General features: G+C 41.1%; 6 protein-coding genes across 9 annotated transcripts; 3 read left to right on the top strand and 3 right to left on the bottom strand.

The window, feature by feature from the left end:
* Window positions 1-5,604: 5,604 nt before the first annotated feature.
* Window positions 5,605-12,980, bottom strand: hoxb9a (homeobox B9a). The gene is made up of 2 exons (XM_058049230.2): window positions 12,296-12,980; window positions 5,605-6,347 (listed from the first exon to the last, which is right to left on the bottom strand). The coding sequence occupies exons 1-2, from the start codon at window positions 12,867-12,869 to the stop codon at window positions 6,112-6,114; spliced, it is 810 nt and encodes a 269-aa protein (XP_057905213.1). The 5' UTR covers window positions 12,870-12,980; the 3' UTR covers window positions 5,605-6,111.
* Window positions 12,981-24,757: 11,777 nt separating this feature from the next.
* hoxb13a (homeobox B13a) lies at window positions 24,758-27,275 on the bottom strand. Its single transcript, XM_058049411.2, has 2 exons — window positions 26,657-27,275; window positions 24,758-25,017 (listed from the first exon to the last, which is right to left on the bottom strand). Exons 1-2 carry the CDS (start codon window positions 27,273-27,275, stop codon window positions 24,758-24,760), a joined length of 879 nt encoding a protein of 292 aa, XP_057905394.2.
* An 8,437-nt stretch (window positions 27,276-35,712) lies between these two features.
* Window positions 35,713-39,514, top strand: atp5mc1 (ATP synthase membrane subunit c locus 1). Its single transcript, XM_058049894.2, has 5 exons — window positions 35,713-35,832; window positions 37,490-37,537; window positions 38,288-38,368; window positions 38,869-39,047; window positions 39,184-39,514. Exons 2-5 carry the CDS (start codon window positions 37,499-37,501, stop codon window positions 39,296-39,298), a joined length of 414 nt encoding a protein of 137 aa, XP_057905877.1. The 5' UTR covers window positions 35,713-35,832; window positions 37,490-37,498; the 3' UTR covers window positions 39,299-39,514.
* A 603-nt stretch (window positions 39,515-40,117) lies between these two features.
* ube2z (ubiquitin-conjugating enzyme E2Z) lies at window positions 40,118-44,627 on the top strand. Its single transcript, XM_058049893.2, has 7 exons — window positions 40,118-41,427; window positions 41,806-41,878; window positions 42,023-42,210; window positions 42,284-42,395; window positions 43,384-43,496; window positions 43,612-43,702; window positions 43,841-44,627. Exons 1-7 carry the CDS (start codon window positions 41,012-41,014, stop codon window positions 44,018-44,020), a joined length of 1,173 nt encoding a protein of 390 aa, XP_057905876.2. The 5' UTR covers window positions 40,118-41,011; the 3' UTR covers window positions 44,021-44,627.
* Window positions 44,628-45,387: 760 nt separating this feature from the next.
* On the top strand, window positions 45,388-61,399 carry LOC131103062 (oxysterol-binding protein-related protein 7-like). Of its 2 annotated transcripts, none has more exons than XM_058048940.2 (23): window positions 45,388-45,549; window positions 47,865-48,066; window positions 49,196-49,339; window positions 49,412-49,465; window positions 49,628-49,741; window positions 49,927-50,094; window positions 50,224-50,350; window positions 50,458-50,576; window positions 50,654-50,743; window positions 50,942-50,999; window positions 51,207-51,337; window positions 52,999-53,079; window positions 53,348-53,528; window positions 53,703-53,774; window positions 56,381-56,595; window positions 56,685-56,822; window positions 57,987-58,050; window positions 58,639-58,717; window positions 58,785-58,929; window positions 58,999-59,149; window positions 59,232-59,358; window positions 59,559-59,681; window positions 60,645-61,399. In XM_058048940.2, the coding sequence occupies exons 2-23, from the start codon at window positions 47,929-47,931 to the stop codon at window positions 60,751-60,753; spliced, it is 2,628 nt and encodes an 875-aa protein (XP_057904923.2). In that variant the 5' UTR covers window positions 45,388-45,549; window positions 47,865-47,928; the 3' UTR covers window positions 60,754-61,399. The 2 variants fall into 2 exon arrangements, with proteins under 2 accessions (XP_057904923.2, XP_057904922.2); XM_058048939.2 differs by having other exon boundaries at window positions 50,858-50,999.
* A 167-nt stretch (window positions 61,400-61,566) lies between these two features.
* LOC131103063 (TANK-binding kinase 1-binding protein 1-like) lies at window positions 61,567-71,049 on the bottom strand. 3 transcript variants are annotated; one of them, XM_078797369.1, is made up of 14 exons: window positions 70,844-70,892; window positions 70,012-70,156; window positions 68,977-69,202; window positions 68,706-68,837; window positions 68,411-68,515; window positions 68,211-68,340; window positions 67,900-68,099; window positions 67,098-67,159; window positions 66,842-66,948; window positions 65,466-65,644; window positions 65,069-65,323; window positions 64,927-64,998; window positions 64,661-64,858; window positions 61,568-62,785 (listed from the first exon to the last, which is right to left on the bottom strand). In XM_078797369.1, exons 2-14 carry the CDS (start codon window positions 70,020-70,022, stop codon window positions 62,657-62,659), a joined length of 1,806 nt encoding a protein of 601 aa, XP_078653495.1. In that variant the 5' UTR covers window positions 70,023-70,156; window positions 70,844-70,892; the 3' UTR covers window positions 61,568-62,656. The 3 variants fall into 3 exon arrangements, with proteins under 3 accessions (XP_057904926.2, XP_078653494.1, XP_078653495.1); XM_058048943.2 differs by lacking the exon at window positions 70,012-70,156 and having other exon boundaries at window positions 61,567-62,785; window positions 70,844-71,049; XM_078797368.1 differs by lacking the exon at window positions 70,012-70,156 and having other exon boundaries at window positions 61,567-62,785; window positions 68,983-69,202; window positions 70,844-71,049.
* Window positions 71,050-71,738: the final 689 nt, after the last annotated feature.

Genomic DNA, 71,738 nt, shown 5'->3' with positions numbered 1-71,738 from the left:
TTTTACAGCCGTTTAGTTCTTAACCTTCACAAATTTATACGCTATAAACTTTTATTGCCCTCATATCCTTTTATTGCCTTCTCTCCGCTCCCTTTGCTCTTTCTTCCTGCCTTTACGACAGTCGGCGGCGGCTTCTTGCGAGCGTTCATCCCTCCTCATCTTCACCTCTCCCCCCCTTTCTTCCTGCGGACCCCCCGCCGGGTGCCCGCGCATCCTGCCCTTCTTCCCGCCTTTCCGCGAACGAAGCAAAACAATCGGGAAAAAGGAGACATGGCTGCCTGGGACCACCCCTACCGACCCATTCGTTCATTCATTCATTCTCTCTTTCTTTCTTTTCTGGACTCATCATCCTCATCCTCCTCATCCTCCTCATCATCTATGCACCTTTTGTTGCACCTGAGCGAGGCCTGTAGTGTTTGTTGATAAGGAAGCCATTTTATCCCATTTCATCATTTTCCACTCGTCTTTCATCACTTTCTACTTCTCAGAAGAAATGCAATCATAATTATACATTCCTTCTACTGCACCAGCCCACAGGCCCCCAGGCTGCACTTTGGACACCCCCCTGGAGAAATTCATTTTTTTTTTACCTTTATCTAATTGCAAGCATATTTCATAACTATATAAAATATTTCATAGGCATAAAATATTTGAGTCAACCTATTGATTGATTTTAATATATTTTGATTTAGATGATCATATATTTGATAGAACTCCATATATGCACATATTCAAACAATTTTTATTATAAAATGGAATTATTTTGTTTTTGTTTGTATTATTCCCTCAACATAATACAATTATGTAATAGTAGGAATAAAATATGAACATTGTCAGTTATATTTACATCATAAACAGGCAAGTTAAAACTGCTAAGTATCATTTTTAATTGTAGGATATTGTATATGGATTTTTGTTATATGGATTCAGACTGTAAGAGTCGTTCAAATGCTTCTTTGTTTCATAATTCCTCCAAAGTGGTCTTCATGTGGAAAGAATGGCTGCTTCTCCGTACGCCTTTAAAACGGACGTGCATTGTTGTCCAGGCGGCCTCCTGCTAGATTTACTGTGCCGTGTGTCACACACACACACACACACACATACACACAGCTTGCAGCCGCTGTTGTCAGGCAAGCGGGAGGCCTGCAGCTGCAACGTAAAGTCTGGATTTAATGAAACCCCCCACCCTGCTAAACCTCAGCCAGGCATCACAATCATGAGCTGTCCTGTGCACGTTTGCTTTATGGGATACCTTTCTTTCTTCACAGCCCACATTCTTACTGCTGCTCTACAGTCCCGGCAACACACTCTCTTTACTTTACACACACACATCTTACAGTATGTACAGTACCAGGCAAAGGTCTGGCCACACCTCCTTTGTAGCGGCACATTGGACAGCACGGATGGGAAAGACCAGAAATCCTTGTTGGAGCTTTAATGCCTTTCCATGGGGGAATACTGTAGCTGCGTCCCATGCATTCATTAGCTGCCTCTTTTCGCCTGTTTTTCTATCTGTACAACACAGAAGAAGAACATATCACATGATGATGGGCACCTAACCCCATCACTGGTGCCCTCATGGTTCTTTATTCAGCCTTTACTGTTTCTCCAGCTCGGTGTTTCTTCTGTGGATGTTGCCGTCATTGGGGATTCTATCATCTAAACATCTCCACCTTCTGATGTTTCTCCACCACCGTGTCAGCCTATTTGGCCAGCACCAAGTTGTCAATCTGGAACTGGAAGCCTTGTAGGATCTTGGCCTGCTCGTTCGCAACCACCTTTACTCCAGGAGCTGCAGTCCATGTTTGGAACAGATGTTCCCCGACAACCTGCTGTGATATGCTGCCCTGTCTCAGTCTGCACCTGGGGTCCCATCTGATGTGGTGGACCCCAACCTCTGCTGAGCTTGTGTTCCAGTCCAGCCGTTGCTATGTTTCCCATTGGTGGCGGTACATGCCATGCTTATAGCATTCACTTGGCAGCTCTTCTTTATGTGTTCTTGGAGGTCTCCTCACTCGTCCTCGCCACCCCCCCCCCCCCCATCCTCCTTTGGATCAGTGGACACCATAATGCTGGACTGCATTGTAGGGATCTTTTTGGTCTTGATATCAGTTATGTCTTCCAGCGGCCAGGCTGTGGGTGGCGTAGAATAGACTTTCATTTCATTGCTATTATTAGATCGAATATTCTAGAACAGCCTTCAACACAAGCATACAGTTGTGCTCGATATTCCAAAATGACGATGCCTCCAATAAATCATCTGTGTGGGGGGGTGGGGGTGGGGGTGGGGGTGTTATGGCTTTATGGCTGTCGTTTGGTGTTGCAGCCAAACAGACGCCTTCTCCTTTAAACTCCCAAAGACATCTTTTAAACACATGCTGCCTCATCCTCTCCTCCCCCGGCCTAACCATGTGGCCCCCCCACAACCCTCCCCTGTCTTCTCTTCCCACTTCCGCTCATTCAAGCTGTTCTTTTTCCAACTGTGCTCCTCCATCCGCTGTCTATCTATTTATCCATCCATTTATCCATCCATCCATCCATCACCCATCTATCATCCAGCCATCCATTCATTCATCCAACCATCCATCCATCCATCCATACATCCAGCCATTCATCATCCATCTATCATCCTGTCATCCATCCATCTATCAATCCATCCATCCATCTATCATCCAGCCATCCATCATCCAGCCATCCATCAACCATCCATCCACCCATCATCCATCATCCATTATCCTGCCATCCATCATCCATCCATCCATCGTCCATCATCCATCATCCATCATCCATCATCCATCATCCATCATCCATCATCCATCATCCATCATCAATCATCCATTATCCATTATCCATTATCCATTATCCATTATCCATTATCCATCATCCATCCATCCATCATCCATCATCCATCCATCCATCCATCATCCATCCATCCACAAAGAACATCAAGCCACAAAGAACACAATCGTTCATGCATCAATGACATACATCATACAATTCACCATAAATTCATTGTTGAATCATTGATTGAAGTTATTGACTTATTGTCAATCCTGAAGTATATCGACCTAGCGGAAGAGGAAAGGAGAAAAAGCAGAGGGCAAAATCATATCAAATATGTGAAAATGTTATTTTAAGCCATGAGAAAAGAAATACAAGAATAAAAGCAGATGAGTGATAAACACTGTAAGTACTGTAGTACTGTAAGAATAAAAACTTTATTGACAATTGAGACATGACATGGTTTACCATCACTTTCAACAAACGTGAGTTCAAATGACTCAAGTCATTGTCAAAGTACCCACATTTCCATGTTGTACAGCAAGTATGTATATTTGAGTATTATCATCATTAGGCAGTACTTACTGCTAGTACCGTAGATACATTTCTTTCTCGTATTTCTTCATTGTAGGCCAGGAAGAGGGAAAGAACTCTCAGCTTTCATACAAATCCAACATTAGAGAAACCAGGGGCACACAACGTTTTGTTGAATATCATAATACATAAATATAATCCTATAATATGGTATAGAAATAATATAAACACTTAATTTTGTGTAATTTTGTGGTTTATAAACGGTATAGATATTATTGTTTTATTTGATATATTATAATTTACTATGTAACTTTTCTTGTATAATGTTTTATGTGTATATGAAACGTCCATTACACCCTGTATGTACATATAAATTGTATATACAGTATAATAAATGTTGACATCCCTCCTTCAATCATTCCTTTGAAAGCATTATCCTCTACAAAGCATGCTAATGTAAACATTTTCAACCTGGAATAGAAATACACATGGAGAGAGTGTGTGTGTGTGTGTGTGTGTGTAGCAGACATGAGGCGAATGGTAAAGGGTGGTGTGTAGTTTATGGTCCATCTATCAAAGTGTCCCATTTAAATGCGATGCCACTTGAAATATCATAAAAGAAGATGACCTTCCAACATGGCCTTTCTCATCAGCGCTCGGATCAATAAAGCTGGCGTGTGCTGAACATGTAGCGCCGGCAGGAGTGACATTTCCATCACACATAACATTTACGCAGAGAATGGAGACACGTTTTGTCAAGTACATTTTACAATGTACTGTCAAGTACTCCATTGTTATGTTATGCTATTAGCTGATGCTTTCAATTTCCTCTACTTGCATAGCAGATTGCATATATTAGCTTATCCTGTACGTAGCGTGTATGAAAATAGAGCCCATTCTTTTTGAAAATGAATATTTATATATTGACAGTAAAATGTCCTATAATAGGGGGTGTCCCCATAGTCCAAACACACATGCAAACATATATACAGTATATTATACCATACATATACATGTCAATAAATCAACAAAATTGTTTTTTCATATAGTTATTCATTTTATTACATAATTTTTCTAGTTGTATAGTAGACTGTTGGGACAATCACCCCATCCCACCCTACATAAGACTGGACACGAGAAAGAATATTGGAATGTAAGCTGAAGTGAAAACGAGATAAGAAACGGCAAAACGGAGATCTTTCCCAACCGCAGGAAGTGTGCTTCCGTTGTGGAGTTCATCTGATGAGACATTAAAGCGGAGCATTATTCCGACTAATCCAGAGAAGGTACCTTTTTTATCACCGTGCGCCACCTTGCTGATGCTAATGGAATCCTGCAGCGAGATAGACACCCGTGGAAGCGCTAGTAAGTGTCTGGCTTTTATTAACGACCACGGGAAAACCACCTTTCACTTCCTCCGTGCGTCTATTGCCGCAGTAAATACACATTAAAGACCGCTCCAACGCACTTCGCTCAGCCCCGATAGCAGGCATCACAATGAGAAGATGTCTATGAGGATGGTGGCGTGCCATCACTTTCCTTCCAATTACTTCCACCATTGCTTAGAGCCCAGACTTAACTCTTTAAAACCGGTTGCTATGGTAACTGACAGAGGTAGGACAACGTCAGCGTTCAGTCAGTCTCGAATATTTCATCCCAAGTCTTTAATCCCAAAAGTCAAGTCAATGTCAAGTCAAGGCTCACTCCAGACACATACTGAAAATCTCAAACATTTTTCATCAGACTAAATTCCCAGCCAAGTCCAGAGTCACTGAAGTCAAGTTAATTTGCAAGTCATTGATGATATTGTCAAGTCGAGTCCAAAGTCATCCAACCTGTGCCTGGAGTCTGACTCAGTATGGATGTATCTGATATCGTATATGTCGGCTAAAAGTTCAGTCAAGACTGAAACACCGACGGCATCATTGTGGTATCATTCCTTAGTATCAATATTGGATCAATACTATCTGGATAGTTTTCATCAATACGCCTTATTGATATTGTATATGCTTTTCAAGGTCAGGGAATACTTTGTATACAAACCAATCAGAGTTTGTGCTTTTCTTTGTACTACTGACTAGAAATGGCTACCGAATTGGGTACTTTCATTGGTACTGAGGTACTTTAGAGGTAGCTGGCTTGTACAAGCACACATCAGTCACATCCGGCATCAAACAGGCTGAAGTTAGTCAGCAGCAACAACCAAATTGTAGACTCAATTTACACAAGAAAAAAAACACTGCATGCGTAGAAATCGTGACAATACAAACACTTGTATGTTTGCTTGTTCAATAAATGTTGACATTTTATTATGAGAGAAATGAACATTTATGAGCACATAACAAACACAAACCTAGCCAACATTGCTACCGTTTAGCCATTCTGAGGTAGTGGGCATCGGTAGCGTATTGGTTGAAATGTGAAAGGTTTGATATTGATATCATGTTCAATTTGTTGACAAATAATAAATAATGAAAACATGTTTAGTGTGTTATTCCGATTGCAGTCTTAATTTACAAAATCACAAAAGCATTCAATGATCGTGAAACATTTCAAGTACAAAGTATCGCTATCAGTATCGGAAACGCCTGCCCTGTGTTGGCTTAGTATCGGATTGATACCAAAATGTGTGGTATCGCATACTCCTACCAAGCAGATGTTCGGAGCAAAGTCTTCATCTGTTGGCTTCAATAGTCAAGTCACCAAACGATGCATGCTTCGACTCTATGTCCCGTTGTTGTGTTGTTGTGTTGTGCTGTTGCTGTGTGGTTTTGTTGTGTTGTCATGGGATACAGCTTAATCCTTGGTCTGGTCCTTGCTCTGTTTCTTCATCTTCATCCTGCGGTTCTGGAACCAGATCTTCACCTGTCTCTCGGTCAGGTTGAGTGCCCGGGCCACCTCGTGGCGGCGGTCGCGTGTCAGGTACATGTTGAACAAGAACTCCTTCTCCAGCTCCAGCGTCTGATATTTGCTGTACGGGCACCTTTTCTTCCTGGAGGAGCGTGCGTGCAGCCAGTTGGTGGACGGGTCACCTGCGGGGTGAACAAAGTTGATTACTTCTGTCATCATAATAATCCCAATCATAATCCTGCGTCCGTCTGCTGCAACCAAACTTGACGGTGTGTACAAATTGCATGAGAGGAGCCAGATGATGCGGATCGGGCATCTGGTCAGCATGCCCCACCCAGACACCTCCCTCGCTGGGGAGGTATTCGGGTCATGGTCGACCGAGAGGAGGCCTCAGGGATGACCCAAGACACATTGGACAGACCATGTCCATCAACTGGCCTGGGTTCTCCTGGGATCCACCCTGAGGATTCTTCAAGCTGACCTCGGATAAGCCGTAGAAGATGGATGGATGGATGATGGATGATCAAAAATAATTCGAATTTAGCAAATTTTGGGGAACAGATAATTTATTGAGATAGTCTGAATGTCCTTAGAGCTACACGGCGGTCGAGTGGTTAGCGTGCAGACCTCACAGCTAGGAAACCAGGGTTCAATTCCACCCTCGGCCATCTTTGTGAGGAGTTTGCATGTTCTCCTCGGGTAGTCTCCAGGTACTCCGGTTTCCTCCCACATTCCAAAAACATGGCGACTCCAAATTGTCCATAGGTATGAATGTGAGTGTGAATGGTTGTTTGTCTATATATGCCCCGTGATTGGCTGGAGACCAGTCCAGGGTGTACTCTTGCTCGAAGACAGCTGGGATAGGCTCCAGCACCCCCGCAACCCTAGTGAGGAAAAAGCGGTAGAAAATGAATGAATGAATGAATGAATTTCCTGAATGAGTAGGAATGTTTGGATTTTGGAATGATTTCCCTTGCAAGGAAAGACCGGCCCCAGTCTTCCAAACAAGACCCAAAGCAAAGAACTGGAATTAGAACACAACCCTTTCTCAAAAGGTGGACCTACTGTTCTCAACTGAGTAGATGTAGATGTGTCAACCAAGATAGTTCTCCAACATCCAGATCTTTGAGGAATTGAGGGTGAAACTGAGGAATGACGGACATGCCAGTATTTTCTTTCCTTACCGTCCCAAAAATGGACCAAACTGTGACCTTTAAACGGAAACGTATATACACCCCAACCCTGATGATGGCGTCCCGATCCACCCAGTACTTTTCCAAAGCATGAATATCAAAGATACGACTTCGGAAATAAATTAGCCTCAACTTTGCAGTGGATGATTTCACCTGGCAACAAAAGTCCCCTTTCCCTGTCTTTCCTGTCTTAGTGGTTCCATGAAGAAGAAAATAACTGGCATATGTCCTACATGAGTTGGCAAGATTTTGTGGAGTAAAATATGAACGCGTGAAGTCATGATGATCTCTTGTTCACTTTTCCCATCAGTCATGACTTAGTCTCCATCATCATCATCATCAGAAACACGTCCTTAGCAACCCCGTCAGTCTACTCCCTCCAAGTAAGGAACCGATTTCCTGCGCTGGGAAATGAGAGCGTGTGGGATGATGGATGGCAGGGGGGGGTACTTGGGTCACACGCTAAAGTGGCTGCTTTGCATTCCCTGCGTGTGTAATCACTTCTGCAACAATCCATTACTGTGCAGGCTGTTCTAGTACAAGAAGGATGGTTAAGCCTTCCAGGAGTTACCCAATCAGCCAATATCTATACATACATCTATACATAACAATGATAGATTGACTACAGTACAGAACTATTATAATCATGTGTGATATACCACTGATTTCTCTTCCGATCCGATACCGATACTGATATTGCTACTTTGGGTTGAATTGGAGTGGAAGTTCACCCGTTGGAGCCATCCCACATTCACAACATCCTGGCTATTAATTTTCCCACCTTTTCTCGCCCTAAATTTCCCATTTTCCACCTGAATGTAACCATTTCGCCTCTCGCCCGAAGACAGTTGGGATTGGCTCCAGCAACCCCCGCGGGGCGGCACGGTGGTCGAGTGGTTACCGCGCAGACCTCACAGCTAGGAGACCAGGGTTCAATTCCACCCTCGCCGATCTCTGTGTGGAGTTTGCATGTTCTCCCCGTGCATGCGTGGGTTTTCTCCAGGTACTCCGGTTTCCTCCCACATTCCAAAAACATGCTAGGTTAATTGGCCACTCCAAATTGTCCATAGGTATGAATGTGAGTGTGAATGGTTGTTTGTCTATATGTGCCCTGTGATTGGCTGGCGACCAGTCCACGGTGTACCCCGCCTCGCGCTCCAGCACCCCCCGCGACCCTCCTGAGGAAAAAGCGGTAGAAAATGAATGAATGTAACCATTTCGGAAAACCACATCTCTCAAAATCCCCACTTTTCCTGTCATTCCATGTTTTCCAACCAGCTTCACTCAAACGCAGATGACTTTCTCCACATTTCAAAGTAAATATATCAAGTAAACATAAACGTCACATCCAAATGAAAGCGCAATTGCGTGGCTGTGTCAAAGCAGCAGTAAGAACATGTCGTTCTTTTCACGTGCAATGATGAGAGCAGGAAGATGTCTTCTATCTCCAAGGTGTTGTAAAAGGCTGTCATGTGACACGGACGGTAGGTAGCCTGTGGCTGTGCAACACTTCCATAGGTGAGCAATACGTCTCTTTTCCCGCGTGTCCGACATGATGCATGGAAACACGCAGCCAATCTGCTATTGGATTCATATCACATCCTCTCTTTCTACCTCCGCTTGCAATTTCCAGCTAATAGTTCCACAAATTGACCCCCCATATATCCCAAAGGCAGGTTATTACATTTCTCAGCGTCGTATTTTATCTCCCGGCTCCCCCCCCCCTCCCCGGCCCCCCCGGCCCTGCTACGTATCGGCCAACCACCAGCACGCCAATTAATGGGCTTGTTCAGCCCGCGTTATAACTTCATAAACTTCCCAGCTCATAATTTTCCCGCTCTGCCCGGGAGCGGCAGCACAAAGACTGAAGAGTAATCTTGTATTTCTTCTGGATGGCTGCCCGCCACCGCGACATCCACACAACATCAACACAATCTGTTGCAGGATGCTACATTTAATTGGCTTTTCTTGGAAACGCTTACATACTTTGTACATTTAGTGGACAAGACCACCTCAGCACAAACCCGCACCTTCACCAGATGGGGGCCGTCCACACGGAAAAGGGTCAAGCAGTTTACGAGTCAGTCTTTCATCCACACGGAAACGCTACTTTTTGAGAACAGATTGTGGGGAAAACGCTGGCTTGTCGTTTCAGAGTAGACAAGCATTCATTCATTTTCTACCGCTTATCCTCACGAGGGTCGTGGGGGTGCTGGAGCCTATCCCAGCTGTCTTCGTACACCCTAGACTGGTGGCCAGCCAATCACAGGGCACATATAGACAAACAACCATTCACACTCACATTCATACCTATGGACAATTTGGAGTCACCAATTAACATAGCGACCAGTCCAGGGTGTACCCCGCCTTACGCCTGAAGACAGCTGGGATAGGCTCCAGCAACCCCCGCGACCCTCGTGAGGAAAAGCGGTAGAAAATGAATGAATGAATGAATGAATTAACATAGCATTTTTTTGGAATGTGGGAGGAAACTGGAGTACCCAGAGAAAACCCACACATGCAAACTCCATACAGAGATGGACGAGAGTGGAATTGAACTTCTGTCTCCGAGCTGTGAGGCCTGTGTGCTAACCACTCGACCGCCGTGCAACCAAGTAGACAAGCAATATTTCCAAAAACAATGATGCAGACGTGATCTTTCCGTGTCATGACCGTCCAAATGTCCAGATATCACTTTGGCTTATCCTCAAAGCTCACGAGGTGGAAACGTCATTCTTTTCAGATTTTCCCACTTAGGGAGCCATTTTCACGTCACCCAGAACGCCGTTTCCACGTGGATGAAAAGCTGCCATCATGAAATACTTCAACCTTTTGACCTGAAAACATATGCGTGTGGACATTCCCCTTGGATACACACGCCCACACCTTCTAGGAAGATCATGTCATGATGTGCGCTCTGCTTGGTCTGCTGTCTGGTAGCAGAGGTATCTTCTGACCGGCTGGTCTGATCAGCACCGCCACTTCCTGTGGAAGATGGCTTCTACCTTTGTTAGCGTTGCAAATTTACAACCTTTACTCTACTGTCCTCTTCTTAATTTGTACTTTGCTAGCTTCCTGCATGGTGACCTTTTTTCTCTTCGGGCAACCGTGCCATCACCCTGCACAGAGCGTTCAATTCCAAAACCGTCTGCTGGCAATTTCTGCTCACACGGCAGGGGCGTTCCAAAAAAGCAGGATAATAAGCATCTTCTCCGGAATGTTCAACTATTCCACGCAGAAGCCACAAAGTTGACCTTAGACTGTCAGCCAGGAGACGATGACATAATGATATACGCTAAGTACACATGCTATATACAGTCAATATGGAAATAGTTGATATACAACAAAAAGGAAATAGACTCTAAGACACGCAATTTCGACAGCTTAAATCACTCATGGGAGAAGGGGGTGAATTTGGTGCATCATTCCTACAGGGAACATTTTTTCTCAATAATTCCAAAATCCTTTCCAACATGGAAAGCAAGCCAAGTTCGTTTTGTCAACTCATATCATATAGTACATAAAACATACTCATAATACTCAGAATGGAAAATACATTTTTAAAATGAAAAAATATGAATAAGAAATAACCAAAATTGTTATATATATATATACGTATATATATATATATATATATATATATATATATATATATATATATATATATATATATATATATAAACATATATATATATATATAAACATACCCAGGGGTTGTCACATGACTGTCACATGACCAGCACTCCTCAGGGTTTCCTCTGTTTGACTAAAACACAAACACTCAAGCTCTAACAAGGCCGGGATGGCCAAAGTCAAAAGCCAGACCAGCTTGTTTTTCCTTCAAGTAAATCAATTAAACTAAAAAAAAAGCCAATATGGGTCAAATGGAGCAAAAAGGCCAAATGGAAAAGCAGACATGTTGATGCAGATAACTAATAATAATATAATAATACAATCTTTTTACCAAGTCAAAGGAATAAAGATAAATATTTAAGCCCCCATAAGCGACCCTCGATGGAAAGTGTTAAAAAGTTGTTAATTTCCTATCCTCACAATTATTTCCTTATCATTCATAATAGTAAAAAAAACAAAACAAAAAACAATAAATACATAAGTCAAGGTTGGAAAGTTGCTTTTTATGTTTTCATTCATTTTCTGGAAATGTAAAAGTCTCATTGGACTGTAAATCATTTACTTTCTTATTTTATTTCATGTGTGTGTGTGTGTGTGTGTGAGTGAGTGTGAGAGAGGGTCATTTTGCTGCTGTTTGGGTGAAAAATAGCATTTGTAGATGTTTTTCTGTCTCCTGCATTTCTGTTCAGATTTTGTCTTTCCCGGGGGTGATAAAATTTGTATATATTTTTGTAGAAATAGAGAAAATTGTATTATTAAAAATATATGTAAAGTGTATTATTATTGGTGTTTTTTTGTGTCAGTAATTCATCTTATTTCTATTTTTGCTGCTAGTGTTTTAAACAATCTATTTTTATAATATGAGGCAGGCCATTAAAAAATAAAAACAAAACAAGCTGCGGGCCACAAGCAGCCCCCAGGTCATATGTTGGACACCAATGTTTGATTATAAAAGAATATGATGTGATAATATACTGATGTATATTATGCATGATATCATATCCATGATTGAAGATGTAAATGTTTGTTGATAATGTATTGATCATTTTAAGGCGTGAACTATTGGATTAAAAACGAATAAGGTTGAAATCCCTGTTTGCCAAAGTGTAAAAGAAAGTGAAGTAGAATGTGTACGTGAAGCGACGGCGTGCGTGAGACCGTGTGGAGTGAAAAAATGCGCTTTGGCATGAAGGAGTGTTATCAGCGGTGATAAAAGCCGAAGAGCTCTTTGTTCTTGTTTTATAGCAGCCTTCAAACTATTTACAATCCCTCTTTGTCTTCTACTTCCTGCCTTGAGAACTTACTTTGATCCAGACCTTCTTTGTCCTCGCTGCCTTCGCAAGTGTCCACATTGTCCCCGAAGCCCAGAGTGGGCATGGCGGCCGCCGGTGCCGCGGATCTGGACCCGGACTCCAGGACGTACGCGCCGCCGTCCACTTGCTGCCGTCCTCCGACTTTGGAGGGAGTTTCTCCGCCGGGGTGGCCGAGCTGAGGTTCCAACTTGACTGCGTCGGGGCCGCGCGGCGGCGCGCAGTCCAGCCAGGAGCGGAGGTAGCGGGGGTCCGCGGAGGGGACGTGCTGGGCCGGGATGTACGGGTGGTACACAGCGGGGACACCGCTCACTCCGTGGTGATGCGGACTGAACGGACTCCATGATGAGGAGAAAACGGGAGGCTTGGGCTGGAAGCTGCAAGACGGGTAGGAGTCCGGGAGCTCCGAGGTCGCCGCGGGGCACGGTTGCCTTCCGCCCGCCGCGGAGGCGCTGGATCCCGGGTACTGGACGCCGGGGAAGTGCGCTGCGGGGCTCGGGACTTCATCGCTCTCTGGACCTATGAGGGAGTCCACGTAATAGTTGCTGACAGTCCCAGAAACAGACATGGTTTGGCATTATCTGTCCACTGGAGGACAAGCAGAAGACAAACACCAAGAGAATTTCTCCTTCGCGCTTCTTCTTCTTCTTCTCATCTTCTTTGCGATGTCCTCTCTCTCTCCCCTCCACGCCCTCTCTCTCCTCCGTGTCCCCCTTCTTCCCTTCCCTTCCCGCTGCTTCTTACCAACACTCGTGGACGATACGGCACGTGCTGGTATCATTATCACCCCATAGCAAGCCAACACTGTCACAGTATCGTCCATCATGATACCGATATCTTTTCAACCGTCCATTAACAGAGCCTTCTCATTCAAAACATCATCGCCATAAAACACAGAACGGCGTTTTTAAGCAAAAACATAACTTGTCAATGATTTCCAACAAATATAAAAAAATATTTCTATTTTATTGCCCTTTTATTACATTTATCAGAAAGCAACATTTTAGCTAACATTGCCACAAGGCACCCACTGGTGCCCAGTTGTGTTCTGTCACGATTTGCATCAACCAATAAGTATAACTTATTCCATCAATCAATCAATATGGCTTACAGAATTAAGACAATGATGTGGAACAGGAACATTAGCGTGATATGTCCCCGTCATAGATAAACAAAAGCACAAGATGCTAACCGGTCCTTAGCAGGAAGTGGAGTCCACCACTGCTTCCCAATTGCGGCAATCATAATAAATGCTTCTCATTTATCATCATCTCTCAGCTTTTTATGTTGTTTTCACCTCTAAACTCACCTCACTGTTCAAATACTCGTAAAAGGGTTTATATCTATTTCACCACCTTCCTTCTTTTGCAGACAGGAAGTGAAGAAACCTAGCATAGATACAGAGCACAGTGGAGTATAACCTATAGTAGCAATTCAGTGAGTAATATACTGTTGTAGGTTTGTCATTGTACTTCAAATTGTTGAAGTTGTTGATTGTTGAAGTACAAATTGTTGAATTGTACTTGTTCAATCTCATCCGTCATTCTTAGCCGTGGAGAATTAAGGATCACGTACTTCCTCTTTTAAAACATGCACGGTGAACTGTGCAAAGATAGCCACCACCAAAATAAAACACCAGTCCCTTTAATTACATACTAAAATAAAGTATATTCAGAGCCAATAGGGTATTCCCAACTTGACCAATACTGCAATATCAGCAAGAAAGTAAGTAGAAGACGAGTATGGATTCCATATTACACTACAGTCACTGCTAATGTTTTTCTTTAAAGTGGAATATTCCAGTGTTGTGTGCTAACGATTAGCATGTTCTAGTTTGACGGTGGTCTTATTGATCCTTGGGAAGGATTATTCGTGTCTTTTTTTGAATATATGTATTTATATGGCTGGCCAAAATAGAAAGGAGCCACATTTGGCCCCCAAGTGTGGCCCCCATGCCGGACCGTGGCCACCGCCGGCCTGGAGGATTTTCTTTCCCGGCACCGGAAATGCCCCTGACGTTGTTTTATCGTCACATTAAGAGTCATTTTTGTTAACGAGCGCATTAGGGTTCACGCGCACACGCACACTTCTACTATTTTTGAGAGGGCTTAAAAAGCGTCATAAAATGCTTCTGAGCTTTTATGGTGCTGATATATGGGCTGCCCGTGACGGTGCACCCTTATTTCTGCTGGGAACACGCCGACGCTTCACTCCGCGGCCAGGCTGCCGCCCCCTCCGCACCTCCACGGGGCCCGTGAAGCCCGATGGAACCCCCTGTGGGAGCCAAAAATCGGCAAGAGCCCAGTCGGGATCGAAGGGATTTAGAAAGCTGGGATCCGTTTGATTCTGGACTTGCTGGCGTTGATCAAACTTTTGGACTGTAAGTCTTCATTTTTATTTTCTTTTTTTTCTTTCCTTCGGCTTGGCAGCTCCAAACAATATTTTTATATTACACATATGTATATTCTACATATGTGTATATTTGTGTATATACTGTACATATACTCTACTGTACACATAAGTAAATATATATTGATATAATGTACTTATATATGTATTTATATACTCCACATATACTCTACTGTACACATGTAAAATCATATTGATATACTCTACATATATATATTTATGTCATCTATATCTATGTATTATGTAACATACACAGTATTTCTGAAAAAGTACATATTTTATACAACGGTAAAAAATGCCTTATTCATGTATGAATTAACTACATATGTGTATAATAAATATCTTTTTGTATTTATGAGGATATCTATTTATTGACCAAATAATATTACCTGATAAAATGATGATGATTTAAAAAACGTCATTAGTGAATGTATGAATTGTGAAAGAACTTTAGCTCTATTATATGAATATTTGTACAGTATAAGAGTATATTTATGTCGAGTATAATATGAGTACAGAATATGAGTATAATATGTACCGTATATGAGTATAATATGAGATGAAATGTGAGTATACGGTGGTGGAGGTGAGGTGAGAGATGGAAGAGAAGAAGATTTTGAGGAGCATCACGGCGTACTTTGGTGCCAACATTGACCTTTGACCTAGGATCCTTTCAGCACTCCTGTATTTCTCAATGCTTTTATTTCCTCATTTTCTTCTCCTATAGTGTTTCCTTCATATTAATTATTATCATTATCGTTGTTATTATTGTTTGGGTGCTTTATGAGATGGTCCTTGAACGCACCACAATGACATATACAAAATGCATATACAATGACATTGCAATGTCTATATATTTTTTTGGGTGGGGGAGTGTAAGCGAGATATTGCAGTGCTGCATGTGTGTGTATTTTTTGTGTATATTTTAAGGATGCTTTCTAGTGGCTTGCCTGCTGTACTGTGTTATGTTTTGGATGATGATGATGATTTGAATAAAAAAGACAAAAGAAGCCAACTGGTTTAGTTTTGTTTTTTGTTATTTTCTTTTGTTTTTACTTCAACATCACGCTGCCCCTTGGGGGGGGGGGGGGCATTTTTTCTTGGGGGCGGGCATGTGTCAGCTAAGAAGGACCAATATATAACATATTTTTCTATATGAGATGGAAGCAACATCCAGCATGCAAGGGTGTCCAAGGTGAGGTCCATGGGCCATTTAAAGCACCTCTTTATCTACACATCAGATGAAACAGTTCATTTGTTCTCTTTTGAAACTATTTCAATGAGTATTCACACTAGGAAAGTGCTTGTTTGTGTACTGGATAAGTACTACACTAAGGTACTACTGCCTCATTTCTTCTCATCCCTTCATCTTCCATTGCCAAAAACACAACTAATATGAAAATATGATTATTATTTGAAATGCATGAGTTTATATTGATTTACCCATCCTAGTCATGATAAGCACCATAGACAATGGATGGATGGAGGATGCATGGGTGGATGGATGATGAAAAACACGTTTGCAAGCTGTCATGATTTATGATTTATGGGGGGTATGTGATGGGGTTTAGGGGAGGGCACAGGAGGAATACATACAGAAGCAAGAATGTTTGAAAGGTCCTTAGCGTAGACAAAGGATGGTGTGCAGGCTGCTTTCAAAGCAACCAGAGCCATATTTCACCCTTGGGGAGGGTAGGAGCGGGGGGGGGGGCATGCTTCAAACTTGGATGATATTTCTCATCATTCACACTCACCTTCCTCTGCTTATACGCACACTTTCATGTAGCGTTTCTTCCATGAACACGTGCAATGCAATACTCGGCCACGAGACGGCACTGTTGGTACACATTCAGTTATCCAATCATGAATCAATACAACACGAGCCATCAAACCTTTTCATTAACTACACTCGACAATTTCTATGTTCATAACAACATATGTGATTTTCATTACATAATAGATACATATTAATTACCTGTGAGGAAATAGACAGAATAGTAATGTGTGATAATAACGACGTAATTGTACTATGTGCTAATGATACCTGTGTTAGTCATAAGACAATAAGAAGATAAGCTAGATGTACGTTAGCTAGCTAACAAGTTCCTCACATCCCAACTGTGGAGATGGATCGATGGGTGTTGTCGTCTACTTTAAAAAAGGGTGAAAGATTATATTGCTATGATATCAAAGATTAAATGTGTCAAAATAATGTGGCGTTGTACCGCAGACGCCATCTTGGACCATGTCACAAATCGCGGGTAATTTACACAACAAAAACTCCTTTTCACAGTGACAAAAATCACCTCACACAAACTTGAACTACATACTGGTGATACAACCTGAAACAAACGATGTATGCAGTACTTTTTCTCCACGGGTACACTACAAAGCTTGACTGATTCAACATGTGTTCAATAAAGTTCTATACAAAACATTATCGAATTGCAGTACCTGGCACGACCACCCAAAGGCGCTAAAACACACAAATGAATAACAAGTGACTTCAAAGCTTCAACATTTTACAGCTTTGCAGTAAAACAGCAATAGGTACTCTTCGTATTCATAATAACATCATCACCTTCATCATTAAGACAATGAAATAAAATACCACCTTTATAGAATGTATTTATCGATTGTGTCACTTTTCACCAAGTGTTCATAAAAAAAGTATAAATTCTTCAGTGGAAACATTTTCTGAATAGAACACACACACAAAATGCATGACATTTTTAAAAATGTAATCTTCTCACTGGAATGACTGGCTGGCCAAAAAACACCCACTTAGAATTGGAAACACGCACACACACACATACCAGTTGTGGGTACCATGACAACTGGGCCCTCGTTTGCAATATAACTTTTACAGCACAAAAAGGCGTCTGCTTTTATTTGTGTGCGCGTGCGCGTGTGTGCGGTTGGGGGTTGTGGTGCTTAGAGTCCAAAAGAGGCCTTGGCTAACATCTGCTCCCAAATCCCAGCAGAATGAAAAAGTGCAGCCTCCATTTTCCTTTGAGTAGAAAACCTCCACAATTATTGATTTCATTGATTTACTTATTGTACACATTGGCAGGCTGATTTATAAATAGTTGAATGTAATTAATATGTAATTTATGTATAAAAATGATTGAAACGACAGTAATAATGCAACTGCTAATATCACCTTGACGTTTCTCTTTTTTATTGTTTCCATGCATATGAAAACGCCAAAACACCAAAGCCTTGAATAAAGATGTTGTACTTCTTATCTTGGACGCTGGGTGGTGCTGCTGGGTCAGGCAAGGCAAACGGTGACGTCATTGGTTCAGCATTCGCTGTGAAATAAAATCATTTACTACGTTTCTCATTTAATACACCTCAAAATACACACTGTAAACACCTGCTAGCCTGTTAGCTCCACCGCTTCAGACAGACTATTTTCTTGAAATATATGCATCTTCTTTGCATATCGTTACAAAATATCAAAGTGGCAAAGTTCTATAGGTTTTTTTATTTCTCTAAATCTTATTGGAACGACGTCTCAATGTCTACTTGCAGGCCCCAGTACCAAACAGCCAGCTGGCCCAGAATATTGGGAGAGAAGAAACTGAGGCATATGTTGTCGCTAGAGGGAGCCAAATACACACGTTAAAAACTATACGGCTCTTGAGCAGTACTATTCCTCACCGTTAGATGTCACTATAACACCACAAACATACACTCAAGCGGAACAAAAAAACCGAATGAAATAATTATATTTTTCACATGTCACCAGCTTGTCAAATGACATGAATAACTCAATAATTTATAACTATAAATAATAGGTGTCATCCTTGCAGTGCTTTGTTGTTTATTTTCTCTGTTTATTGTATTTGAATGGTTGCGAAACCAGTAGCAGAACATGCACTGTGTATGATGGATGCTACGTAATCTGTTTGAAACGCTATAAAATCAATGATCAGAAATATGAGTCAATCCTATGATGATCTTTTTTTGCCATGTTGCCATATTCAAAATTAGTTTACCCTTTAAACTTTTTGACAAAATAAAATACTGTTGCATGTTTTCTGGCCTTTACAGGTCCGTTTTTTTCACATGCAGCTTGGTCTGGCACCCTAAACTACTATTATTTTGCCTCCCCCCACCCAAAAAAAATTGCAACTTAAGCGAAAGCTGTAATTTTCTGTTTATTAATTTATTGGGTTTTTTTACTGACTCTTTTTGTATATGTGTACATATGTTATGTATATATTGCATTATATATATGTGATGTATATTTTGTTCCACTTACCACTTTTCCAAAACATTCACAATATACCATAATATACCATTTCATGTATGTATAAATTGCATGCATATATATATATATACATATACATTTTCAGAATACTTGATTAAAATATTCAATAGCTGCAGCCTTATATTGACAACTTACAAATATGTCAATAAAGAATAAAAAAATGGATACAACAATTTCAATAAGCACAGATTGCACAGAATAATTCCATCTAAATGTACACTATGTAATAACAATGCCAATACTATATGGAAGAACTGCTATAAATACAGTATATGTCATATATTTATTATCATTACTATCAATATCTATCAATATATATACTATCAATATGAAGATTACAGTACACGTTCATATACTGCATGTCTGGCCGATGATGTATGTTATAATCTACAATGCTGTGGAAAACTCTTTGTTCTACTTTCTTCTTCTTCTTTTGCGTGTTTGTCACATTGAAATGTTTCAGCTCATCAAAGAAATGTCATTATTAGTCAATGACAACACAAACCATCGTCAAATATGAAATGAAACATCTTATTATTAAGGGAGAAAACATCCGTTTGAGATCTATCAGTGTGAGAAAGGTTCTATAGCCGTTTGTAAAGCTTTGGGACTCCAGCCGACCACAGTGAGAGCCATTATCCACAAATGGCCAAAACATGGAACAGTGGGGAACCTTCCCAGGAGCGGCCGGCTGAGCAAAATTACAGCAGAGGGCAGCCACGCCTCAGCCGAGAGGTCGCAAAAGACCTCACAACAACATCCAAAGAACCGCAGGCCTCAGTTAAAGTCAGAGTTTGTGATTCCACCATAAGTAAGACACTGGGCAAAAACCAGTTCCAACCTCAAGGCACCGTTGAACAAAAACAACATTACCATATGTTTTTTTGTTTGAGGAGCATGGGGTTTTGACATGAAGACGAAGATGGTTTCAACACGAAGACCATCATCTCTACTTGAAGATGAAGATGGTTCATATATCCCCGGTTGGCTTTCAGCAGCAGTTAGTGTGAAGTCTTCTCATCCGCTCTGCTAAGTAAGGTGTTGAAAAGCAAAGAGCGTGGGGTGTCCTTGTCCCTGCCCTTTTGCCCCCTGCCCCTGCACCCCTCCCCCCCGGGCCATTCCACACCCTTCCAGACCAGACGGGGTCCAGACGACAACCACTAAGCAACTTTTACAAGCTGTCTGTCTGGCTGGCTCAAGTTCAACTGCAAAGTCCAACCTGGAAACACAAAGACGGGAGGGAGGTGGAGCTCTCCATCCATCCATTCATCTACCCATGCATCCATTCATCCATTCATCCATCCATCCATCCATCCATCCATCCATCCATCCATCCATCCATAGCAGAAGGTGTGTGTGTGTAGTGTATGTTGCCCATGCAGTAGAGAAAAAGGATTGTGTATTTGTACATTCCTGCTCTCACTCCTTTACTATCCTCGAGGGAGCTCCCTCTCTCTCTCCCTCCCTCTCTCTCTCCCCCTTTCTCTCTCCTTCTCTCTTTGTGCGCGCGCGTGTGTGCATGTGTGGTCTTAGGAAAGATATAATCAAGGTCTATATTGTTCATTATAAATCCTATTTTGGAAGCAAGAAGAAAGAAGAGAGTAGAAATGAGAAGCAAGGAGTAAAGTGGAAGAAAAGGAAATGAAAAGAAGTGAGTGATAAGTAAAGGAATAGATCCATGGAAAAGATACAAGGGGAAGATACTCTAGTATAATAAAGGAAAAGAAGAAATAAAAAAATGAATGAAATTCAATATAATGAATAATAACGCATGCAGGTTCCAAATTAATATGAATAAAAGCTAAAAAAAAAGGACATTTTATTTCTATTTTATTATAAACATATTCATATACATAACATTTCATGGTATTTAATTTCATCTCCAGCTCACCCTACAATGTGCATGATCATTTCATCTTTATATGCATCATCCTTTTCTTTATGGACATGTAGATATTTGTTAGATGTATTTCATGTTGTAATGATTATTATTATGTCTTTATGGACATGTAATAGATATTTGCTAGATGCATTTTAATGTTAGAATGATTATAATTATGTTTTATGGACATGTATTAGATATTTGCTATATGTATTTCATGTTGTAATGATTATAATTATGTTTTATGGACATGTATTAGATATTTGCTAGATGTATTTTAATGTTAGAATGATTATAATTATGTTTTATGGACATGTATTAGATATTTGCTATATGTATTTCATGTTAGAATGATTATAATTATGTTTTATGGACATGTATTAGATATTTGCTATATGTATTTCATGTTGTAATGATTATAATTATGTTTTATGGACATGTATTAGATATTTGCTAGATGTATTTCATGTTAGAATGATTCTAATTATGTTTTATGGACATGTATTAGATGTTTTCTCGATGTATTTCATGTTAAAATGATTATTATTATGTTTTTATGGACATGTATTAGATATTTGCTAGATGTATTTCATGTTAGAATGATTATAATTATGTTTTATGGACATGTATCAGATATTTGCTGGATGTATTTCATGTTGGAATGATTATTATTATGTCTTTATGGACATGTATTAGATATTTGTTAGATGTATTTCATGTTGGAATGATTATTATTATGTCTTTATGGACATGTATTAGATATTTGTTAGATGTATTTCATGTTGGAATGATTATTATTATGTCTTTATGGACATGTATTAGATATTTGTTAGATGTATTTCATGTTGGAATGATTATTATTATGTCTTTATGGGCATGTATTTCAAGATGGCTGCAGGTTGGCGGCCATTGCTATCGAATGTAAGCCGTGGTGATGATGATGATGACGATGATAACTATGATTGTTATTGATCCCATAAAAAAATTAGAGAGTAATAACGTGTCAATGTTGCATCATTTCCAAGCCTAAAAAGTCTTTTCTCACGTGCTTCCTTCTATTGATGATACGCGAGTGTTGGTGATGACGTCACTCAACCACGAGACGACTGCTAATGTAGCAAAAATGAATGACAGAATGAAATGGAAAAAGCTTAATATTATTTTGGCCAGCATTTCCAGAGTAATACTGGCGGATATATCAATAAATAATATCCATGTGGGAGATATCACATGATCAATGTCACCCATCCAATTCGTTCACGTGTTGCCGTAAAAAAAATACATCTGAAATATGAGTAAGAAAAACACGGCAATAATGTTTACACTGACTTCCCATCTTTATTTCATATCCATCCACTCACTTTTGAAAAAAAAATATTTCCGTTATGAAACAAATAAAAACACATGAAGGCCATGCGGCCTGCAGGATTATCCTTCTACATTGACCAGCTACATTTATATCATATCACATATCTAACATGACATGTATGGTGTCAAATAATTATCATATCAAATATGATGCTAAGATGGCGTTCATCATACATCTGCATGCAGGACAGGAGATGTGTGTGTGTGTGTGTGTGTGTGAGGCCTGCCAGATGAGACAGACCTCTTGTAAAATATAAACAATACAGAGCAGCCCACAGCACACATCTTCTAGACTTTATGACACCCTCAAGGTCAAGGTCAAGGTCAATGTCAAGGGCAGACTTCTCTCCAAGTGACTTTGATCACTTTCTCTTTCTTTTTCATTCTTATTTGACTAAGATATCTTTTCATTTCCGATTAAAGGGTCAAGTACACTATGATAATAACTGTACCATCACTATAGGAGTTCATGTACACTATATGATTTCATATATATTGTTCATCATCAATATATTATTAAAGGACTGAAATGGGAGTTTGCATTTTTAGAGATCATGTGTGTGTGTGCATTTTGGCATGAAAGTACATATATAAAGTATTACCACTACAGTAGATTGATTGTCATATTTCAATGAAGAAAGCAGATTTTATTGACATGAATAAGAAACATGCTCATGATGTCACAGCGTCATCATCATCATGAGGAAGAAGAGAGTCTATACTGTACATTGTATATGCATTCTTTGGATGAAAGATGATTGGACGACAATCCCACTCAACTCCTTTTCTTCACTTTCACTTTCACCCCATAACTATATGACTATATACATACAACCATATTCATATTCACCTTCATGCTTGTCAACTCCATATGATATCAATCACGCTTGCATATGATATCAATCATCCTTTTATGTGATATCAATATGATTTCAATCACCCTTGCATATGATATCAGTCACCCTTGCATGATATCAATCATACTTTTATATGATATCAATATGATTTCAATCACCCTTGCGTCTGATATCAATCACCCTTGCATCTGATATCAATCACGCTTGCATATGATATCAATCATCCTTTTATATGATATCAATATGATTTCAATCACCCTTGCATCTGATATCAATCACCCTTGCATATGATAACAATCACCTTTTCATATGATATCAATATGATTTAAATCACCCTTGCATATGATATCAATCAACCTTGTATATGATATCAATCACCATTGCATATGATATCAATCACCCTTGCATATGATATCAATAACAGTTTTATATGGAATCAATCACCCTTGCATATGATATCAATTACACTTTTAGATGGTATAAATCACCCTTGCGTATATGATAGCAATCATTTTTTATATCAATCAACCTTGTATATGATATCCATCACCCTTGTATATGATATCATCACCCTTTCATGTGATATCAATAACCCTTTATATGATATCAATCATCCTTTTATTTGATATTAATAAGCCTTGTATATGATATCAATTACCCTTGTATATGATATCAATCATACTTTTATTCGATATCAATAAGACTTGTATATGATATCAATTACCCTTGTATATGATATCAGTCATCCTTTTATTTGATATCAATAAGCCTTGTATATGATATCAATCATCCTTTTATATGATATCATCAGTCACTATTTTATATGATATCAATCCCCCTTTTATTTGATATCAATAAGCCTTTCTTATCATGGCCCAGCAAGATGCACTGTACTCGGTCACACGCTCCAAGCAGCCGCTGTGACGCCACAGACGTCTCTGGCTAAGCTTTTCCAAGGCCGTGGTGCTGGTGAGGCTCCGTCATGGTGGAGCATTATATAGGTACTGCTGGCATGCGACACGTCCTCCTCTGACACTCAATGTTTTGGGCTCAGGGGAGGTCAGGACTGGCTGTTAACATCACAGGTGGGGGGGGGGGGGGGGGGGGGCGCTTGATTTGCTGACCCGCATAGTATACGGCTCATCTCAGCCTATTGGATTGTTTTTAAAAAAATGAAATGATCTGATACTGGAGATATTCTTATGAGTGTGATGTGTATGATGTGATACGGACATGAAATATCGTTTTCGCTAACTCTTCTATAGAAGAGTTAGAGAAGAAGATTTTCACCATCCATTAACCTCATCATTAATACCATATTTCATATTGCATGTCATATTATGTTTCATATTTCATGTCATACTACATTTCACAATACATGTAACTAGATTTCATGTTATATGTCATATTATATTTCATGTGACATTATACAGTATATGATACTCCATATATTTGCTATAATAGTATATGGTATATTTGCTGTAGTGGTATATATGACGTACTCCAGAGTAAAATATATGATTGATGTGAGGTGAGATGTGTTGTTTTTGGTGTAAAAGTCATTCAGGACCTTCAGGATGTCCATTGAGCCTCATGATGATGATGGTGATGATGGTGGTGGTATCCTAGTATGCAGGATAGGATGCTAGGATGCTAGGATGCTAGGGTGCAGTGTTCTTGATTTTTGCCACAAACTTCTTCTCCTTGACCCTCCTGTTCTGAAACCAGATGGTGATCTGCCGCTCGGAGAGGTTGGTGGCAGCGGAGATCTTCCTCCTCTTGTCCTTGCTGATGAATTTGTTGGCGGCGTATTCTTTCTCCAACTCCTTCAGCTGCACCTTGCTGTACGGGATACGCTTCTTCCTGCCTCGGCGGAAAGGACAACCCTCCTGCTGATGCTGATGCTGCTGGGCCACTACGTCTGGCAACCAACACACACAAACACACGTCAACTGATTTGGCTTGTAGCTTGCTAAGCTTTGTTGTGATATGCGGACAAACCATCAAGTTCAGTGTATAGTGTATAGCGTATTGATGATGATGTATTTGATATAGTGTATAGATGATATTCCATATTGTCAAAGTATACTATAGCATAAATCAATACAGTCAGGTTCTTTGTTGAACATCAGGAATTTATGATTTTTTTAAAATAATTTCATTTCATTCAACTTAATGAATATATAACCAATGCAACATGTGTATAGGATACAGTACTGCATAAAATATAGCATCATACTGTATATACCGCATATACAGTACAGTATATCGGTTGTCATCATTGCAATGATTGAGAGTGCAGATATAATAGCTAAAAAATACAATTACCAAATCAATATGTACATGTAGTGTACATACTGGAGCCCACCCTGATGATTATTGTTATTATTGGAATAAATATGTGGAAATATCACACCATCAACATTTGGAAGGAACTTACCTAACTACCTTGGCTCCATGCATATGTGTACATAAACATATACATCAAGTAAAATACCATTAGCCAATACGGTTGCTTCCCAAATAAAATACAAATCTTAAATATCATTGATTGCAAATGTAATATTTATACAAATGCTTCCTATATATACAGTATATACTCTGTATATATATTATAATTATATTTGTTTACAAATAAATAACCAATTCTAAATGCATAATATAACTGCTAAAAATATCATATATGTAAAATATATCTGCTTACAAGGTATCATATCACATCAGAAAATACAGTATGCAATTTCACTGCTTCCAAATATTATATCACATATGATATATGATAGATGATAGATGAAATGATTATTGTGTGATGATGCATGTGTGTTTGGCAGATAGAAAATATTCAATTTCATATGAATATGCTATTTGATATGTCAATATGGTATCTCAATAAAATAATAATAATAATATGGCATTTCATAATAATATATTATTTCATAATAAGAAAGGTATTTCATAATCATAATAATATGGAATTTCATAATAAGGTGTTTCATATGAATCTGGTATTTGCTAATAATATTTTGTAATAATATATGGTATTTCATAATAATGAGGTATTTCCTATCAATATAGTATTTGCTAATAATATGGTATTTTGTAATAATAATATGGTATTTCATAATAATGAGGTATTCCCTATCAATATAGTATTTGCTAATAATATGGTATTTTGTAATAATAATATGGTATTTCATAATAATGAGGTATTTCCTATCAATATAGTATTTGCTAATAATATGGTATTTTGTAATAATAATATGGTATTTCATAATAATGAGGTATTTCCTATCAATATGGTATTTGCTAATAATATAGTATTTGCTAATAGTAGGATATTTTGTCATAATAATATGGTATTTCATAATAATAAGGTATTTCATATGAATATGGTAGTTGAATAATGTATGGTATTTGTAAAGATATGGTATTTGAAAATAACATAGTAATTGATAATAATACTGTGGTATTTGTAAAGATATGGCATTTGATAATGATAATAATAATAAGATGGTGTTTGATAATAGCACTCTGGTATTTGAGGGTAAGCGTGGAATTACCCGCCAAAGCAGACTTCCAGAAGTGTCCGGTCTGCCCCTGGTCCTTGGAGCAATACATCTGACCCCCCCAGCCGTTGGTGAGCGTCCAGGGCTGGTAGGTGTCCACCGGGAGGAGGCCGTCATGGCGCGGCTCGCCGGCCCCCAACGTCTGGACCACCGAAACGTCCAGGTAGCTGGCCACGGGCTGGTAGGGAGCGGCGTGGTAGAAGGCGAACTCCTTGGGCCTGCAGTGGTTCTGGTAGTCGTCCGAGCCCACGGGGGTGTCCATGTACTGCGCGGCCTGCGTGCACGACTTCAACGCGCGGCCCATTCTGCAGGGGTAGTAGCCGTTACCGAAGTATCCGTACGGCAGCGCGGCGGCGGCGCCCGACGTGCTTTGGTGGGCCGCCACCGCGCACGTTTTCCCCGCCGAGGCGAGGGGGTCGCCGGGGCCCGACCCCGACACCTCCACCGCCGAGTACCCGGCGGAGGAATGCACCAGGCCCGCCGGGTGCGCGCCCAGCGCGGCCGAATGCGCCATCATGTTGCGGCACTGGTTTGCCGCCGCAAAGTTCCCGCTGCTCATCAGACCCTCCATGTTCTTGTTGAGATCTTCCAGCCTGTTGTCGTAGAAGAACATCCTTCCTAGCCGCGCAGCCGCATCCCTACCGCCTCACACGCACGCTCTCTCCTGCCGTGCACGTCCCCGAAGGAAAGACCTTCAGCATCTTCAAGTTCAACTTCTCTTCACGCGAAGCAGAAGATGGACACGGACGCGCGCCCATTGGGCGAGACCGGCGTCACGTGACGGTAGAAAGGCAGTAGACCAGTCTTGTCCATCAATCAAAAACACGTGACCGTCATCACATGTCAGCCATCCGTCCTCTTGGACAGTCTGCAGCACTCGCACGGACAACTCAATCATCCATTTTTATTTTCATTATTTTTCATTTTTATTTATTCTCTTCCATTTTTAGACACTTTTTCCGTTGTTTCCCCTTCATACTGCATCACGTGCAGTTATCACGTGGACCTTATACCTTTTTATATTGCATCTGTATATGCATTATACTGCATTCTGTATGCCTGGTACCTTTTTTACTTCATTAATATTTCATCACCTGCAGGACACTTTATAACTTTTTTTACTTCATTTATACTTCATGTCGTGCAGTACGCCTTATACCTTTTTTAAATTTCATTTATTCGTCATCACCTGGTACGCCTAATAGCTTTTTATACTTCATTTATACTGCATCACATGCAGTACGCCTTATACCTTTTTATACTACATTTATACTTCATCACCAGCAGTACGCCGTATACCTTTTTTACTTCATTTATACATCATCTCGAAAAGTACATTATACCTTTTTATACTTAATTTATACTTCATCAACAGCAGTACGCCTTGTACCTTTTTTACTACATTTATACTTCATCACCAGCAGTACGCCGTATACCTTTTTTTACTTCATTTATACATCATCTCGAAAAGTACGTTATACCTTTTTATACTTAATTTATACTTCATCAACAGCAGTACGCCCTGTACCTTTTTTACTTCATTTATACTTCATCACTTGCAGTACGCCCTGTACCCTTTTTTTTTACTTCATTTACACATCACTTGCAGTACGCTTTATACCTTTTTAACTTCATTTATACTGCAGTAAGCCTCATACCTGTTTACTTCATTTCTACTTCATCACGTGCAGTACGCCTTATACCTTAGTTTACCTCACTTCGTGGCCTGCAGTACGCCTTATACTTTTTAAAAATTATTTATACTTCATCGCCTGCAGTACGTCTTATACCTTTTTATACTTCATTACCTGCAATACCCCTTATACCTTTTTATACTTCATTTATACTTCATCACCTGCAATACCCCTTATACCTTTTTTATACTTCATTTATACTTTATCACGTGCAGTACGCCTTATTCCCTTTTATACTTCACTTCCTAGCCTGCAGTACGCCTTATACCCTTTTAATTAATTGATATACTTCATCACATGCTTTTTAATTAATGTATACTTCATCACCTGCAGTACGCCTAATACCTTTTGATACTTCATTTATAATGCATCACGTGGAGTACACCTTATACTTTTTTATACTTCATTTATACTTCATCAGATATGTACACGTATACCTTTTTATACTTAATTTATATCTTATCACGTGCAGTACGACTTATACCTTTTTTTTTACTTCATATTTACTTCATCACGTGCAGCATGCCTGGCACATTTTTGCTTCAGGTATACGCTTCATGCCTTTTGTATACTTCATTTATCCTTGATGTCGTGCAGTACTTCCTGTGTACTTCCTGGTAGAGTGTACTATGGTAGTTTTTACATGGTTGCTCCTGGGGGTATAGTGAAAGATGAAAAATGAAAAAGATGAAAGATTAAATGCAGGAATGTTTTATGATTTTCACCAAAAAAGACATGACTGAGGATGATGTAATAAATACCTTTAGATGGTGCGCACGTGCTCTTTGTCTTCTTGTGAATATGTTGATCTGTCCAAAGGACGGAATTTTAGCGCGTATTATTATGATGATTATAATAAGAATGATGATGATTATGGTGATGATGATTATGATGATTATGATGATTATTATTATTATTATTATTGCATTGAGAACGTGTAGGCGGAAAATAGTTGTAAAAATATTGAATTACTGTATGAAATATACTGTTGATATTGAATATGATTTATGATGAAAAGGCTGATGGAGGTGCAGACTAGTCCTATATCTTCTGAAGGCTTTTTCATAAGAATATGAATGATATTTCTCAGCTTCATCCCTTCAAGGTGATCACCCTTCATCATTTCATCATCTTCTGCTCATTCATGTGAAACACAACCGTTCATCTTCCTTTACCGTACGGCTCCTGTCAAGTACACTCAGGGAGGAACCAAGTATACTAAATGAATGGATGAAGTAGAGTAGTACACATATGGCGTACATAAAGGAAGTTGATGATGGAAAAGGGTTGTACGCCATTTACAGTAGTATAATGTAAGTTGTGTACACCAAATATAGTGTTCTATATTGTGTATAGTATATTATAGTACAGTATAGTACAGTATAGTATAGTATAGTGTACGATGTGTAGAGGTTACAGAAAGACGGCGGTGGTCTGGGTGCACAGCGGTGGTCTGCCGGGCGCTCAGACGGGCCTCAGAGGGTGAAGGTCAAGTTTGACAAGAAGGAGGAGGTCTACACACACACACGGAACCACTTCAAGGACACCTCCAAGCTTTGTGAATATAGGTGTGTATGTGTTCATACGTGTGTGTGTGTGTGTGTGTACGCAGGCAGCAGGAAGACGCCACGGTGTCTGAGTGACGGGCAAGGCACGGCCAATATAAAGAATATAAGATGAATGATTAACAGCACTTCTATTATACATATTTGGTAAACACATTGTAAACATTTCTACTTGGTAAGGTGAACTTTACTTAGATTGCTTCTAGTGGTTACTTTTTTAAAGTATAGACTGAATGTACAACATGTACAACATGTGTGTGGTAATACTTTAGGCTTGGCTAGTCCATCAGCCCATCATTCACAGACTGAACTCCTGTCCAACTCATCCATACATCTTCATTTATGAAATATGATAATTCATCCTCACAGTATAAATGACATGACATGTACCGTACAAGTAATACCACAAAAGACAAGAGAAGAAAAGTATTATAGTTTCCTACACAGGCTGGCACTTCTTTGTAGACTTAGGACACTTAGGAGACTTTGTACACTTTCCGCTGAAGACTTTTGGCGTACTTGTTGTACCAAATGTTTGGCGATAAGGAGAATAAGAACATGGAGCACAAAACCCCCCTGAAATGTCAGCTAAAAACGGCAAAAGGTCTGCCATAAACCTCCATGGCGTCACAGTGACTGCTCGGAGCATGTGTCCGAATACAGTACACCTTGCTAGGCCACAGCAGGGGACTCCTCTCCTTATACTATGCTTCTCCTGTCATGTACTAGTAGTTATATTAGGACTAAACAGGTACACTTGCTCATCAGTTAGCAGTACCACATTGGTAAAAAAAAAACTATGTTGATATTTGTATTGGATCAGGCTTTGTTTGTTTTTACCAAATAATAACATAAGTTTGTTTATAGGAATGTTAATATAAAGATGGTGTAAGTTAGCGTCATTGTGATTGTGTGTGGCTAAAAACGACAAAAAAAAGCATAGCCACGTTGTCATGTTTTTAATGAGTTTTTATGTGGTTTCATTTTTCATGTCATAATTTGGTCCCTGACAGTGCAGGACCTAAGTCATCATTTTTAATGAGGCGAGTCATTGCTGCTATGAACCTCAGAGGGTTGGCGCATGTTGCACGTTCCACCAGCGAATTACTAATATTTACACCATGTGGGGGGGCAACATGCATCCTTTTTGGAAAAACAGTAAATGAGAAACAGGTGTTGAATATTAGCATATGCTCCACACATGTTCCACCGCATGACATACATACATACATACATCATCACATTTATTCTCACTGCAGTGTGGACACTTCCTTCAAATCCTTACATCATTTATTGAAATCACACAATGGAAGAATTTCATATTTATGCTAATGGGAAATCAAAAAGATGCAACAACGCTGTATTTCTATGACATGTATGAAAATAATAAGGTATGATGGTTTATGATAGATACATATGTACATATTGGGATCATATGAATTGGACTAATTATGGAAAAAAGCCAATCAAGAGTATAGGAATGTAGAACTGGTTGTGGTTTGCTTGGTCTGCTGCCCCCTGCTGTCTTCTTTCAGCTCTGCAGAAGAACCCGCCCCGGCACAGCTGCTAGCAATCAGTAATCAATACTGCTTTGCCAGATTGTTGTCATGATGCCGTGATGTCGTGTGTCCATCATCATTCCTGTTGACCACCCGTGGAGCACCTTTGTCCGCTTTTTCAGATAAGATATGCACTTTTTACTCCCACGACGTGGTAGAATTCCATAATTTGCTACGATGTTCTTTTGTTTGTGCTTTGTTACAATGCCATTTTAGTAGCATACAGTTGAAATATACATATATACTTATATACAAAGGAAACAAAAATTCTACATTTGCCACTCTGTGTGGGTGTTTGATGAAACCCCTCACTAAGGTTCCCTAGGGAGCACATTCACTGTGACACTGCACATGCAGGAGCTTGATGGACAACTTACATGGCTTACTTATTCTTATTCCGTTTCCTAAAGTGGCTAATACTAGTGTAAAGCCATTTAAAGCTGCAAGGAAGTAGCACACCATGTGTGAGTCTATGTTATCTTATTTATGTCTTATAATGGCTACTATATTGGGAAATAGGAGCGTAAAGTTGACTATAGGGGTGTTATTCCATGTGTAAAAGACTCTAATAATGTTAAAAATTATATTTATGAGGTGGTAAACAAGTATTCTATGTCTTCAATGTCTTATTTTCTTTTACTATGTCTAATAACTATTTTCGTAAGGGTGACTGTGGGGGTGTTATTTTCTGTCTAGATAGCTCTAACAATGACAAAAAACATATTTAGAATGTCGTAAACAACTTCTCAATGTCTTATTTTCTCCTAATATGTCTATAATATTGGATAATATGAGTGTAAAGGTAACCATAGGGGTGTTGTTTTCTGCCTAGATGGCTTTAATGTGGTCAAAATCATATTTAAAGGTGGTTCACAACTTGTCAATGTCTTATTTACTTTTAATATGTCTATCAGATTGGGTAATGGGAGATTAAAGGTGTCTATAGGGGTGTTATTCCATGTGTAAAAGACTCTAATAATGTTAAAAATGATATTTATGAGGTAGTAAACAAGTATTCAATGTCTTCAATGTCTTATTTTCTTTTACTATGTCTACTAACTATTGGGTAATAGTTGCGTAAGGGTGACTATGGGGTGTTATTTTCTGTCTAGATAGCTCTAACAATGTCAAAAAACATATTTAGAATGTCGTAAACAACTTCTCAATGTCTTATTTTCTTTTACTATGTCTACTAACTATTGGGTAATAGTTGCGTAAGGGTGACTATGGGGTGTTATTTTCTGTCTAGATAGCTCTAACAATGTCAAAAAACATATTTAGAATGTCGTAAACAACTTCACAGTGTCTTATTTTCTCCTAATATGTCTATAATATTGGATAATATGAGTGTAAAGGTAACCATAGGGGTGTTGTTTTCCGCCTAGATGGCTTTAATGTTGTCAAAATCGTATTTAAAGGTGGTTCACAACTTGTCAATGTCTTATTTACTTTTAATATGTCTATCAGATTGGGTAATGGGAGTGTAAAGGTGACTATAGGGGTGTTTTTTTCTGTCTAGATGTCTCTAATATTTTCAAAACCGTATTTAAAGATGGTAAACAACTTGCCCATGTCTTATTTTCTTCTAATATGTCTATCGGATTGGGTAATAGGAGTGTAAAGGTGACCATAGGGGTGTTAGTTCATGTCTAGAGAGCTCTAATAATGTTTAAAATGTATTTAGTGGATTGGAGAGAGGTTTTGAATGAGAATACTGCATGTCTAGTACGCATTGCAGAAATGAAGTCATTGGGCGATGAAGCACCAGGGATGTTGATACTTACAGTCGGTCTTCCTGCTGGATTAGACATGTTGTTGCCTGCTCGTAATGTTTGGTTGGAGGTGCAGTGCATAAAGATGCTGAAAGGCTGCAGGTGAAGTGTCTGTGCACGATGTGCTTTGCATGAAGATTGTGTGGTGAGAGCCTTGGCATGGGAGCAGAAGCCGAGCAGACGGCTGAGACAGCAGCTTTAATAAGCAGTAAAGGCGGACGGTGTTCTGTCAGCCACCATGCACAGGCTTCTTTATGGCGGAGAAGGAATGCGAGGCCAGGCCCAATAAAGGCTGCCACCTGACGTTTTAGAAGTACAGCCTTCCGGGAGAGTGAATGAGCTGGTAAAAGACGACAGGATTGGACAGACAATCTCATTTCCACATCTTGAAGATCGGAGTGCGCACGTGCAAAGGATCATGGAGGAGCTGCATGGAAGCATCTATAGACCCCCACAAGTGAAACACACTTGGCAAAGGAAAGCATCTCTTGCTGTCGAGAGGAGGCAATAGTCAGGTACCTGAAGGAGTCAAGCAGAAGTGGCCATTCTACAAATATCATTTCATGATAAAAATAAAAAAAAAATATAAGGACAAATGTCATTTTAGTTGCATAACATTGAAATATATATCTAAACAACCAAGCCATTATTTGAGAAAATAATGAGGAAGATGCCGGGTTATTCCTCTCCCTTGTTTTCCACGCTTCTTGTTAGCAAGAAGTATGAGTATGGCGTTTTTATGATGCTGTGTGCCATTTCATATCTTTCATTCTCCCACTGAGGCCTCGTCTTCCTGCCATTCTCTTTGCTCGGCTCCTCTTGCACCTTTTCATGTTTACTGCCTGATGTTCATATTGTCTTTATGATGATTGGATTAATTCCATCCTCTGTGAACATCCCATCCAAAACAAAACATGGCAGGTCATTTATGGCCTACAGATCTGTTTTGATATGCACTCGACATATCAAAATCATAATGATGAAATACTGTATTATACTCATCCAAGAAAAAGAAGATGTTCATAGCGGTTCTATATTTTTTTTCTACCTCATGCATTGATTGGTCAGTCAGCGGTGCTGCATGTGTTACCATGGCAACGTGTCCTGCCCTGATAAGAAATGACCGAGCGTCTCCACAAGGTTCCATCAAATTGGATTTTTATGGTGCAGTGGTGCATCCATCCATCCATTTTTTTATAGCGCTTATCCTCATCAGTGTTGCAGGGGTAGGATGGTGCAACATACTGTAAATAATTCATTCATTCATAATAATACAGTATCAAATTATAAATGAATGCATTGTAAAAATAAACCAAGACGGAAAATAAAATAGCATTTATCAAATAAATATATCATAATAAATAAAAAGTATAGTGTAGTAAGTACAGTACATACAATACCTATCCAAAGAGTCCAGTAAAGACTTAAAGTCACTTGATGCAATGTCGCCCTCTAGTGTGACAAATAATAATAGCAACTCCGGCTGGATGAGTTTTTCAATTATTCTATTTATTAACTAAATTATGTACTGCAGCAGGGGCACAAATACTTATTTCCCTAGTCACTGTATGTACTGTAAATATTGTTTAACCCTCGGGGGTCTCTTTCATTGACACTTTGATGTCCAAGAGGTTGATTTGAATTTGAGTATTTTTCATGAAAAAAGCCGTCTTGGGAAAACTCATTCCATATGGACTGCTGAACCAAAATTAGGAGCAAAATTTACCTGAAAGGACAAAAAAGTCAATGAGGACCCCAGAGGGTCATATCTCAAGTACCTCCTCGAGTTCCTTCAAGTACGGGTGCCACAATCCCCGTTTGAAAAGCAGTGCACGAGACCTGTATAAGGATGCACATACAGTATATGACATGAGAAAGATCTCCTGCTACACCACCAAGTATTGTACACCATACAGCTGCTCGTCCTCATGAGGGTCGCGGGGGTATGCTGGAGCCTATCCCAGCTGACTTTGCGCGAGGGGCGGGGTCGCCAGCCAATCGCAGGCTAACTTGCTGTCATGTCTGAATGATTACCTCATTTATCTTCTGCCATCTAGTGGAAGAATGTGGGTAAACTTCAGTACGACTCTGACATATACAAGACATAAAGTCATAAAATAAATGTTCTGTCCATAAAGTAGCCCCATAACAATATGAACAATTGTTATTATCAAAAGCAAAACGAGGTTTTAGAAATTATTTTGAAGGATTTTGTAACGGCTTCGCCAATTTATGTTGTAGGCAGGACTTCCTGTATTTTATCCAATAGCTGTCTAGGACATGGGATGGTTTTAAACTATACGCCTAGTATGACTGTCCAATCATATTAGTCGGAGTAAACTCAGACCCGCCTTTGTTTGTTTTTATCCAATAAAATACTACAATTCCGCAAAATCTTATTCAATAGGCTATAATAACGGAAGTTATACGAGGACGTATAAAGCTCTGGCCAATGACTGATGAGGACGTAGCCGCTACTCTTATAAATGACAAGGTGAACAGCTCACGTCTCCTACGTTCATAGACTACAGCTGAGTGCGAGTTCAGCCATCCAGGACCCTCCCAAATCCCAACTAACCGGTAATATCATCTCCATGGCGCTTCTTGCCAGCATGTGACCACTCTAGTAGCATATTTCATGTTAGTATGACTTTGGCGATGCTCTGAGCTGTCAGTCTTCTGACGCTAATGCTATGTAGCTTACCGGTGAATGTCACATCGTCCTAATGTGTCTTTAAATGTATACTGTATGTGTATATAAATGTGTTTAAATAGTGAAGCGTTAATATCACAGTTTATAAATATCAATTGGTTGGCATGCTATCCTCACCAGTGTCGGCTCATAGTCTGCTAAGCTTCATTCAATATCGGACGTAAGATGTCTGCCAGTGCGGGCCTTTGGTGCGCTCATTCAAACACTTGATGCTAACACCCTGCTAACGTTCAGCTCGCCTTGCCGCCATTACTTTAGCCGTAAATGTGCAGTAAATTACGTGTTACGCGACATGAATGTGTACTTCTGCTGGAACTACACGTCCTGATTTCCAGGCCCCGTCTGGTCGTTCGTGATTCATTTTGACCTTCAGCTACCGGAGGTTAGCTTAGCAATTAGCATAGTTACCTCTGGTGTGCGCCTCTCCTCCTCCTGTGGTATCCAAGTCATGTCTAAAGCCAATTCTTCTGCTCAACATGAAATGACTGGCTTTGAATATTAGGCATATTTACAAAGAGGGAACCAAATAATCTTTGTTGGCCTTCTAAATCGATTTGAAATATTACACTAGCCGAGTCAAATGGATGATTGATTGTTTATTAATCTGAGAATAACACTAAATTGACATGTGGGTGTTTTGTTCAGATACCTTAGCATGTATTGGGTTGCTTTTAGCTAGCAAAGATAATCTGTTTTTCTGTTCTGGACGCAGACCTTGTTTGTTTGAACATCTCAGCCCCTTTTTTTGGAATTTTGACCATCATTTAACATTATGTCAAGGTTCCATTTCCGTCATTTGAGCTGCATATGAAGCACATTGGTGGTGTTCTTCCCTATGTGGAATCAATGCACCCAGGAAGGAAATTCGGGAAGTTCCCTAAGTACTTCATGTATGACATGTTTTTGTCAATGTAGCTGTTAATACATGCACACAGCATGAATAGAAAACCTTTTTGGAGCTCTTCGAATAGCCGCCTTTCTGGCTGGAATAGGTGTCCCATTACATGCATTCATTAGCTACCTCTTCTTGCCTGTTTTTATCCATACAAGACACAGAAGAGACGTGTTCATGTCCCGTGTAAGGATAGGGAATGATGGGCAAATTTCCTTTTTTAAACGTAAAAGTTGCATTGTGTTTCTGCATAGTAACGTTGTCCCTTCCCAAACACTAGGGGGTGGTGTTCTGCACGGCTTCAGCTAGTGAGCTCGGCTTCCTTTGTCACGAGTGAACACTGGCAATTAACGAGAGAAAGTGTTATTGCATCTGTATGATGCATAGCTAGCGTAGTGTACGCTGGGCCCTCTATGCAGAAGCGTGAAGCAGGCTCTGCTTGCGTCCACGCCGCTGTCAATTGCAAAGAAGATAAGCATAAAGTGCTTAATCTGTGATTGAGTCATCCATTCGTGGATTGAATTGGATTAGCGTCCTGGGTGGTCAACAAGGAGCAAGTTGCACTGAAGCGTCTTAAAGTTGATGCTATGCCTGTAAGTCAACCTGCTTCAATGTTTTCTCTTCTCTTGTAGGTTCCAGCCATGTATGCCTGTGCTAAGTTTGTCACTTCTCCTGCTGTGGTACGTTTGGTATTTGTTTTAGCTAGGCCTGTCACCATAACAAATTTTGCTGGTCTATAATTGTGCTATTATTAACCGATATTTGGTAATTTTGAAATTTTTTATAAAAAAGAACTTTTGTTTCTTAGCACAGCCAGCACTTGTGTAGCCCCACTACTGGCACAAAAAGGCTTAATAATGAAGCAGTTGCTCACTTTCTTTTCGTATAAACCCAATGCACACATACATGAACCCTCTTGTCATCCAGCCAGTGTAGCACAAAGAGACTAACAAATGGTGCAGATGCGCATACACTTGTATGTCAGTTCATCCAGGCCTCATTTTATCATTTTGATAAATCAATATCCATTATTGTGGCAGGCCTAGTTTTAGCTAAACATATTCCAGTGTTTTATGGTTAGAACTGCTCATGGGAGCATGTAAAATGCACTACTTCATGGAAAGAAAATCATATGCAAGATGTTTCAAGTCAAATGCACAAGCCAATTGAATGTAAATGTACAAGTACATTTAAAATCCAAGTGCTGTATGATATGACTTGAAAATGTAAATCCTGCTTCTTCTACTGAGGTTAATTCCAGGTCTACCTTTGTAATTGTATGCTGATATTTTCATTTCTAAATGCTTTTAGTATTTTACCAAAGAACATTTGATTATAAAACAGTAAAATTATGTTTGTTTTTTTTTAAATTAAATGTTCAATGTCTTGATGTCTTTCTGACTTGCAACTTGTGCCTGTATTTGATGTAGCTGCGTGGGGGGTCCAGAGTACTTGCCCGGCCAGTCTCAGCCTCCATTTTGAACAGACCCGAAGCCACAGTGGAGCAGCAGGTAAGAAGTTTCAGTCACATGACACACGTACTACTTCTGGTGTACTTGATGACTGAAACACTTTCAGCTTAGCGCTTTCCACCAAATAATACAAGTAAAGTAAGTTTCACATTTAATCTCACTCCAAATTGGTGGAGAGATGAAGTCAGTCGTTGTGTATGCAAAGTTATGATGCCGTCTACTGTACAAAGTTGAGCAATTAAAATGTATGCGTGTCGGGCCACCACAATGAAATGAATGTATGGGATGCACGGGTAGAGGCCTGTTCTTTATGAAAGGTATTCTTGTTACTTCTGCTGTCATCTGGCACTAAACACTACATCAAATGTAAGTTGACCTTGTCTGGGCCTGCCATATAAAACAAACGGTAGGGGGATTCCTTGGGGAATACAACAGAAGGTTTTACACGGATGATTTGGTGCACCTTTTGCAAGAAGGCATACTGCATGCTAATATATATTGTCATTTGTAGCTTTCATGCATCTTTCTTTTACCCTCAGGCTCTGTTGCCAGTAAGTCCGTCAGCACTTGTGACCCGCTCCTTCCAGACCAGCTCGGTCTCTCGGGACATAGATACCGCTGCCAAGTTCATTGGTGCTGGTGCTGCCACAGTGGGTGTTGCTGGTTCTGGAGCCGGAATTGGAACAGTGTTTGGTAGCCTGATCATTGGCTATGCCAGGTACTCTATAGAAAATGATATCTGATATTGCCACACAAATATTTCATTTTCTTTCTTGCAAGTAATGACTTTGGGGGTTGGAAATGTTTTGATGTTGAACCTGAAGAGAAACATTTTTCCTTGATTCTCCCTGCAGGAATCCCTCCCTGAAGCAGCAGCTCTTCTCCTACGCCATCCTGGGCTTTGCTCTGTCTGAGGCTATGGGTCTCTTCTGTCTGATGGTGGCATTCCTTATCCTGTTTGCCATGTAAATGTTCCCCTTCACACCCTTCTGTCTCCTCTCCTTCCAAACTACCTTCCCTCCAGCCCGGGGGAGAGGGTGTTCCATAACAGGAACTTTAAAAGAGCTGACAGGCCATTCCAAGCAACAGAAGAAAATTCAATCGTACGTCTGATGGGAGACCTCGATATACATTTTATGTTCCATACACTTTTTCTGCAAGTTTAAATAAATGGTTGGAGGTGAATTCTCAGTGGTTTCCTTTTCCTCCATGTTTGGGGGGAAAAAGTCTGATTTTTATTCAAATGAATGAATCTTAATTTTAGTCCCTAAATACAATATATAATGTATGAAATATGAATACACTCAATGGAACACAACACAAATTTATTCCGAAGGCGTAATTGGTTAATTTGTGTTCAGCAAACAAGTGTAATGTGAATGTAACAATCATGCATTACCAAAATAGTTGGACCACAGCACACTAGCTGACTAAGCTAGCTGGTCAAGAAATTAACATTTTTAAAGTCGTTTGCTGGTGTCCATGTAGCAATTGTGCAATCCATACTTTTACTTCCTGTTTACCTTGGCGCCTCACGACATGCAACCAATCACAGGCCACCTGGTCTGCCGAATCAGTACTTGGCCGTTACTTCCTGTTTACCTTGACTCATCACAACAGACAACCAATCACGGGCCACCTTGTTCTTTAACTTGATTGACCCGCACAATCGGTTCTTGTAGCCATTGGTTCGAAACAAAACGAAAAGTAACGAATAGAAACGATGCTCTTTATAAACGTATCCATAGTACAGTCAAGTGAAGTGCACACATTAAAAACGACTTAGAGCGGTAACGAATGATGTATACTTCAATGAGATCAATGGCGTATTGGAAAAGAGGCCAGTAGTGTCCACAGAAATGTCCGGCAGGCGGCAGCACTAACTCTCCGAAAAAAAACAGACATACTCAACATTCTCTTGGGGATGGATCAAAATGTCAGTCGTTACACACACGATGGTGACTTTAAAATACAGTTGAATCCATTTGTGGGAAAACAAATACGGTATATTACAGTATATGCGATAATGTTGCGGCCATTTAATGTAGCAGTTTGTGAGTGAATGTATTGGGGAAAACTGTCACCCTGAAGTTCAGACAAATGAATTTCGTATACGATGCTTATTTTATGTAATGTAATTTATCTCGCATTTCTGACTTTATGACGACGACAAACGTTCTCCACGTGACCAAATACGTGTTTAGTTTGCCTCATACGTTGACTCTTGACACTCACTTACTTTGAAGCCGTACCGGAAGTGGAAAACCACCATATGAGTGCATCTTAACTTGAAACGACGTTTGATGTCGAAGTTGAACCTTGTTGCGGTTCCGCCTGGGGCTCCGATGGTAAGAAACGAAATATTTAGAGTAGAAATGTTTTGTTCGTTAATGTAAGCAGTCGTTTTGTCACAGACTGTACCAAGATCAATTTGCTGACATTTTTCTACTTTTTGGGCCTGCGGGAAGCAGTGAAGCTAACGTGAACTAGCTACCATGTCGGGGAAAGAAAGTCCTGGTTTTGTGGCCTCTTCTGGGCCCAGGACGTCATTTTTCTGATACCACCGAAGAAGCACAAGTTCGGCACACAAGTTTCACCTGGACGCTCGGCTGTCAATGCTACCAACAATCGGTTTCCAGTGTTGAACACCAGCGTTTAGCTCCACTAGATAGCTTGCCAGCCATGGCGGACAGCATCGGAGATGAGTCCACCGGTGACACTCTGGGTTCTGGCGGCACCGGGCCAGGCGACGGACACTCGCCCCTTTTGCTGGCCAACTCTCTGACGGGTGGACACTTGAGCTCCAACATGGCGTCTCCCAGCGAGGGCGACCAGGTGGGACCTGAAGGGTCCCTTACGGACGGTCTGACAGCGACTGCCACTGACTTCTGGAACGCCTTCGGCTTGTCTCCACCGATGGTGTCGGTGTCGCCCAACGTCCATAGCCCTGCATCCCCGCAGGGTGTGGGTCAAGGGGTGGGCGGAGTGGCCGGACCCGGTCCCTTGACACAGGTCTACGCCGCTTCCTGGGACCCGACCCGGAGTACGGACTGGGACAACGAAAAGACTTCACAGCCCGCTATTTTAAGAATAAAGAGGTGAGAGGTTCTGTCATTTACTGTCCATGGAGTATAGTCACTAGATATTTCAAGTATTGACCGAGTTGTTCAAAACTTTTGAGTTTTTTTCCTGAACTGAGACTCGCAGGTCTCTGTTAACCTTCTGCCACAAGTGAAATTAAAAGTGAAAGCAAGTAGCTTTGCATTAATGCTGTAAATGTTACTCTTAACTGTATTTGTATACATGTACTAACCCTGTGGGGAAAAAGCATCAGATATGCTCATCTTATTTCCACTTCCTGTTTCCGTCCAAGCTGCTCAACACTGTGCCAAGCACTGTAAGAACCCGGGTAAACCCACCCGGGTGTAACCACTGGTGAGCCTCCCAATAAAGAAAACAACTTCCTTGTCTTGCAGGGATATCATGTCCATCTACAAGGAACCCCCACCAGGAATGTTTGTTGTCCCTGATCCACAAGACATGACCAAGGTAAAAGACCCATGGAGTCACTTTTTACCACGCTTAATCAACACACACTGTACTGGCACATTATTATATATATTTTTTATTTTTATATATTATATTTTATTTGTGGTTTTGCCCTCCACATCCTTCCTTCTCTTTCCCCATTAGATCCATGCCTTGATCACAGGGCCATTTGACACGCCATACGAGGGCGGTTTCTTCCTCTTCTTGTTTCGATGTCCCCCCGATTATCCCATCCACCCACCCCGGGTCAAGCTCATCACCACCGGCCAGAACACGGTCCGATTCAATCCCAACTTCTACCGCAATGGCAAAGTCTGCCTCAGCATCCTGGGGTAGGTCTCCATGTGGAAGACACATGACATCATGACATGATTTATAAATACATGATGTGACTGTGTTGTGTAGAACGTGGACAGGTCCAGCCTGGAGTCCAGCACAGAGTATTTCCTCTGTCCTCATTTCCATCCAGTCTCTGATGACGGAGAAACCCTATCACAACGAACCTGGCTTTGAGCAGGTACACCTCCCACTCAGCCGGCCATTTCTTATTCATTAAAGTGTCCCAAACACATGAGGAAAATCTACTGTGGTGTTACAGACACCGGATTACTGAGAAAGTACTAACACAAAAGTACCACACGAGTCTTCATGGTACTATGGTCAGTGCTAGGGATCGATCGATATGGTTTTTTTCGGGCTGATACCGATTTTTTTCCATCACCCTTAGCCGATTTTGCCGATATTTGTGGCCGATACCGATTTTGCTCCCTCAATTTACATGAAAAAACGACAATGATAACAAATATTACGTGTCTCAAGTTTAAACAAATATTTATTAAAATGTAAACACGGAACACAGTAGGATGCAGCTTTTTTAAACACACATTTAAACAGCATTATCAACTTTAAAAGGAATAAATATTCAACCATGTACAAAACATTTCTGTCGTAGTTTAAGTTTTATCAAGCATCGATGTGATGACTGCTCCTCTGCAGTGAGACGCACCCCCCCTCCCCTCCATACACACAAACCCATCACACTGACACAATTTAGTACGATATATAAAACATTTCTCTCATCATTAAAGTTCGTGTTGTGCACGCTAAAGACCTCTGGTAGCAGACACGGCTGCTCCAGTTCCTTCTTTGTGTGTGTGTGTGCTCGGAGAGAGCGCACACACATAACACGACACGCATTTAACCTCACTTGGCGTTCATGTTTCCTATTTCAAAGCAGGTGACAATATTTCAACTAAGTTTAACTGTTAGAGACTAATTAAAAGTCGAAAACGTACCGATTCAAGTAAAGAACACAAATATCCTTAGTCAGTGCATCCAGTTTGTTAATATATATTATACTGTACATCCTCATACATCTTCATAAAATACATCAAAATTGACATATTTCACACACAGTGGCAAATGCTGATAAATAGTCAACCATTTGAAAACTGAATTATTGGATTTAAATTTGTACTAATTTAACCTTTGTGTGTTTGTGACAGGAGCGTCATCCAGGGGACAGTAAGAACTACAACGAGTGTATCCGTCATGAAACCATGAGGGTGGCTGTATGCGACATGCTGGAGGGCAAAGTTCCTTGTCCCGAAGCTCTATGGTATGACTCTAGACTCTCCTGGCAGCCATCATGGCAGCTTTTAGCTTACCTGTCACTGCAGCACCTACATCATCATGTACACGTGTATCATTGGCTGGTGTATTGTGTGTTTTAGGAGCGTGATGGAAAAGTCCTTCTTGGAATACTATGACTTTTATGAGGGAGTGTGCAAGGACAGGCTGCACCTACAAGGACAGAACATGAAGGTGATGACATCTATTTGACATATTTTTCAGGCATTTCTACATCATTATGTTTCTACGTATTTGACATGCACTAGAAGAAGAACCAATGAACTACTTTTAATGTACAGGATTTAATTAAGTATTCAGACCTGTTTGCAGGACCCGTTTGGAGAGAAGAGAGGCCGTTTCGATTACCAGCGCCTGCTGGCCCGACTGGGCGCCATTCACAGGCGAATACGAGACAAACGCGTGATGAGCGACACCAACGAGCACGAGTCCGACTCCGACACCAGCTCGTCTGAGACGGACCCGGACAGCCAGGGTAGCACCCTGCCTTGACCAGAGGACGCACGCACTGCTGAGTGGGATGATTGATAGATGATTGATGGATGATCTCCACGAAGTCCACAAGTGGCAGGAAGACTTGAGGAGCACTGCTGGAGCTGTGGGTGTGACGTGGAAGACACCCGCTGGACATTTCCACAGAAACATTCCCTCTGTTTGATTGCTTGCTTGGCGCCTACATTCACTCACTCACTCATTCATTCATTCATTCATTCATTCCTACAAGACACACACTGTACTCCAAATATTCAACCCCCATTTTCTATTTGCAAATAGGTAGAGAAGTATTTGATCCCCTGCTGATTTCCTTGTAAAGATTATTTTTATGCTAGATTGATCATTTCTTCTTCTACCAAACCACCTCTTCACGTTGTTGTAGTCCACTCCAGCCTTGTGCAGCTCTACAGCTCTTTGGTCTTTCCCATGCTGCTGGTTTGTTGGATGGCATCAATCTAGCATAAAGTACTGCTGCTGGTGCTTCTACTTCGAGCAACAGGGAATCAAATACTTCTCCTTACTCGACATTCTACAAAAAGACTAAGAATGCAAGTGTCGTTTGACTTCCCTGATCAATAAAAGTGTTTTGACGTGTCTACTGGGACATTGTGGACTCGACTGTTTGCATGCGTGGAATGAAAAAGGATGCTAATGTACAGGATTTAATTTAGATTTTCATATTTAGGGGTTGGATCACAAAGATTGACAAGGACGCCATGGTCTTGATATTCATATTACCAGTCCAGGGTATACCCTGCCTCTCCCCCCAAAGTTAGCTGGGATAGGTTCCAGCATACTCCACAACACTTGTGAGGATATGCAGCATAGAAGATGAATTGATTGATATTCATAGATTCATAGATTATAGAAGATTGTATAGAATATGGATGGCTGCTAAAGGCTGCAGACAAACTTCAATCCACTTTTATTTTGAAAGATGAGCAGATAAGGGTAACGTTAGTGTTATGAAAATGCTGTTAGACGTTTTGGAACACTACTACTACTACTAACAGTACTACTACTAGTAGTAGTAAAACATAACATGCTAATAACATGTTTCAGCCCCCCTGTCCCTTTGAAAGGGGGTGTACCCGCAGAAAAGCCACGCACGTATGAGGAGAACATGCTAACTCCACCAGAGATTCCAACCCAGATCTTCCCCATCTCTTGACTGCGTGGCCAACATGCTAACCATTTGTCCACCGTGCCAGGATAAACGTGCATTCATTCTACTACAGGCGTGCTGGAGCTTATCCCAGTTGTCTGTGTGAGGAAACCGGAGTACCCACGGGGAGAACATGCAAACTCCACACGGACATGCCCGAGGGTGGAATCGAACTCGTGTCTACTAGCTGTGTGGCCTCGGATAAACATTATTTCCACTAATCATATAGCACGCATGTCAGCAGGGCCAGGTGGAAGGAAGACTAAGAAGGTAAGAAAGTTCCCATGATGCACCTGCGTGTGGTCAAGGTGCTGACTTCCGCCACGTGCTCGGTGTGGATGAAGTAACGTCATCTTGCCAGGTAAATCCTTTTTTATTACTTTCTATGCAAAACGCCTTCATTTCTCCTTGCTTTGCCATCAAGTCTTTGCATTCGCTGTAAAACAGTGACGTCATCCCACGTCTTTTCTCCTTCCGCCGTTGATGAATAACTCATGAGTTAATTTTCCAGCCTTGCATTGTGGCGTCCAGCGTTAAACTAAGTCAAGTGTTTTGCTTGATTGATTTCCAGCTCCTTGATGATTCTGTGTGTACATAAAACTCTCCCACGTTCTTACATTGTATTTCACTGCCATGTTCAACAGCTCATATTGATGATGGTGAGATCTAGTATTCTATTCTATTTATGCTGACTCGCATGACCTAGTAGTACAAGTATGGCAGTATTTCCTCTCCTGTTACTTCCTTCAGTCTCCTCTGAAAGTGGATATGTTCTATCAGTGAATGAACGCTTGAAATAGTTTTTGCATGGCGCAAAGAGAACCAGTCTGTTCACATCACATGTACACACCTTCATGGCATCCGTGTACAAAGTACACGCATGCATGTACAAAGTACTTCTTAGCATATCTACAATGCTTCTTTATGATGATGATTTATTATAACACACTCTGTAGCATGCATGCGGCCTATAATACTTGGTAAAAGTCAAATAAAAAGTGTACTGAGGAGAAAGTATGAATGTTACTAAATAATATCAAAAGTTTATAATTTGTACAACTTGTAGAAGATATTTGATTGCAAAGTTGAAGTCAGTACCTTTTGGGAGTCAAATGTGGACGTGGACTTGATGCTGTCTCAAATAGTTTGTTGTGTGTTTTTGTATATGTGATATCTACACAAGATCAATGAGATGATGTGATTATATGTGGCCAAGTTATAAGTTTTGTCTGGAGCGGACCAGCCAGTCCACATTCTTGTCACGCATGTCATGGGACATCTTTAAAAACAACGCAATGATGTCATTGTACCGCCATATGGGGTGAGGGGGTAATTAGTTTGCCAATGAAATAATGCTAATCATTACCTCATCCCATAAACACGCCACTTTCCAAAGCAGTGGAAAGCAGAACCACATGATTATGATAAGAAATAACAATATTGATCTTTACTAATCAGCATATTCCCAATATTGCTGCTGATAACAAAGCACATGTTTATCTTTTTTGCAGTACTTTATATGTCCTGCTGTCAATACTAGCAGTATTTAGGCATTTCTACATCGTGAGTGACTTATGCTAAATAGTTTTATGTACTAATGTACTTGGTAGTTTGTAGTTTTGCAGCTGTGGTGCTTTTGGATGTTTGCATCTGTGAGAAAAAGATGAATCTGTGGTTGTTGGCTTTAGCTAATGATGCCTAGTTGCTAGCAAAGTGATTTTATTGTCATGGCGATGGAGCTGGCAGGCCTGTTAGGTCGGTCAAGTCACCTTTCAGCCCCGCCCAGATACCTGCCGCTTTGTACCCCACACCTGTCTGACAAGCTCTCTCGCTCTCTCTCTCTCTCTCTCTCAGGTGTGGCCTCCTCATGCTTCACCAAACTAACTCATTCTAGTTTGATGCTGAAGTTGATGGACGTTCCTTTTTCTTTTCTGTCCATCCTTACTTTCATTCTGGAAACAAAACAAGCGCTTTTTCTTTGGATTATTTGCAGCAGAGCACACTGGGATTAGTGGCACGCCGGGTGTGCGTCTCTTTAATACCCGTAAGACTTTCACAGACATATTTTGCACAGTAAATAGTGTATATTAAATAAGTAGGTCATGGTCATAGGTCAAATATAACTGTAGTTGTCACATTCCTAGTGTAAATGTGTTAAATAAGTATATGATATACATATGTGTGTCTATATATAAATCAAATGTGTAATATGTGAGAGAGATTTAGGGATTAAAACTGCATTGTGATATATTTCGATATAGGATTCAATCTTAAATGCAGTATTTTCATAGTTGGACAATGCAATATGATTAGAGACCTGTAGATGTGAAATAACACCCCTATAGTCACCTTTACAGTTGTTGTTTGAGACATCCGTGGTGTCATAGCAGCTGCTTGGAGCATGTGCCCGAATACATTGCACCTTGCTGGGCCACAGCAGGTGCCCCCTCCCCTTCTGTACTCTGCTTCTCCTGGTAGTAGTGATGTGGAAGTAGTAATGTGATGATGTTCCTTTAGGACATATCAACACATTCTATTTAGTTCCAGATGTACACTTCCATCTCCATGAAAGACATATCGGTTTGATGCATGTCACGTTATGTCGATACGATATCAATGTTTGTTTTTCTTCGGCTGTTGTAACACTGGTTTGTTGCTTGTTTGACCCCCACACAGTGTCATTGACTGTGCCGGGACACGCAGGCAGTCATCCGAGTCCAAGCAGGCTAGCCATTGCAGCATGGACCCCCAGGTGTGCCCGCCCCCGCTTAGTAGCAGCCACTTTTTGATATCAGGCCTTGACAAATCCCCAGCCGGTGCTTACCAACCTGCCCACTCCAGGAGCAGCAGCACCGGCTCGTCCAAACACTCAAAGCAGGTAAACATTCACATGCTGATTGTTGGCGCACGCATTCATATTCATGCTGGAAACTCAACACTACATGCTACACAATATATACACTATCTTTATGCACTCTAAACACTTTACTATATATACACCATACTATATTTATACACTCTATACACAAACCCATATACACTCTACTATCTTTCTACACTCTATGCACTCGATATACTACAGTATATTCACTCTATACGCTACACTACTAATACTAGGGGGGCGGCATGGCTCAGGTGGTAGAGTGGTTGTCCCAACCTCAAGGTTGGGGGTTTGATCCTCTGTCCGCCTGTGATAATGTCCAAGTATCCTTGGGCAAGATACTGAACCCCCAGTTGCTCCTGATGTTGCGTCATCAGTAGGTAAATGTGTTAACAGTGTCAAAACGCTTGGGGCCCCTTGGAGGTGGAAAAGCGCTGTATAAGTGAAATACCATTCACACTGTAGACACACTAAGAAAATATCTCATCTCATGATGTGGGTAAAAGACAGCTGTCACTCAAACACTTGCCTGCATTCACACCTCTCCACCACCATGGGACTATGGGTCTGGAAGGGACTAGAAGAGCATGAAGAAGATTGGTGAGAAAGACCAACGAGCCATAGACCTGCACATGACTGGAATGGACTAGGGGAGCATGGAGAAGAAGATGGGTGAGAAAGACCAAAGAGCTGTAGACCTGCTCAAGACTGAAAGGGACTAGGAGAGCATGAAGAAGAAGATTGGTGAGAAAGACCAAAGAGCTGTAGACCTGCGCAAGACTGGAAGGGACTAGAAGAGCATGAAGCGTTGAGAAAGACCAAAGAGCTGTAGACCTGCACAAGACTAGAAGGGACTAGAAGAGCATGAAGAAGCGTTGTGAGAAAGGCCAAAGAGTTGTACAAGACTGGAAGGGACTCGAAGAGCATGAAGAAGCGTTGTGAGAAAGACCAAAGAGCTGTAGACCTGCACAAGACTGGAAGGGACTATTATTATTATGATGATGACTATTGGATGTATTTAGTTATTATTATTATTATTATTATTGAATGTAGGCTGTATAATGTTTTGTATGTAGTGTATACTGCACGGTGATGTATGATTATGAACGAAGTATTTTGTTGTCAGTCTCGTGATTGGGAAGTGATGGCTGACATGCAGCATCAGGACCAGAGCTGCCTTCCTGGTGGTTGTGCGGATGCGAGTATCCCCGGCTTGTGTGAGGGTTTCCTGATGAAGAGTAGGAAGTACCCGCTGAAAGGCTGGCATAAGGTAAGTAGTATCAGTCAAGTATTTTTCTTCGTTTGTAGTATTTTGTAGTAAAGGCTTGTGTATTCCCTGCAGAGATTCTTTGTGTTGGAGAAAGGAATCCTCAAGTATTCAAAGACGCAGCAAGATGTAAGCATTCATTGATCATCAATTAGTAAAGAATGTAGTATTTCTCCAGCATATAGGTACTGGTGTGTATGATCTATCTATCAAGTCATGTATGTTGTAATGATTAATGCTAGCATAAGGATAAGAATATTTACTTGTGGATTGTTTGCTTTTATTTTGGAGATTCAAAAAGGAAAACTCCACGGCTCCATGGACGTCAGCATGGCTGTCATGTCCATCAATAGATGTTCCAAACGCATCGACTTGGATGCTGGAGACAACCTCTACCACCTCATGGTAAAATACAAGCATATACATTCATATAGATATCATATACGTATCATTAGGACTGTCACCATAATGGATATCGTAGCACAATTATTATATGGTACTGTAACAGGCCTCCATATCATCCATGTATCATATTCATATGGGATATGATGCAGTAGATGAATGTATTAATGATGGTGGATGTTTTCCAGGCAAAGAGCCATGAGCTGTTCTACATCTGGGTGACCAAGCTGTGTGCGCATCGTTCCTTTCGTAAAAACGAGGCAATGAGCATCCAACGTGGAATTCTTCACGCTCTGTCTCTGGGCCACAGCAGCCTGCCATCCACGACCAGTTTAGCCACCCAAAAAAGAGCCTCAGTGAGTAAAAAATAAATAAATGTATGTTTACATTTCACCTTAAAAACTCCTCTATGGTTCATTTTTTTCCAAAACAAGCTGACTTTAATATGATAAACTACAGTAGCAATATGTCATGTTATCCATCAGCTGCCAATGTACGCCAGCTCAGCATCAGACTTCCAAACCGAGATGGGAAGCCCCTCCCATTCGGGTGTGACCAACAAAGTATCGGCTTGGCTGCAGCAGACTGACAACATTGATGCAACCTCCAATGGTGACATACAATAACATAGCCATAAATACATGATATAAATATACAGTAGCATGTACTGTGTATCCTATATATACATATATATATAAATTTACGTTTTTCTTGGTCAGATTTGACTCGCTGTCAGACCGACCTGACGGAACTTGCTCAGCTCATCCAGCGACTCCACTGGCTGGAAGGCGGCTTGCCAGTCACCGACACCGACCTGGAAATGCGCATCAGCATGCAGGTGACTGCTTTGCTTTCACGCATAATAATGCTGAATAGTGATGATCAAACGGTGATTGGATTGTTGTTGTTTTCCAGAATCTTTCCTTGGAGAAACCCAAGAAGAAGAGTGGGAGGGCGTATGGTCACTCCAGGACTTTGTCCCGTGTGGAAGCCATGGGAGGAATTGTATGTTATGCAATTATTAATCATTATCATTAATAATGATATGATGGAATTATGGTGGTATTTTTTTTCCAGCCTACAGAAAACTTTCACTTGGTGTTCCTAATCTTTTGACAGTTCACGTCCAGCCACCTGAGGACCAACTTCAGTTCTGTTCAGTCCATTCCAGACTATGTCTACTCACAGCTATCCAACCCTCAGGTCACCTCACCTGAGGCGAAGAAACTCCAGCAGGACATCTGCGTGCTCTCCCAAAGAGGTAAGTACCATCACTGCATGCGTCAATGCAGTATTTCTACACTTTGTGCTACTTCATGTACTAGGTTTATCCTGTGATATGAATATTTCAATCCAACCCAGACAAATATGAACTAGAACTCCTGTTTATGATGATTCTATCCTCCATTGTGATGTTTGAACGTCTCGCATGTTTTGATGAAGCTGCGTTGTGCTGTGCATGTTGCAGTTCTAACATCTCTCAAGTCCGTCCATGACGGTTTGGCTTTGGAGCGACAGAGACTCAGACAGGCTTGGACCGGCCCGGATCTGCGGCAGGACACCTCGCAGCTTGCAACACTGTGCAGCACACTGTCAGAGGTAAACCACTCAGGTGTACGCAGGTGTACAGGACCACAAGAGACCACTGATGCAGTTCTATCTTCAGTACCATCCTTCTTATCACCTGCTTTAGCAAACTTCTGCTGCACGGTGGATGAGTGGATAGCACGCAGGCTTCACAGCCAGGAGACCAGAGTTCAATTCCACCCTCGGCCATCTCTGTGTGGAGTTTGCATGTTCTCCGGGTACTCCGGTTTCCTCCCACATTCCAAAAACATGCTAGGTTAATTGGCGACTCCAAATTGTCCATAGGTATGAATGTGAGTGTGAATGGTTGTTTGTCTATGGGCTGTGTTCGAAACCGCATACTTAACTACTACTCATACTAACTCTTTGAGTATGCAGTGTGTCTACACTGGCAGTATGCCATTTTTGATATGAGAAGTTCCCGGATGCATACTGCATTCGCCAGAAATGTTGAGTATGTATCGTCAGCTTATTACTCATACTCAAATTACCCAGGATGCAACGCCATGAAAAAAAAACAGCAGTATGGACCAAACGGCAGTGTCAAACAGGATATATTGCGAGTTGGTTCGCTTCTTGTTTTCAAAGTAAAAGCATTGATTTATCACTATGGATTTTTGTATGAGGAAAAATAAGGGGGTGTTTTATTTTGTGAAAATAACCTGAAGTGCGTTGCTCACTTTGGCTAGCTTAAATTTTAAACAAAATTGTAAACGGTTGGTATTTGGACAAATAAATGGCCCACTCAGGATCTAAACGACCACTTTCTCGCCTGATTTAAAAAAAAAAAAAACAGAAAAAAAACCCATCTCAAAGTGATGTATTTAAAGAGTGAAATCCGCTTCAGCCTGTCTATCGGCTGGGGTAGGATCGCAATGCATTGTGGGTTATCATGTAGTACGCTGTAGTGTAAACGCTTTGAATACTGTCTGATGGATTGGGTATGGAGTGTGGATGGTGTGGGCATGGAAGTACTATGTAGTAGTAAATATGTGGTTTCGAACACCTAGCCTATATGTGCCCTGTGATTGGCTGGTGACCAGTCCAGGGTGTACCCCGCCTCTCGCCCGAAGACAGCTGGGATAGGCTCCAGCAACGCCCATGACCCTTGTGAGGATAAGTGGAATGGGGGGGAAATAAGCACACATTGCTCCAACACTCAGAAATACGCAGTGCACTTAAATGGATCATCAGCAGAAGGTGCACAAACAGAAGGAAATTAGCCCAGCAGTGGTTACTTTACTTTCTGCTTGCGTCCACAACGTGACTTAAACGGGTTCTTCCTGCAAACAAAAGGTGCCCGTCCCTTCCACGGCTTCTTCTGAGCTGGGAAGGCTCAGGCTGAAACTGTCCAGCAGGTTTGGGCTGTTTGGAAAATCATGGCGGGCTTGTCCTGATGCCATCGCCCAGCTGTGATTCATCACACACACACACACACACACATCCACTTCGTCGCCATACTTCTGCCAAATCTCTGAGAAGAAGTGAAAAGTTCAACAGAAGATGTGGTCCACACGGTTTGTTGTTTCTTACTGCAGCACACTTGACTGCATTCCTTTCCTTTGAGATGTACAACAGGAAATCCTAACATCAAAGTACTTGTACTACTTGCAATAGGAGTATTTTCCTGTGTGACTTTCATGTTTGTGTGTTTTGTGTACCTTGACGTGCAGTCTCATCTGACCAGAGTCCATTCCCTTTCCCTGTCCTCGGAATCTACAGAGGAATCCTTCTGCACCGTCCAAGCGGAGCAGGTGTGTACACTCCACCACGTTTCTACTTCCTGAGCAGGAAGCGATGACCTCAACATTTTCATAGAGCATCTCCGGTTCAGCCTTCCATCTTCAGTCGCTTGCACTCACGACCGAAAGTAGTTACATGTGTCAAAACGTGTTTGATGGCATCGCGTGCACTGCGATGGAAGCATAGACGTCCATCACGCCCAGCCAGCCACTTCCACCTTTGTCTTCTGGAAGCCTACATCTCATCACCAACGTAGTTGTTCTTCTCTTTCCTTGGCAGAAGACGCCATCTTTGGCTCATAATAGGCGCATGCCCTCCGTGGCCGATTCCATGGCCACGGAGTATTTTGATGCCAGCGAAGTGATCGTGTGTGAAACCTCCTCCGAGGCAGAAGGTTCTGATGAGTCGGGTCTGAGTGACATCACCATGACCAGTACCTCAGAGCCTGAAGAGGGACATGGTGAGTGTCTTCTATTTAGTCACTTCCTGCATTTCATCTGCCCCCCATTTTTCTTACATTTACATAAGTGTATGTACGTATATGCGTGTGTATGTGGTAACTAATCACGGTACAAAACATCACATTGCTTTGAAAGAACCGGTTTGACTTGATCTTCGCTGTTGTCTTCCTCAGCCAGTGCCACCCTGAAATACCGAGCCAGTCTCAGAAATGCACCTGACAAACCCACACCCCCGTCAGACACAGGTAACACCCAAAGGCCCTACCTACAGTACTTACCCTTCCTTGTAAATATTAGCACTTCCTAACCAGCAGACAAAGGGCGAGAGGCGGGGTACACCCTGCACTGGTTGCCAGCCAATCACAGGGCACATATAGTTAAACAGTGAGTAATATGTAATACGGCTAGTTAAAGTGTCGCCCATGTCACTACTTCCTGTTGTGCTCGAAGCATCATGGGAAATGTAGTTTAGTCATTAATTAGCCACGTTTACATGGACCCAAATATTCCAATTCCATTCAGGTTATTTGCTCAAACGGAAAGAATGTAACCTTTGTATACACCTCATTCCGAAAGAAAAGTGCCAATCCGAATGAATATATCATCGGATTCGATTGAGGTATCTTGTACCCGCTCAATCGGAAAGTTTTCAAGGTGCGTTCTTTCAGCGCATGCTCAGCTGTGATGTAACACGCAGACGTCTCTCAGGTTTTGAAAATGGCGGCGAGCAGTCATCACTGGACTACAGCGGAAAGTTTGTTTTTGATACAAACTTTAAAAGTCACTGAACGTTCAAGCTCAACGTTGCTGCTTTAAAAAAAAAAAAAAAAAAAAAAACGCGTAGCAACTGTCCCAACTGTGGTAATCACACTCTCGTCCGCCATCTTTGATGAATCACGTGATGTTGTTTACGTTTTACTGCGCATGCCTCATTGACTATTCCGTTTGATTATAGCGGTGCATGTAGACAGGAGATTGGAATATTCCTTTCCATGTATAACAGGGGTCTCAAACTCAATTTACCTGGGGGCCACTGGAGCTAGGGTCTGGGCAAGGCTGGGCCGCATCAGGTTTTCCAAAAAAAACAAAAACGCATTTATTAAAAACAGAAAAATATACAAACTTTTTCAGTGCTTTGGTTCTGATTTTTTACAATAAAAGCTCTGATAAAACATTCCACTGTTCTCAAATATCTTAATTTTTATTTTTCTGCACAAAATAAGATGAAAAATAAACAAATCAAGAATAAAGAAAATCAGTAATAAATAAATATGATAATAATAATAAAACGGCAAAATAATAAAAACGTAAGAAACCACATATAGTTGGTGGGTAGACAAATTATTTTTTCAGATTAAAATGAACAAAGCATTATTAGAGCCCTGTAGACATGACAAAACACGACTATAGTCACATTTATACTCTTTTTATTTACAACATATTGTGCAACTGCAGGGTCTTGAGACACATGCTAACTCGCAAACTAAACAGCGAGCGATCAAGTTATTTCCTTTAAACTTAAATAGCCAAAAACTTACCACTTCCACACGGATGGGGAGGATAACTATTAACAGTTATTTAACCTTTAACATGAACATTAATCAAACGTAATAATTTTTTCTGGGTACATGATACCATACAGCATCCATATCAAACTTGCGCGGGCCGCACTAACATTAAACTTTCATATCAAGGCGGGGGCCTCAAACTAGTGTCCTGCGGGCCGCGTGTTTGAGACCCCTGATGTATACACTGTTTTCTTGTACATCATTCGGAAAGATTCCATTCGGAAAGAGGAAAATCTCATGTAAACATGGCTATTGAACACATCAGCTTTACATCTCCACCACTTCCATCAACTCTAACATCTACTCCACTCTCACCAACTGCTCAACTGACATCAAAACCTGGATGGAACACAATTTCCTTAAACTTAACAGTGACAAAACATCCCAAAAACATCACAACATCCACCCATAACTTCTGTCTCAAACTCAACAGTGCCACCCTCATTTGATCCCCCATCAACTGCAACCTCGGCATCCTCCTGGACCCAACCCTTTCTTTCGAACCCCACGTCAAACAATTAACCCGGACAGTATTCTTTACAGTACAACATCCAAAACATCCTCAACAAACTGCAATATATTCAGAACTCAGCTGCTTGCCTCCTCACCTCCACCCGCTCCTGTCAAGACGTTACCCCGGTCCTTAAAAACCTCCACTGGCTTCCCGTCCCCCAACGTATCCATTTCATAGTCCTTCTCATCACCTTCAAAGTCCTCCATAATCTGACCCCTCCATACCTCACAGACCTCCTTCATCCTCCTTAATGCATTTTTTACTCAACTCTATTTTTATTTCTTTTTCTGTACTGTAAAGCGTCTTTGAGTACTCTGAAAAGCGCTATACAAATAAAATTTCATTCATTCAGTGGAGCCTATCCCAGCTGTCTTCGGGCGAGGGGCGGGGTACACCCTGGACTGGTCGCCAGCCAATCACAGGGCACATATAGACAAACAACCATTCACACTCACATTCATACCTATGGACAATTTGGAGTCGCCAATTAACCTAGCATGTTTTTGGAATATGGGAGGAAACCGGAGTACCCGGAGAAAACCCCCGCATGCACGGGGAGAATGTGCAAATTCCACACAGAAGGCCAAGGATGGAGTTGAACCCTGGTCTCCTTGCTGTGAGGTCCGCGCGCTAACCGCTCGACCGCCGTGCCGCCCTCAAATAAAATTTATTATTATTAACAAGGAGCTGCGCTCAAAACACGAAAAAAGTGGTCAATATACTCTGGAAACGACGGTAACTGATATCAGACACTTGTTCATTGATCCAGGTCGACGCAGCATCCTCCCCGGCCAGGGAACGGACAACAGCCACATCGGCATCATGACCATCCTGTACAACAACATCGGCAAGGACCTGTCTCGGGTCTCCATGCCAGTTGTCCTCAACGAGCCGCTGTCCTTGCTGCAGAGACTCACCGAAGAGTTGGAGTACTCGGAGCTGCTGGACATCGCCAGTCGTACCGACGATCCGTACGAGAGAATGGTGAGTGTGACGGCGAGGTTTCATTCTGGCCTAAAACGATGAGAAAAGGAAGAACTTGAGGAGCTTGAGTACATGTTTTTCTTCTCCAGGTATACGTTGCAGCTTTCTCCATTTCTGGATACGCGTGGGCGTCATGGCGGTATCGCTATAAACCTTTCAATCCTGTTCTTGGAGAAACTTACGAGAATCACAGAGAAGACCGAGGCTTCCGCTTTATCAGCGAGCAGGTATCATAAGACACTTTCTAAGGTACTACTGCAGTACTCAGTCTTCGGAAAAGAAACTATTTTGGACATATAGCGTCATTGTTGTCACAGTGATACTCCAAAAAGGTGTTCCATTTTGGAGAACCTTCTCTGATGATAGCTTCCTGACTCCATCATTGCTTTGAAATAAAGACAAAACATTTTCAAAGGTGCAACGTTGACATGCAAGTCCACCTTTTGAAGATGATGATGATACGCTGATCTGGTTCGTACATGTTGTACTTATAGGTTATCAGCATCACACCTTCAGACCTTCAGTCTCAGGCTGATACTGGCACGATACAAGGCCTGATACCAGACAAAGCATGTGATGATCTTATCACATACTATTTAAATAAAAGACCATTTTATTTCAAGACATTTTTCACTTTATGTGTAAACACAATCATTTCAACTATTTATCAATAGTCTTATCTTATCAATATGCCTTACAATTAAAGTTCTATTAATCAAGTTTTGTTTTTTTTAGCAATCATTCATTAATTCATTCATTTTCGATCGGTATCCCAGCAAGACTATCTCAGCTGTCTTCAGGCGAGAGGCGGGGTACACCCTGGACTGGTGGCCAGCCAATCACAGGGCACATATAGACAAACAACCATTCACACTCACATTCATACCTATGGACAATTTGGAGTCGTTAATTAACCTAGCATGTTTTTGGAATGTGGGAGGAAACTGGAGTACACAGAAAAAACCCACACATGCACGGGGAGAACATGCAAACAAGTCATCTGAGGGTGGGATTGAACTTTGGTGTCCTAGCTGTGAGGCCTGCTCATTAACCACTCAAGCACCGTGCAGCCCAGCATTAGGAATGTTTATATTAATTATTGATATTTCCTGTCACATGAGTGGAGTTCAGAAAGTTAAGCCCGGGTTTTGTAAGCACATAGTTGCAGATTGGAGACTTTACTGGTGGCACACGTTAGTGCGCTGTTCTCTGATTGGTTGTTTCACTGGCCTAAGTGGACAGCTATGCGGGCTGATACTGGACATGGTTGAACTCTATATTTTATCAGTATCACTGCCTTGGGTTATGACACAGTATCATCTTGGGTGGTTTCTAGGGTGTAGTATATGTTGTAGTATGTGATAATCCATAATACTCTCTTGTGTCTTCAGGTCAGCCATCATCCTCCCATCTCTGCCTGCCATGCAGAGTCTCCAAACTTCACTTTCTGGCAAGGTACTACAATATCCCGTTTACTAGATACTGTATATACCGTCTTCTAAAGCAGGGGTCTCAAACTCAATTTACCTGGGGGCCACTGGAGCTAGGGTCTGGGCAAGGCTGGGCCGCATCAGGTTTTCCCAAAAAAAAAAAAAAAACGCATTTATTAAAAACAGAACTTTTTCAGTGCTTTGGTTCCGATTTTCTACAATAAAAGCTCTGATAAAACATTCCACTGTTCTCAAATATCTTAATTTTTATTTTTCTGCACAAAATAAGATGAAAAATAAACAAATCAAGAATAAAGAAAATCAGTAATAAATAAATATAATAATAATAATAATAAAACGGCAAATAATAAAAACTTAAGAAACCACATATAGTTGGTGGGTAGACAAATTATTTTTTTCAGATTAAAATGAACAAAGCATTATTAGAGCCCTGTAGACATGACAAAACACGACTATAGTCACATTTATACTCTTTTTATTTACAACATATTGCGCAACTGCAGGGTCTTGAGACACATGCTAACTCGCAAACTAGAGAGCTAGCGACCTAAACGGTAGCCTTCAAGTTATTTCCTTTAAACTTTTCCTCCAGATCAAAGATGGAAGAACAAGTTTTGGGGCAAGTCAGTAGAGATCATCTCGAGCGGACCCGTCAACGTTACGTTACCCAAGTGAGACGATGCTAACATTGCGTGCGCTACCATCAGCGGGCTGGATGCTAACCGCTGACGTTTGCAGGTACGGCGATCACTACCAATGGAACAAAGCCGTTACTTGCATTCACAACGTGCTGAGTCAGCAGCGCTGGTTGGAGCACTACGGCGAGGTGATCATCAGAAATAAAAATAGCGACGTCTGCACCTGCAAGATAACGTTTGTCAAGGTAAGATCGCTTAGTAAAAGGAAGTTAGTCATTTTCAGTCAGGTTTGAGATGATTTCTTGTCCATGCAGTCCAGATACTGGAGCTCGGACAACAACAAAAACGAAGTCCAGGGTGTGGTTCTGAACCGGGCTGGAGAAGTTGTCCATCGTTTTGGAGGGCTCTGGCATGAAGGCATCGTGTGTGACACGCTGCCAACCGCCAAGTGTATCTGGAAGCCCAGTAAGCACTTCATGGTTCCTGGTGTTCCTCCAGGGTTCCTCGTATGTTCCTTGTTGCTCTGACGTCTCGTTTCCTTGAGCAGATGTGCAACCTGATGATCACTTCCAGTACTATGGCTTCTCACGCTACGCCAGGGAGAGCAACGAACTCACGCCTGAACTCAAAGCTCTTCTTCCTCCGACAGACACCCGACTCAGACCCGACCAGAGGTAAAACACCAAGGCTTCTTTTTCTAAATAGAACTTGTTAGCATAGCTGACACATTTCATGATAGAACCAAAATAGGACTGCAAAGAATCCACAAAGTCAATAAAAGAGCAGAATCGAGAAGATGTTACAGTAAAAGCGGTGATGACCACGTCCATCAGGTTTTGAGCTGATTGGGTTTTATCACCAACCTTTCCTTCAGGCTCCTGGAGGAGGGAAAGGTAGCAGAGGCCGACAAAAAGAAGGATGAGGTGGAGGAGAAGCAGAGGGAGAGGAGGAAGGAGATGGCCAAGCAAGGACAGGAGCACGTCCCCAGGTTCTTCAGGTACCTTCAGCTTCTTACATCTTCTACTTAAAAAAAAAAAGACCTCTGATGTTCCTAAATGTCATTTAGTTCCCTCTTTGGATCTTTGATCTTCTTACTCTGCAACCATTTTTACACAAATGTTCATTCATCTTCATCTTCTATGTTTTTATGTCTGCTCTTCGTCCTTAATCGTGACCTTTTATTTAGTCATGACCTCTTGTTTAGTCACAACCTTTTATTCACTGGGTCTTTAGTCATGACCCTTTATTTAGTGGGTATTTATTCATGACTCTTGTTTAGTCATGACCTTTTATTTAGTGGGTAATTAGTCATGACCCTTTATTTAGTCATGACTATTGTTTAGTCATGACCCTTTATTTAGTGGGTAATTAGTCATGACCCTTTATTTAGTCACAACCTTTTATTCACTGGGTCTTTAGTCATGACCCTTTATTTAGTGGGTATTTAGTCACAACCTTTTATTCACTGGGTCTTTAGTCATGACCCTTTATTTGGTGGGTAATTAGTCATGACCTTTTATTCACTGTCGTTAGTCATGACCCTTTATTTAGTGGGTATTTATTCATGACTCTTGTTTAGTCATGACTATTTAGTGGGTATTCAGTCATGACCCTTTATTTAGTGGGTATTTATTCATGACTCTTGTTTAGTCATGACCCTTTATTTAGTCATGACTGTTGTTTAGTCATGACCCTTTATTTAGTTGGTATTTAGTCATGACCCTTGTTTAGTCATGACCCTTTATTTAGTGGGTATTTAGGCAAGACCCTTTATTTAGTCATGACCTTTTATTTAGTGGGTATTTGGTCGTGACCTTTTATTCAGTGGGTCTTTAGTCCTGACCTCTTATTTAGTCATGACCTTTTATTTTAGTCACTCTTTAGTCACAGTGTGTGATGAGTCTCAGAGTTATGAAATGTTAGCTTTGCTAACCAGCAGCACTTTTCTTTGTGTTTCCAGCAAAGAAGTAGATGATGCTGGCCAGGAGGTGTGGCTGTACACGGGAACTTACTGGAAGCTCCGTGAAGAACCAGGCTTTTCCAACACCGAGAACCTGGAGCTGTGGTAAACGGCTGCATTGGATGGAGCTAAACACTAAAGGGAAGTGTGAATGTAGTATAGAGTGCTGCTACAGCCAGGGTGGAGAGGCTGGGGTGTTTGTTAGCATACATGAGCCTCGGCGTGGTCTTTTTTTTTGAGCACATGAGGTGAGGTGCCACCACAGAACAGATGACGACACTTTAAGGAAGTCCAATGTCCTCCCGCCTTGCTGCCTACCTCTGTAGATGATGGAAAGCAGAACGATCATCCCTCGTTTGCCTTTCATCTTAATTACATGATATTCAGAAATGGTGGCGTCTATTTGTAGCTTCTATTTGTGGGATAAATGTTTCTTTTAAGATGTCTGTTACCAACAATATTTATATTTCATTTTACCGCACAGATTCTGAAGGTCATCTTCTGGCCTCCTGTAGAGTATTGAGAAGAAAAGTATGAAGTATGAGGGACCTTTTTTTTTTTTTAAATGCTTATGAACTTGTGACATCATCACGGCGTTGATGTTGGAAGGTGTTTCTTGCTTTTCTTGCCAATTATAATCTTCTGGCTTTTATTTGATTGACGATGTATTATGCAGTATTTTAAAAAGTCACCTGTCAAGGAAAAATACTGCATTTTTCCTCTAATTAGCTCGAAATAAAAGGTTTGATAATATCCTTGCTTTGGCTTTTTGACATTTATGACATGCTTTTCAAATGCTCCAGTCAGTCTGAGGAAAAATATTTGTATTGAACTCATAGTTTAGTCAATAAAATTAATAGCAAATCAAACTAATTGAATGTACACTGTGTATAAACATGGTTAAAAAATATGTAACCACCGTTTAACAGATCATAAAATACAAAGTTTTCTATGCCACTTATCCTCATAAGGGTCGTGGGCAGTACACGGTAGACACGTACACCCTGGACCGGTGGCCAGCCAATCACAGGGTACATAGACATACGTGACTACTGAAGTTGTTATCCAGTTTGGTAGTACCCCTCATCCCTGCTCAAGTGGGATAGCAAAGGATGAATTCAACCTGCTTTGCAAGTCCGGCCTCCGTGCACATGACCTTGCTGCCAATCACAAGACTCTGATGACAGGAACGTCCCAAACCTGCTTGTCCTGCTTATCAGCTAAATGTCATCTGCTGCAAATAAGCAAAACACCCAAAGAGACTTTGGCTAGCTTTTACCATCATGTACTTTTTGATTACAAAAGATGCTTTAATTTAGTATTTCTTAAAGAAAATCCAAATTAGATTTCAGTGTGTAACATTTACAGTATGGTATTGATGTACATGTAAGACAAATATAAACAAAAAGCCGACAGTATTTCACTCCTATATTGTTGCTAAACATGGTAGCCAGCATCTAGCTCTGCATCCATATCCATCCAAAAGTACACTGTACAGTAATCCCTGGTGATAAAAAGTACACGGTATAGTAATCCCAGGATAAAGTCTGTAGGTCACAAGCGGACAGCTGATTTTTTTTTTTTTATGTGATTTTTGGCGTTCCCCAAATGACTGTTTTTTGGGGGGGTTGTTGGTGGAGAACATCCAGTGGTTGTGGTGGCCATGAAGCAGTAAAATGTCGACACCCATTTTGGTCAAATGTTTCACCAACAAAACACATGAAAGACACGTTGGTCATATGGACGAAGTGGAGATGTTCCACTTGGAGCCCGAAATATACGTAAGTGCCTGTAGAGTTTGCCATGACAAACAACCTTACATCATGTCACAACTCACATGTTTTTTTTTTTTTGCATGTAGGAGCCCGTACGACTGGTCGTGACCGAGGCTTAAAGAAGCGATACATCAGCACCAACTTCAAGTACTGTAAGTTTCCTGACACATCGTGTAACAATTGTTCTTTTCAGGTTCCTCACACTCCTTTGTAGTCAGGAAAGCAATGGGAATGCTATCAGATCTTGCTGTTCTCCAAGTGCGAGTCGATGTGTTTTATGAGGGCATGGTCTGGATACCCCGTTGGGAAGGTCAGCTGACAAAGAGGACAGCTTCGTACGGCGCTCTCTTCAGACTCCATCCATAACTGCGAGCAGAGGAAGACACCAAAGTCACCAGGATGGAAAGATGTGGGTGCTCGGCCTTTGCATTGCTAATAATTGATTATGGATCAGGACTCATCCATCACTCCTTTCCTTCACCGCCTTTCCTCTGCTACCGCTTCACCATTCATTCCAAAATAAAGGACTTCTTTCATGTGACATATATATACACACACGTACACACGCATCTATATATATATATGCATATACGCATATATATATACGCATATATATATATACGCGTATATGCATATATGTGTATATGCATATATATGTGTATATGCATATATATGTGTATATGCATATATATGTGTATATGCATATATATGTGTATATGCATATATATGTGTATATGCATATATATGTGTATATGCATATGTGCGTATATGCATATGTGCGTATATGCATATGTGCGTATATGCATATGTGCGTATGTGCATATGTGCGTATGTGCGTATATGCATATGTGCGTATGTGCGTATATGCATATATGTATGTATGTATATGTGCGTATATGCACATATGTATGTATGTATATATGTATATATGCGTATGTGCATATACTATATGCGTATGTGCATATACTATATGCGTATGTGCATATACTATATGCGTATGTGCATATACTATATGCGTATATATATATGCGTATATATATATGCGTATATATATATGCGTATATGCATATATATACGCATATATATACGCATATACGCATATATATGCACATACGCATATACGCATATATATGCATATACACACATATGCATATACACATATATGCATATATATATATATGCGTATATGTGTATATGTATATGCATATATATGTATGTATATATTCGTATATGCACATATATGCGTATGTGCATATATATGCGTATGTGCATATACTATATGCGTATATGCATATATATGCGTATATACATATGCATATGAATATGCGTATATATATAAATATATATGCATATATATATATATATATGCATATATGCATATATATATATATGCATATATATATATATATATGCATATATGCATATATATGCATATATGTGTATATGCATATATGTATGCATATATATATATAAATATATATAAATATATATATGCATATATGCATACACGCATATATATATGCGTATATGCATATATAGTATATGCGTATATGCATATACTATATGCGTATATATATGCGTATATGCATATATATGCGTATATACATGTGCATATGTATATGCGTATATATACAAATATATATGCGTATACGCATATATATATGCATATATGCGTATACGCATATATATATATGCGTATACGCATATATATATGCATATATGCGTATACGCATATATATATGCGTATACGCATATATATATGCATATATGCGTATACGCATATATATATGCGTATATGCGTATATTTATATGCATATATGTATATATATATATATGCATATATATATGCATATATGTATGCATATATATATGCATATATGTATGCATATATATATGCATATATGTATGCATATATATATGCATATATGTATGCATATATATATGCATATATGTATGCATATATATATGCATATATGTATGCATATATATATGCATATATGTATGCATATATATATGCATATATGTATGCATATATATATAAATATATATATGCATATATGCATACACGCATATATATATATGCGTATATGCATATATAGTATATGCGTATATGCATATATATGCGTATAATAATCACATACATACATACACGTACGTACATGTACGTACGTACATACACACGTGTACAGTTGTGGCCAAAAGTTCCCCCCCGTTGTTGTAAAAGTCATGGATTGCACTTACGTTAATGGAGGGCCAGGACTGAGCATGCTCCGTCATCATGTCGGCAGGCAGATGGCGAGAGAGTGTGGTCGGGCCCTCAGGGGCTGAAGAAGAAGGACTGTGAGGCTGTTTCCTGGGAGACGAGAAGGAAGGGAGGAGGGATCGTTCCCTAAGCGATGGAGGAGGGCTGGCGGCCGCCGAAAGATACGTACTTGAATCCTGCAACGACAACAACACCGGATAAAACGTTTTGTGAACATTAGCAAAGCTTATCTTGCATGCGGCACCTCCTCGTCATCTGATGACTGCGGGGGGGTGACCAGCATGGTGGGCTGGTCCAGCTGACAGAAGTGATGCACCTGCAGACACCAGCAGCACAGAAGCATCAAGAAAATACTTTTAGTACGTCAAAGACATCACCTTCATTACCTCCTCGGCCGTCAAAGGGAAACCCAAGTCCAGCAAATGAAGATGAGGACTGCTGACCCCCCCATCTTCTTCTGATCCGACTCTTCTGTCGCCTCCACAAGCCGATGCTGGTCTGACAAGGCCCCTGAAGTTCCCACGCAGGGATTCGGACTGTCCATAAGTCTCCCCAAAGAAGGACCTGGGCTTGGGCAAGGTGGATAGCGGCTCCCTCCTCAGTCGGGATGGGAATCTCTGGATGGATGATGGCTCAGAAACCTTGGACCAGGAAACACCACTATTTCACCCCTGCTGATTTCCTGAGCATGAGCCTACTAAATCATCAATTATTATTTTCCCCACTAAAACAGTAACACCAGTAAAAAAAAAAAACATATACATTAAAAAATCATAAGTGTACCTCAGAGTAACTGCGGCGACTCTGGAACTTTGCTCGAAGATGGCTGCTGGTTGGTTGAAAAGAGTAGGAGGCGGGGCCATTGTGCAGGGGAGGAGAGGGGATCAGCCTATCGGGGGTCAGGGAAGTAGACTTGGGGGAGGCGGTGGAGACACGCTGAGTTGCCGAAGGAGGACGAGAGCCTGGAAAGTGGGCGGAACCAAAGGATTTATTAGCACCTTTCCTCGTAAAAAAACAAAAGTGGGTCTTCATTGAGGACGTAAATAACCATAACATGATTTATTCATTATGTCAACATCATCTATCCTTTCATCAGCATGACAATACGCACAGCCATAAAACATAAACATCACTACTGCCAGGAATATCCTTACATTACCACTACCAGGAATATTATGACATTACTACTAGCACGGAGCGGCACGGCGGATGAGTGGTTAGCACGCAGACCTCACAGCTAGGAGACCAGGGTTCAATTCCACCCTCTGCCATCTCTGTGTGGAGTTTGCATGTTCTCCCCGTGCATGCGTGGGTTTTCTCCGGGTACTCCGGTTTCCTCCCACATTCCAAAAACATGCTAGGTTAATTGGCGACTCCAAATTGTCCATAGGTATGAATGTGAGTGTGAATGGTTGTTTGTCTATATGTGCTCTGTGATTGGCTGGCGACCAGTCCAGGATGTACCCCGCCTCTCGCCCGAAGACAGCTGGGATAGGCTCCAGCACCCCCCGCGACCCTCGTGAGGAAAAAGCGCTAAATGTAAACCTTCTAAATGTGTTTTTTTTAAACATTATTAGAGCTCTCTAGACATGACATAGCACCCCTATAGTCACTTATATAATTCATTATTTATGACATTACACAACTCCAGGGTGTACCCCTTGCCCGAAGACAGCTGGGATAGGCTCCAGAACCCCCCGCACCCCTTGTGAGGAAAAGCAGTAGAAAATGAATGAATGAATGAATGAATACTACTAGCACATTAGTACTACCAGGGGAACCGGAGTACAGAGGGGAAGGAACCACCTGGTGTAACCCAGCAAGGCGCACTGTATTCAGGCACACGCCCTGAGCAGCCACTGTGGGATCACAGTCAACTTTTGCTTGACTTATTCGCTCACACGGTAATCTTGACGCGTTTATTTAAATGATCGATTATTGGACCTGTTTTTGATGTTATTGGATTTATGGCTATGATGTCATATTCCCTCATATAGATCTGATAATAATCATGCACCCCATGTTTTGCTTTGGCATCGTATATTATGAAGATGGTATGTATGATGACAAACTGATTCATATAGTCATGAAAGGAAGGTTCTCCAGCCTATCATCAATAACTTGGCCTCCTAAGGAGCCATGTTAGCCAGGACACCTACCAGGTTCCCGTGGGCTCTGCAGCAGAAGCTTCTTCTGTTTTGCAGCCAATGCTCGGACACGACCCAACTCCTCTGTGAGCTCGGTGTAGGCCAACGCTAGATTCACCCTGCAACACAGCCAGACGCTGAGCTACATATTCCCATGGAGATTTCTACATTTATTCCCACAGAAACAGAATGCTGTACGTTGTAGGGTACATTGATTTGTTGATAAGGTCATAAAGTCATGTAATGTAATGTCATGTAACTTACTTACTGTTCATCTCCAGCTTTCTTGATCCATTCTACATCACAGTGCTCACAGTGTGGCCCCAACTCCTGCTCCACAGAGACATCATTAGTACTTCTGTTTATTATTAGCACATTACGGTACGGTCCTTTGTCACTTTTTATGGACTTGAATAATTCCTGCTAGGAAAATAGTGTTTCTGACGGCGGTCTCTATGAATAAAGACAGGGATAACCAAAGTGCAGCCGATAGTACATGATCCAAATACAATATAGAAGAAAGGAGAACATGCAAACTCCACACAGAGATAGCCGAGGGTGGAATTGAACCCTGGTCTCCAAGCTGTGGGGTCTGCACGCTAACCACTTGACCACCATGCAGCCCATCATCACTACAAATAATCAACATTAATTAATTAATTCATTCATTCTCTACCATTTATCCTCACGAGGGTCACGGGGGGTGCTGGAGCCTATCCCAGCTGTCTTAGGGCGAGAGGCGGGGTACACCCTGGACTGGTGGCCAGCCAATCACAGGGCACATACGTATACGTAGACAAACAACCATTCACACTCACATTCATACCTATGGACAATTTGGAGTCGCTAATTAACCTAGCATGTTTTTGGAATGTGGGAGGAAACCGGAGTACATGCAAACTCCACACAAAGATGGCCGAAGGTGGAATTGAACCCTGGTCTCCTAGCTGTGGGGTCTGCGCGCTAACCACTCCACCGCCGTGCAGCCTCAATTCAAAGGTTTTTCTGTAAAAAGTTTCTCCAAAATCAAGCTAACTAAAAAGGAAGTCGGACATCTTTGTCATGTCTACCTGTCTGGATCTGTGTGCCTCTTGTAGTTGAGCGACTTCCTCCTGGAGCCTCTGCAGCTCAGCCCTCAGCTCCTTCTCTCTCTGAGACGCTCCCTCGGCCCGGTGCAGCGCTCCTTCCAGCTCTGCTTCCAGACGCTGCAGCTTCACACCTGACAGCGCATCCAGACTGCAGGAGCTCTGCAGTGTCGGCCCTCTGCCCTCTTTTTTTATTTGGTATGAAATGAGGTATGAAATTACAGAAGATCCCTTCCTGTGCACCCAATTCTTGTTTTTGGAAAACATGAAAGACTTGCATGAATATGAGAGCTGACCTCGAGGTACAAGCAGGCTGGCGTGGAGAACACCTTGATGAGTGGTGAGTTTTTGCAGGGACGTTTCTCTCTGCCTGAGAGCCGACTCCAGACTGCGGATTTGCTCCATGTGCTGCTCTGCTAGCGTTGTCTAAAAAACATACAAGAAGAACGTCAAGGTGATACCCGTACTGATATCATCTACACGTGTTTGCGTTAACCATCTTGTCAAGATCTCTCTGGACGCTGTTTTTCTCCAAGTGAATCTTCTCATAGGCTTGGATGACATCCTCCAGTTGCTCCTCTCTCTCCTTGCTCTTCTGGAGCTGAGACACACCAACAGGCATCGTTTACATTCTGTCTCTCTCTGCTTGCATAACAATAACAACGAGAGTAATAATCATCATCATGTGGTGTTCAGCAAGGGATGAAATACTTCTCCTTACTGAGTGATATTATGAGAGCTTCTAGTGTCCTGACGTTGTTGGTAACATTGATGTGATGAGCAGACCGTACCTCCTGGCTGAGAGAGTTGATCCTGTGTTGGAGGTTGGTGGTCTCAGGATGATGGATGATGTCATTGTCTTTGAGCATGGACTCACTGGGAAAGCCCACCCTGTCCTCCCCAAATGGACTCATCATGGGAAACTTCATTTCATTCAAAAGAAGACAGAAAACACTCAGCATATGTAACACGTTTTTATCTATATTGGATGTATGGATCAATATATGAATGTATACTCTATGTATGTATGTATACTGTATGTATGAATGTGTGAATGTGCACCTTGACCTCGTAATGTTTGAGTTTTCTTTTGATGCTGCTGTTCTCCCTCTCCAGACTGGCAAGGCGGATCTTGATGTCGTGATAGGCGGCAGCCAGAGCCAATCCCGATGCCGGGTACACATCACCTTGGAGATGATCTGCCGACCAGCCCACATCATCTCGTAGCCCCTCCCCTCCTCCCAACAGCCCCAACGCCGCTGTGCCAAATACATCCATCAGAGGGTATCTGTTGGGCAACAAGGGTATCTTCTCATTTGGGCTTTTTTACTGAAAAATGTAAACATAGTATGTTACCTTCACAATTGAATTTGACTTTTACCATTAATTGGAAGTTTGTGTGTGTTGTAAAAAGCGGAGAGGGATGCATGGTGCCATACACCATATAACTCCCACTCCCACTCCCACAACCCACACTGTCTTCCTCTCACACGTCCACTTTCAGCCCACACGTTGCAAGCCAGTATTGTCTTTCTCCCTGCTCTGCTTTCATGCATTACACACACACACACGCTGAAACCAGTATTGTCTTCCTCCCTTCCCATCAAGCCCTGCTCCGCTTCCATTCATTACACACACACACACACACACACACACACACACGCTGCAAGCCAAGGGCACAGCATATGTTTTCATCACTTTGATTTATTCATCATCCAACACGAATAACCCCTGCAGTCTCCTTTCTTCAAGTCTTCCAATAAAAGTAATAGAATGACATGAAAAAAAATGACATTCAAACTCTAGCAGGGAACTTTCTTACTTTTGATAAGGTGACATGAAACGTGTTTAGAATTAGTATGGAGGCCAAATAGCTGACACGTACGTTCCCCATACAAGGCCTGAAGAAATAAAGCAGTCCAGGTTGTACCAAGATAGCAGGGATAGTCTCCAGGATGAGGATATCGAAAATTAACAAATTAACAAATTAATTAATTATTTATTCTTTCCTGTTCAGGATCATGGCTGAGCTGGAGTCTATCCCAGCTGGTGTGGGGGACACCCTGAAGCGGTCACCAGCCTGTTTATTTTAGTCACCTTGCAATCATTGGAATGGTTCCTGTGGCTTTTTCCTTGCAAAGTGGATGAGGTGTGTTTCCTTCTACCTCCTAGCATGCAGGCACGATGCCACCGCTACTTCCCAAAGCAGCACTCTGCTTGGATGCCATCCAGCGTGTGTGACCTGAAGGAGTAAAGCTCTCGCTGCTTCTCTTCTATTTGTGTTCATCTCAGAGATAAAGAGCACACTGCTACTCCATGACAGTACTACACACTCACACTAAAATACATACATTTTGAAACATCTATCTTATTATATTTCATTGGTTCATATTACACATTTTGGGCTAACATGCTAACAAATACATGCTTGTATTTGTTATAGCATGTACTCATGTGTCATGTATTTGTGATTTTAGTGATGATTGATTTTGAGGTGGTGACTTCAGGGATCAGAATGTTCATTTTCAGTTTTTTCAAAGCAACTCGTTATTATTTATTTGTTTTTTTATCAGCTAATGAATGAGATGATGTGAAGTATACGAGGCTTAATTGTGGGTGAAAAAAGTTTGTGCTGCAAAAGACGCCACCGTCGCCACGTTGTCTTGTATGTCCCACTACACCGACGACACCTGAACGCAACACGCCCTGCGCAATGCAGCCAATCAGAAAGAAGAACAAACACATTTGTCGCGCATGTAATTATCAACCATCCAGCTAGCATGAAAGCTTCGTTAGCTTAGCTCGTTTAGACTTGATTGACTAACACGTACAGACGGGCTAGCATGTAGCATGTTGCCAAAGATCGTCGTGGCGAAAGGTGAAGACAAGGTTAGCAAAGTTCCAGGTACTGATACGGTATCGTACTTACGTTCGATGAGCAAAGCCGTGAAGATGAAGACGCTGACGCTGAAGGTGCTGAGGAGATTCGACATGACTTGAATGCCGAGTGGATGCCGATGAGGATGGACCTCCCACTCCCCTCTCATCGAGGTGGGGAGGGGGCGTCATTGCATAGATAACTTGTACCACATCAATATATATACTTTATACCAACAATGTATTCATGTAATTAGAAATGCAAGTACACTAAACACATGAAAATACATTAAAAATTATAATCCATACTGTATATAATAAATGTAGGAACATTTACTGTACACTATACGGTATATTATAATAGTAACGAGTTGTAAAAAGTAGCTGTTAAGTTTATAATATACAGTATGTTGACGTTGTGACAGCAGTCTTCCATCCTGCAATGTTATGACATAATAACCATGTGCACCCAAACTTTGTTTACTGCCTACACAGTCTACTACAGTACACTAGCGTGTACTATATAAAGTACAGTGGAGTAGTAGCGAGTCTTGTAGAGTACAAAGTATTGCGGTAGAAAGTAATGGTGAGTCAACATTTTGAGACTTTGCAATTATTGGAAAAGGGACAGGCTAGGTCCCGCCCACCGCGCCTTCTGATTGGCTGCCACGCAGTATGAGTATAAATGTGATGGAGGCTTGCAGTAGCAGGTGTTTGGGGATGATAGATATGATCGATAATATATTGTGTTTGTTGATGTTTGTTGATATTGTGTTTGTTCTGTGCTCTTTCTAATGTAGATTACCAATGCAATTTCCTTATTTGTGTGATTACTATTTCTATTACTTTCCATGAAGAAACATGTAAAAGAATATAATCATATTTACAAATTACAACATTTACAACATATTGTTTCTTATTCCATGTGTGAAATTAATGTAGTCAAG

Source organism: Doryrhamphus excisus, linkage group LG16, assembly GCF_037039965.1.
Source record: "Doryrhamphus excisus strain RoL-2023G ecotype Guam linkage group LG16, RoL_Dexc_Guam_v1.1, whole genome shotgun sequence".
Lineage (NCBI taxonomy): Eukaryota > Metazoa > Chordata > Actinopteri > Syngnathiformes > Syngnathidae > Doryrhamphus > Doryrhamphus excisus.
This window is presented reverse-complemented; position numbering and strand designations above follow the sequence as displayed.

Coding starts and splice junctions, on each gene's coding strand:
- hoxb9a (XM_058049230.2), bottom strand. CDS start 12,869: ATGTCTGTTTCTGGGACTGTCAGCAACTATTACGTGGACTCCCTCATA. Junction 6,348..12,295: donor CAAAGAAGGTCTGGATCAAA/GTAAGTTCTCAA, acceptor TTCACCCCGCAG/GTGACCCGTCCACCAACTGG.
- hoxb13a (XM_058049411.2), bottom strand. CDS start 27,275: ATGTTCTTCTACGACAACAGGCTGGAAGATCTCAACAAGAACATGGAG. Junction 25,018..26,656: donor CTGGAAGTCTGCTTTGGCGG/GTAATTCCACGC, acceptor GTTGGTTGCCAG/ACGTAGTGGCCCAGCAGCAT.
- atp5mc1 (XM_058049894.2), top strand. CDS start 37,499: ATGTATGCCTGTGCTAAGTTTGTCACTTCTCCTGCTGTG. Junction 37,538..38,287: donor TTGTCACTTCTCCTGCTGTG/GTACGTTTGGTA, acceptor TATTTGATGTAG/CTGCGTGGGGGGTCCAGAGT. Junction 38,369..38,868: donor AAGCCACAGTGGAGCAGCAG/GTAAGAAGTTTC, acceptor TTTTACCCTCAG/GCTCTGTTGCCAGTAAGTCC.
- ube2z (XM_058049893.2), top strand. CDS start 41,012: ATGGCGGACAGCATCGGAGATGAGTCCACCGGTGACACTCTGGGTTCT. Junction 42,211..42,283: donor GTCTGCCTCAGCATCCTGGG/GTAGGTCTCCAT, acceptor TGTGTTGTGTAG/AACGTGGACAGGTCCAGCCT. Junction 42,396..43,383: donor ACGAACCTGGCTTTGAGCAG/GTACACCTCCCA, acceptor TGTTTGTGACAG/GAGCGTCATCCAGGGGACAG.
- LOC131103062 (XM_058048939.2), top strand. CDS start 47,929: ATGGACCCCCAGGTGTGCCCGCCCCCGCTTAGTAGCAGCCACTTTTTG. Junction 50,351..50,457: donor CATTGATGCAACCTCCAATG/GTGACATACAAT, acceptor TTTCTTGGTCAG/ATTTGACTCGCTGTCAGACC. Junction 59,150..59,231: donor CAAGTGTATCTGGAAGCCCA/GTAAGCACTTCA, acceptor TTCCTTGAGCAG/ATGTGCAACCTGATGATCAC.
- LOC131103063 (XM_058048943.2), bottom strand. CDS start 70,983: ATGACGCCCCCTCCCCACCTCGATGAGAGGGGAGTGGGAGGTCCATCC. Junction 68,100..68,210: donor CAGCCTGCTTGTACCTCGAG/GTCAGCTCTCAT, acceptor AAATAAAAAAAG/AGGGCAGAGGGCCGACACTG. Junction 62,786..64,660: donor AGTCCTGGCCCTCCATTAAC/GTAAGTGCAATC, acceptor CTCTGCTCGCAG/TTATGGATGGAGTCTGAAGA.